The sequence below is a fragment of the Aegilops tauschii genome, chromosome 2 (assembly GCF_002575655.3).
Source record: "Aegilops tauschii subsp. strangulata cultivar AL8/78 chromosome 2, Aet v6.0, whole genome shotgun sequence".
Classification (NCBI taxonomy): domain Eukaryota; kingdom Viridiplantae; phylum Streptophyta; class Magnoliopsida; order Poales; family Poaceae; genus Aegilops; species Aegilops tauschii.
This window is the reverse complement of record NC_053036.3, coordinates 593,561,185-593,630,339: the sequence shown is the minus strand read 5'-3', so window position 1 is coordinate 593,630,339 and position 69,155 is coordinate 593,561,185. Positions and strand designations below refer to the sequence as shown.

General features: G+C 44.6%; 7 protein-coding genes across 9 annotated transcripts; 4 read left to right on the top strand and 3 right to left on the bottom strand.

The window, feature by feature from the left end:
* Positions 1-18,682: 18,682 nt before the first annotated feature.
* LOC109750061 (uncharacterized) lies at positions 18,683-23,248 on the top strand. Of its 2 annotated transcripts, none has more exons than XR_012203411.1 (5): positions 18,683-18,766; positions 19,267-19,308; positions 19,404-22,114; positions 22,228-22,576; positions 22,806-23,248. XR_012203411.1 is itself a non-coding variant. In XM_073509105.1 (5 exons), the coding sequence occupies exons 3-4, from the start codon at positions 19,435-19,437 to the stop codon at positions 22,549-22,551; spliced, it is 3,009 nt and encodes a 1,002-aa protein (XP_073365206.1). In that variant the 5' UTR covers positions 18,683-18,766; positions 19,267-19,308; positions 19,404-19,434; the 3' UTR covers positions 22,552-22,576; positions 22,798-23,248. The 2 variants fall into 2 exon arrangements, 1 of the variants encoding a protein (XP_073365206.1); XM_073509105.1 differs by having other exon boundaries at positions 19,404-22,119; positions 22,798-23,248.
* A 387-nt stretch (positions 23,249-23,635) lies between these two features.
* LOC109750069 (mediator of RNA polymerase II transcription subunit 7a) lies at positions 23,636-26,084 on the bottom strand. The gene is made up of 6 exons (XM_020309023.3): positions 25,932-26,084; positions 25,634-25,791; positions 25,484-25,553; positions 24,928-25,094; positions 24,774-24,847; positions 23,636-24,003 (listed from the first exon to the last, which is right to left on the bottom strand). The coding sequence occupies exons 2-6, from the start codon at positions 25,775-25,777 to the stop codon at positions 23,919-23,921; spliced, it is 540 nt and encodes a 179-aa protein (XP_020164612.1). The 5' UTR covers positions 25,778-25,791; positions 25,932-26,084; the 3' UTR covers positions 23,636-23,918.
* Positions 26,085-26,196: 112 nt separating this feature from the next.
* LOC109750038 (26S proteasome non-ATPase regulatory subunit 7 homolog A) lies at positions 26,197-30,583 on the top strand. The gene is made up of 10 exons (XM_020308985.4): positions 26,197-26,520; positions 26,767-26,859; positions 26,942-27,023; positions 27,949-28,045; positions 28,126-28,201; positions 28,576-28,634; positions 28,710-28,832; positions 29,802-29,859; positions 29,965-30,050; positions 30,201-30,583. The coding sequence occupies exons 1-10, from the start codon at positions 26,334-26,336 to the stop codon at positions 30,270-30,272; spliced, it is 933 nt and encodes a 310-aa protein (XP_020164574.1). The 5' UTR covers positions 26,197-26,333; the 3' UTR covers positions 30,273-30,583.
* Positions 30,584-31,132: 549 nt separating this feature from the next.
* On the top strand, positions 31,133-33,223 carry LOC109750059 (uncharacterized). 2 transcript variants are annotated; one of them, XM_020309007.4, is made up of 5 exons: positions 31,133-31,505; positions 31,582-31,658; positions 31,749-31,846; positions 32,730-32,913; positions 33,013-33,223. In XM_020309007.4, exons 1-4 carry the CDS (start codon positions 31,325-31,327, stop codon positions 32,887-32,889), a joined length of 516 nt encoding a protein of 171 aa, XP_020164596.1. In that variant the 5' UTR covers positions 31,133-31,324; the 3' UTR covers positions 32,890-32,913; positions 33,013-33,223. The 2 variants fall into 2 exon arrangements, with proteins under 2 accessions (XP_020164596.1, XP_040255869.1); XM_040399935.3 differs by having other exon boundaries at positions 31,140-31,505; positions 32,991-33,223.
* A 1,980-nt stretch (positions 33,224-35,203) lies between these two features.
* Positions 35,204-40,003, top strand: LOC109750051 (putative disease resistance protein RGA1). Its single transcript, XM_073509103.1, is given in 3 exon segments — positions 35,204-36,487; positions 37,325-39,448; positions 39,544-40,003. Coding segments are annotated over 2 exon segments (3,060 nt in total). The 5' UTR covers positions 35,204-35,445; the 3' UTR covers positions 39,343-39,448; positions 39,544-40,003.
* Positions 40,004-40,816: 813 nt separating this feature from the next.
* Positions 40,817-42,821, bottom strand: LOC109750052 (uncharacterized). Its single transcript, XM_020309000.4, has 4 exons — positions 42,510-42,821; positions 42,229-42,336; positions 41,391-41,465; positions 40,817-41,227 (listed from the first exon to the last, which is right to left on the bottom strand). The coding sequence occupies exons 1-4, from the start codon at positions 42,641-42,643 to the stop codon at positions 40,996-40,998; spliced, it is 549 nt and encodes a 182-aa protein (XP_020164589.1). The 5' UTR covers positions 42,644-42,821; the 3' UTR covers positions 40,817-40,995.
* Positions 42,822-44,813: 1,992 nt separating this feature from the next.
* LOC109750032 (probable glutathione S-transferase GSTU6) lies at positions 44,814-46,104 on the bottom strand. Its single transcript, XM_020308980.4, has 3 exons — positions 45,869-46,104; positions 45,482-45,754; positions 44,814-45,371 (listed from the first exon to the last, which is right to left on the bottom strand). Exons 1-3 carry the CDS (start codon positions 46,058-46,060, stop codon positions 45,003-45,005), a joined length of 834 nt encoding a protein of 277 aa, XP_020164569.1. The 5' UTR covers positions 46,061-46,104; the 3' UTR covers positions 44,814-45,002.
* Between the last annotated feature and the right edge of the window lie 23,051 nt (positions 46,105-69,155).

The window sequence follows — 69,155 nt, the reverse complement described above, 5'->3', positions numbered from 1 at the left end:
TCCGTCTTCTTCTCAAAGATCCATTTATCTCGGATTTCATGGCTTCTAACCATTTGTCGGAATATGGGCCCACCATCGCTTCTCCATAGCTCGTAGGTTCAGTATTGTCCAACAACATGATATCTCAGACAGGATCACGTACCACTCTGAAGTAGCACGCATCCTCGTCGTCCTACGAGGTTTGGTAGTGACTTGATCCGAAGTTTCATGATCACTATCATAAGCTTCCACTTCAATTGGTGTAGGTGCCACAGGAACAACTTCATGTGCCCTGCTACACACTAGTTGAAGTGACGGTTCAATAACCTTATCAAGTCTCCACCATCCTCCCACTCAATTCTTTCGAGAGAAACTTTTCCTCGAGAAAGGACTCGTTTCTAGAAGCAATTACTTTTGCTTCCAGATCTGAAATAGGAGGTATACCCAACTGTTTTGGGTATTCTATGAAGATGCATTTATCCGCTTTGGGTTCGAGCTTATCAGCCTGAAACTTTTTCACATAAGCGTCGCAGCCCCAAACTTTTAAGAAACGACAACTTAGGTTTCTCTAAACGGTGTCGTCTCAACGGAATTGCGTGGTGCCCCTTTTAAAGTGAATGCGGTTGTCTCTAATGCCTAACCCATAAATGATAGTGGTAATTCGATAAGAGACATCATGGTATGCACCATATCCAATAGGGTGCAGTTATGATGTTCGGACACACCACTACACTGTGGTGTTCTAGGCGGTATTAATTGTTGAAACAATTTCCACAATGTCTTAATTGTGTGCCAAACTCGTAACTCAGATACTCATCTCTATGATCATATCACAGACATTTTATCCTCTTGTCACGACGATCTTCAACTTCACTCTGAAATTACTTGAACCTTTCAATAATTCAAACTTGTGTTTCACCAAGTAAATACACTCAGCATCTACTCAAATCATCTGTGAAGTAAGAAAATAACGATATCCACTGCATGCCTCAGCACTCATTGGACTGCATACATCAAAATGTATTACTTCCAACAAGTTGCTCTCTTGTTCCATCTTACTGAAAACGAGGCCTTTCAGTCATCTTGCCCATGTGGTATGATTTGCATGTCTCAAGTGATTCAAAGTCAAGTGAGTCCAAACGATCCATCTGCATGGAGTTTCTTCATGCATATATACCAATAGACATGGTTCGCATGTCTCAATCTTTTCAAAAACGAGTGAGTCCAAAGGTCCATCTACATGGAGCTTCTTCATGCGTTCTATACCAATATGACTCAAATGGCAGTGCCACAAGTATGTGGAACTATCATTACTATTTTATATCTTTTGGCACAAACATGTGTATCACTACGATCGAGATTCATTTTAGGTGCAAGACCATTGAAGGTATTATTCAAATAAATAGAGTAACCATTATTCTCCTTAAATGAATAACCGTATTGCGATAAACATAATCCAATCATGCTCAACGCAAACACCAAATCTCGATGGTAGAGGGAGCATGCGATGCTTGATCACATCAACCTTGGAAACACTTCCAACACATATCGTCATCTCACCTTTAGCTAGTCTCCGTTTATTCCGCAGCTTTTATTTCGAGTTACTAACACTTAGCAACCGAACCGGTATCTAATACCCTGGTGCTACTAGGAGTACTAGTAAAGTATACATGTATATCCAATATACTTCTGTCGACCTTGCCTGCCTTCTCATCTACCAAGTATCTAGGGTAGTACTGCTTCAATGACCATTCCCCTCATTACAGAAGCACTCAGTCTCGGGTTTGGGTTCAACCTTGGGATTCTTCACTAGAGCAGCAAACGATTTGTTGTTTCATGAAGTGTCCCTTTTGCCCTTGCCCTTCTAGAAACTAGTGGTTTTACTAACCATCAATAATTGATGCTCCTTCTTGATTTCTACTTTCGCGGTGTCAAACAACGCAAGTTGCTCAAGGATCATCATCTATCCTTGATATTTATAGTTCATCACGAAGCTCTAATAGCTTGGTGGCAGTGATTATGGAGACCCATCACTATCTCATCTGGAAGATTAACTCCCACTCGATTCAAGTGATTGTAGTACTCAGACAATCTGAGCACATGCTCAACGATTGAGCTTTTCTCCCTTAGTTTACAGGTTTAAGAAACTTGTCAGAGGTCTCATACCTCTTGACGTGGGCACTAGTCTGAAATCCCAATTTCAGTCTTCGGAACATCTCATATGTTCTGCGACATTTCAAAGAACGTCTCTCGTGCCACAATTCTAAACCGTTAGCATTACTCACTGAACTATCACGTAGTCATCAAAACGTGTATGTCAGATGTTTTGCAACATCTACAGATGACGCTGAGGTTCAGCACACCGAGCGGTGCATTAAGGACATAAGCCTTCTATGCAGCAATGAGGACAATCCTCAGTTCACGGACCCAGTCCGCATAATTGCTACTACCAACTTTCAACTAAATTTTCTCTAGGAACATATCTTAAACAGTAGAACTAAAGCGCAAGCTATGACATAATTTGCAAAGACCTTTTTGACTATGTTCATGATAATGAAGTTCATCTGATTATTTAATGAACTCCCACTCAGATAGACATCCCTCTAGTCATCTAAGTGATACATGATCCGAGTCAAACTAGGCCGTGTCCGATCATCACGTGAGACGGACTAGTCATCATCGGTGAACATCTCCATGTTGATCGTATCTTCTATACGACTCATGCTCGACCTTTTGATCTCTTGTGTTCCGAGGCCATGTCTGTACATGCTAGGCTCGTCAAGTCAACCTAAGTGTTTCGCATGTGTTCCGAGGCCATGTCTGTACATGCTAGGCTCGTCAACACCCGTTGTATTCGAACGTTAGAATCTATCACACCCGATCATCATATGGTGCTTCGAAACAACGAACCTTCGCAACGGTGCACAGTTAGGGGGAACACGTCTCTTGAAATTTTTTAGTGAGGGATCATCTTATTTATGCTACCGTCGTTCTAAGCAAATAAGATGCATAACATGATAAACATCACATGCAATCAAATAGTGACATGATATGGCCAATATCATTTTGCTCCTTTGATCTCCATCTTCGGGGCACCATGATCATCTTCGTCACCGGCATGACACCATGATCTCCATCATTGTGTCTTTATGAAGTTGTCACGCCAACGATTACTTCTACTTCTATGGATAACGCGCTTAGCAATAAAGTAAAGTAATTTACATGGCGTTATTCAATGACACGCAGGTCATACAAAAAATAAAGACAACTCCTATGGCTCCTGCCGGTTGTCATACTCATCGACATGCAAGTCGTGATTCCTATTACAAGAATATGATCAATCTCATACATCACATATATCATTCATCACATCTTCTGGCCATATCACATCACATAGCACATGCTGCAAAAACAAGTTAGACGTCCTCTAATTGTTGTTGCAAGTTTTTACGTGGCTTGTATAGGTTTCTAGCAAGAACGTTTCTTACCTACGTAAAACCACAACGTGATATGCCAATTTCTATTTACCCTTCATAAGGACCCTTTTCATCGAATCCGTTCCGACTAAAGTGGGAGAGACAGACACCCGCTAGCCACCTTATGCAACTGGTGCATGTCAGTCGGTGGAACCTGTCTCACGTAAGCGTACGTGTAAGGTCGGTCCGGGACGCTTCATCCCACAATGCCGCCGAAACAAGATAAGACTAGTAGCGGCAAGAAGAATTGGCAACATCTACGCCCACAACTACTTTGTGTTCTATTCGTGCATAGAAACTACGCATAGACCTAGCTCTGATACCACTGTTGGGGAACGTAGCAGAAATTCAAAATTTTCTACGCATCACCAAGATCAATCTATGGAGTAATATAGCAACGAGGGGAAGGGGAGTGCATCTACATACCATTGTAGATCGCGATGCGGAAGCATTGCAAGAACGCGGATGAGGGAGTCGTACTCGTAGCGATTCAGATCGCGGTTGATTCCGATCTGAGCACCGAAGAACGGTGCCTCCGCGTTCAACACACGTGCAGCCCGGTGACGTCTCCCACGCCTTGATCCAGCAAGGAGAGAGGGAGAGGTTGGGGAAGACTCCGTCCAGCAGCAGCACAATGGCATGGTGGTGATGGAGGAGCGTGGCAATCCCGCAGGGCTTCGCCAAGCACCGCGGGAGAGGAGGAAGAGGGAGAGGGGTATGGCTGCGCCGAAAGAGAGACGTTCTCGTGTGTTGGGCTGCCCCTTTGCCTCCACTATATATAGGGGAAGAGGGAGGGCTGCGCCCCCACCTAGGGTTCCCTCCCCAGGGGTGGCGGCAGCCCCAATCCCATCTAGGGTGGCGGCCAAGAGGGGGGAGAGGGGGGCGCCACTAGGGTGGGCCTTAAGGCCCATCTGGACCTAGGGTTTGCCCCCTCCCACTCTCCCATGCGCCTTGGGCCTTCGTGGGGGCGCACCAGCCCACCTGGGGCTGGTCCCCTCCCACACTTGGCCCACGCAGCCTTCTGGGGCTGGTGGCCCCACTTGGTGGACCCCCGGGACCCTCCCGGTGGTCCCGGTACATTACCGATAACATCCGAAACTTTTCCAGTGACCAAAACAGGACTTCCCATATATAAATCTTTACCTCTGGACCATTCCGGAACTCCCTGTGACGTCCGGGATCTCATCCGGGACTCCGAACAACATTCGGTAACCACGTACATACTTTCCCTATAACCCTAGCGTCATCGAACCTTAAGTGTGTAGACCCTACGGGTTCGGGAACCATGCAGACATGACCGAGACGTTCTCCGGTCAATAACCAACAGCGGGATCTGGATACCCATGTTGGCTCCCACATGTTCCACGATGATCTCATCGGATGAACCACGATGTCGGGGATTCAATCAATCCCGTATACAAATCCCTTTGTCTATCGATATGTTACTTGCCCGAGATTCGATCGTCGGTATCCCTATACCTTGTTCAATCTCGTTACCGGCAAGTCTCTTTACTCGTTCCGTAACTCACATCATCCCGTGATCAACTCCTTGGTCACATTGTGCACATTATGATGATGTCCTACCGAGTGGGCCCAGAGATACCTCTCCGTTTACACGGAGTGACAAATCCCAGTCTCGATTCGTGCCAACCCAACAAACACTTTCGGAGATACCTGTAGTGCACCTTTATAGCCACCCAGTTACGTTGTGACGTTTGGTACACCCAAAGCATTCCTACGGTATCCGGGAGTTGCACAATCTCATGGTCTAAGGAAATGATACTTGACATTAGAAAAGCTCTGAGCAAACGAACTACACGATCTCATGCTAGGCTTAGGATTGGGTCTCGTCCATCACATCATTCTCCTAATGATGTGATCCCGTTATCAACGACATCCAATGTCCATGGTCAGGAAACCATAACCATCTATTGATCAACGAGCTAGTCAACTAGAGGCTTACTAGGGACATGGTGTTGTCTATGTATCCACACATGTATCTGAGTTTCCTATCAATACAATTCTAGCATGGATAATAAACGATTATCATGAACAAGGAAATATAATAATAACCTATTTATTATTGCCTCTAGGGCATATTTCCAACAACACAAACAAAGATACATACGGGAAGAAGGCGAAGAAAAGGCAAAGGTGAAGTGGGGGAGAGGAAAACGAGAGGCAAATGGCAAATAATGTAATGCGAGGGATAAGAGTTTGTGATGGGTACTTGGTATGTCTTGACTTGTGCGTAGATCTCCCCGGCAACGGTGCCAGAAATGGCTAGTTGCTGGGAGATCAAATCTTGACTTGACTTGGCGTAAGCCTCCCCGGCAACAGCGCCAGAAATCCTTCTTGCTACCTCTTGAGCATGCGTTGGTTTTCCCTTGAAGAGGAAAGGGTGATGCAGCAAAGTAGCGTAAGTATTTCCCTCGGGTTTTGAGAACCAAGGTATCAATCCAGTAGGAGGTTACATGCAAGTCGCCTTGTACCTGCACAAACAAATAATAACCTTGCAACCAACGCGATAAAGGGGTTGTCAATCCCTTCACGACCACTTGCAAAAGTGAGATCTGATAAAGATAATAAGATAAATATTTTTGGTATTTTTGTTGTATAGATTGGAAAGTAAAGATTGCAAAATAAATGGTGGCAGAAATAGCAAATTGATAGGAAAATAATATGATGGAAGATAGACCCGGGGGCCATAGGTTTCACTAGTGGCTTCTCTCAAGATAGCATAATCTACGGTGGGTGAACAAATTACTGTCGAGCAATTGATAGAAAAGCGCATAGTTATGAGAATATCTAGGCATGATCATGTATATAGGCATCACGTCCGCGACAAGTAGACCAAAACGATTCTGCATCTACTACTATTACTCCACACATCGACCGCTATCCAGCATGCATCTAGAGTATTAAGTTCATAAGAACAGAGTAACGCATTAGGCAAGATGACATGATGTAGAGGGATAAACTCAAGCAATATGATATAAACCCCATCTTTTTATCCTCGATGGCAACAATACAATACGTGCCTTGCTTTCCCTGTTGTCACTGGGAAAGGACACCGCAAGATTGAGCCCAAAGCTAAGCACTTCTCCCATTGCAAGAAAGATCAATCTAGTAGGCCAAACCAAACTGATAATTCGAAGAGACTTGCAAAGATATCACATCATACATATAAGAATTCAGACAAGAACCAAATATTGTTCATAGATAATCTTGATCATAAACCCGCAATTCATCGGATCTCGACAAACACACCACAAAAAGAATTACATCGAATAGATCTCCAAGAAGATCGAGGAGAACTTTGTATTGAGATCCAAAGAGAGAGAAGAAGCCATCTAGCTAATAACTATGGACCCGAAGGTCTGTGGTAAACTACTCACACATCATCGGAGAGGCTATGGTGTTGATGTAGAAGCCCTCCGTGATCGATTCCTCCTCCGGCGGAGCACCGAAAAAGGCCCCAAGACGGGATCTCACGGGTACAGAAGGTTGCGGCGGTGGAAATTGGGTCTTGTGGTGCTCTCGGATGTTTTCAGGGTATATGAGTGTATATAGGAGAAAGAAGTAGGTGGTGGAGCCACGAGGGGCCCACGAGGGTGGGGCGCGCGCCTACCCCCCTGGGCGCGCCTCCCTATCTCGTGGCCGCCTTGTTGCTTCCTTGACGTCCACTCCAAGTCTCCTGGATTGTGTTTGTTCCAAAAATAACTCCCCCGAAGGTTTCATTCCATTTGGATTCCGTTTGATATTCCTTTTCTGCGAAACACTGAAATAGGCAAAAAACAGCAATTTGCACTGGGCCTTGGGTTAGTAGGTTAGTCCCAAAAGTAATATAAAAGTGCATAATAAAGCCCATTAAACATCCAAAACAGATAATATAGTAGCATGGAACAATCAAAAATTATAGATACGTTGGAGACGTATCAAAGCTTCAGGATTATATCACCGCAGCGCAGGAAGGGACGTTCATTCCCGATAGAGAGAAGGACGAGCTAACTGAGGCCCTCGGGAATCCTGAGCACCCTGGACGAACACGACGCACACCAGGCTCCGTTCCGTGGGTGGTTGGGTTTCCCGACTCAGGCGGTTACAGAAGCCGTGAGAGAAAGAGGAAAGCGGAGCTGAGCAAAATGCAGAAGCTCAATGCAAGAATAGCGAAGCTAGAGGAACTTGCAGATGCCGGCCAACCATCTCAGGGGCACGAAGCTACCCCAGAAGCTACCCCACCATCTCAGCGGAGAAGCAGTGTGGCTTCCACGGAGCTCATTCAGCCTGATTTCACAGCTCCTCGCTACCGCGTGGATACTATCACGGAGGCTCAACATTGCAAGCTTATGATGAAATGGCAGAACCTGACTTTGAAGGCGGTTGTCGGCTCTGTTGCACCTCCTCAAGCTGACAGAACTTTTCACTGTCGTTCGATTCCACATGGCTATGTTGTTGTGACGGTGGACGAATTCAGATACCAGTACGGGCAGCCTCTCATCAAACCTATCATCCTCCTCTAACAACGATGATGCGAAGATTGCATAAATGGTACATGAAAACCTGCAGCGAGTCTGGGAAGGATAGTTTGATGCCGAGAATTAAAGAGGAGTACGACCTCATTGGAACTGAGCTGTTGCCTGTTGAATTTGTGGAGTTATTCCAGTTATACAATCAAAAGGCCCTCGACAAACAACTCGTGACTTGCTACTGTTTGTAAGTACTACTTCTATAATTAAGTCTCTATATATAGCTCAGCTCTTTCATTGCATGTATATATAATTATCCACACTATATTATGCAAATTGAAGACCGTCGAATGCAGAAAAGCACAAATCTATGACATTGAGTTCATTAACCCAAATATCATACATGAATGGACGGTTAAAAACAGAGTCACGGATACCGAGGACAACTTGCTACAATCGTTGCTTAAAAATCAAAACAAAGATAAAATACTCTTTCCTTACAACTTCAAGTGAGTGTTACTTGTGCATATTCGGTTTCCCTTACTCGAGGTTATAGTAATGTAATTGATGAGTTATGCATGTGTGCGTAGGTTCCACTTTATTCTGCTACAGATTAAGCTTGACCAAGGAGTAGTAACTGTCTTAGACTCAAGACGAAAAGATCCCCAGGACTATGCGGACATGACTGAAATGCTCCAGAAGTAAGTTCAATCGATCATTATCGCACCATATCGGCAACGTTGTTCATTTCCTGACATCAAGTAATTATTTTCTTTGTCTAGCAGGGTTTGGAAAGAGTTCACCGGAATTGTTCCGGGGCTGCCGAGGGAGCTGCGATTTACACACCCGAAAGTAAGTACTACTAGCTAGTTCCGTGCATCTCCCATTGATTCTAGTTTCATCAATACCATTTATCATGGTTGATTATCAGTTTTATTGAACTCTATTTCTCGTAAAGTGCTTGTGGCAGGATGCCGGAAATGATTTTTATGGATACTACGTTTGCGAATTCATCTACAACGCGACCTCTCATCGGGGCTACTCTGAAAAACAATATGAAGTACATAAACAATAATATTCACAATTTTATTTTAGTACCATCATTTTTGTTGAGTTTCATTCATATATGTATTGACCCCTTTCTTTAAATTAGGTCTGGCAGATACGGGATGAACTCCTACCACATGATCGCATACGAGCAATTCAAGAGGAATTGGCGGGATTCTTTCTTGACCACGTCATACATAAAGCCGGAGAATACCATGTGGAAATTGATATAGACATGAGATGTTAGGGATTGTAAGAGATCTTATATTGTATATATGTAGCTAGTAGCGTCAGATAGATATACGAATTGTTGTTCGACCAATCTCTCGGAGAAAGAGAGGTCACTCCTCTTTGTATATGTTCATGACGATCTTGTGTAATTAATGGTTCCTTCATTTGCTTACTAGCTAGCATGTCGAGTTCTCTCTATATGTATATAGTAGCTAGCATCGACCAAGCACGAAGAAAGACAGGACACTTCTCTCTATTAGCTAGCTAACACAATATATGAAACCCCTAAATTAATCCTCCAAAACCCCCTAACCCCCCCCCCCCCCTTTAAAAAAAATAAAAACCCCAGCTCCTGCCAGCTGCTGACGCTTGGATGCCTACCAACCGGGACTAAAGGTCCTCCTGCCTGCGCGCCCCGCAGCGGCCACGTGGAGCCCCTTTTGTCCCGGTTCGTAAGCGAACCGGGACTAAAGGTTTTGGGTTTTAGTCCCCGTTCCAGAACCAGGGCTAAAGGGCCTCTGAAACCGGATAAATGGGTCGTTTTCTACTAGTGAGCAGTTTTGCTAAAGCATATATAGATGTGCCGTAAGTATTGCACATCTAAATCCTATATCATTGATCTTACACGGAGATTGTGTGGGTATTTTCCTTTTTTATTTTTTATTTTCCTTCTTATACTTGATTGAGTCACTTAGATGTGCCTTAGGCAGACCCTATTACAATGTAATATATTATTGTTAATCAATTTTTTTGTTGAAATTGTGTCAATACTGCTACTAATCACCATGGGAAGCCGCCTTTGACAGGTTCCATGGATAGGGATTGGACTATAGAAAGAAGAATACTTTTTTAGATAATAAAGAAAAAACATGTTGACATTATAGCTTGTCGGTGGTAGATATTTGGTTCGCCTATAAATGAAGCATGTATCTTTCCGTGTAGTATTGCAACCGATATATGGATGCATGTTTGTATGTTTATACATCAATTTATCTACATCATGCAATGTAATGTGACGTCATATGCAAAATATCGACAGGACAGTAAAAGAATATTGTCGCGACAACGTCATAATTTGACATGGGCGGCCTTACCAATGGGTGGGAAGACATGCTCACCACCGCTAGGGTCTTTCACAAGTGGCGGCCTATCATGCCCGCACGCCACTGATAGTTGTATTATCGATGGTAATGGTAGGTTACTAGTAGCGTGCGCCTACCGCAACTGGTACTTGTTTTGCGTCTGCCACCGGTATCATGTTCCGTAGTGGTGTGAAGATATAATTCTCTTACTCATATCCTATTTTTTTTATTAAACTAATAAGTAATGGTTAAAATCAAATCTCAAAATACGTGACCGGCATGGAAACACACGGATATTTTTTCTCTCGTATCGTGGCTCCACTTGATGTGGAGATTATTATATATGGGCCACTAAAGTCAAGTCTATTCAAGTTTGATTTTCACGGAAAAGGCCGTTGTTTTCCAAGTTCCCTTATGGAGAGGGAGTCAATAGCAACCACTACAGGTAGGAAAGTTGTCTTTGACTGATTGTATTGATATATGCATTAAACTGTAGAAAGAAAAATAACCTTTTATAGAATAAAGAAGAAACACTTTGACCATGTCAAAAGAACTTTGACATTAAAGTTTCATGGTTAAACATTGATCATCAATTTGATCAATAATAATATTATCACATGTTATGAAAATTATACTATTATTGAAAACTACTCGCTCCGTCCCAAAATAAGTGCCGCTGATTTAGTATAGTATATTTTAATATGAATTGAATGATATAACTTTTGTGACACATACCTCAAAAGTATCAGTTTTCCTAAAGCATATATAGATGTGCCGTAAGTATTGCACATCTAAGTCCTATTTCATTGATCTTACACGAAGATTTGTGTGGGTATTTTCCTTTTTATTTTTATTTTCCTTCTTATACTTGATTGTGTCACTTCGATATGCCTTAGGCAGACACTATTATAATATAATATATTATTATTAATCACTTTATTTGTTGAAATTGTGTCAATACTGCTACTAATCACCATGGGAAGCCGCCTTTGACTGGTTCCATGGATAGGGATTGGACTATAGAAAGAAGAATTCGTTTTTTTAGGTAATAAAGAAAAAACACGTTGACCTTATAGCTTGTCGGTGGTAGATACTTGGTTTGCCTATAAATGAAGCTTGTATCGTTCCATTTAGTATTGCAATTCCGATATTTGGATGCATGTTTGCATGTTTATACATCAATTTATCTACATCATGCAATGTAATGTGACGTCATATGCAAAATATCGGCATTTTTTTTTGGAAAAGGGGGACTCCCCGGCCTCTGCATCAGGTCGATGCATACGGACACTTAGATAAATAAAATAGGTTCAACAATGTCGAATAGTCGTAAAGGAAAGCAACGTCGAGCTCACATAGACCTCGACACGAAAACAAAAAAGGCCATAAAGCCACAACCGGCTGGCAGAAATAAAGGTAGGAAAACTAATTGCCTATCCTATTACATGACCGCCATCCAAACCGGTTGAAGATATCTCGCGCTACCATCTCCCACCGGACAGATCCAGTAACCAAACGCTCCCTGGCCTCCGTCGGAGTGAGTAGGGACCACATACGAATCAACGCCGTAGCACGGAATACAACCTGCAAAAAATGAATAGTAGTTATTCTGTTAAAAGCCAAATCATTTCTGCAGTTCCAAATTGCCCATAACAACGCACAAACTCCTACACGAATGTGTCTAGCTGTAACGGACTCTATCCCATCCAGCCACGTTCCAAATAACGACCCGGCCGAACTCGGAGGAGTAATGTTAAAAGCAATTTGCACGGAGCGCCACAAAATTCTTGCCAACGGGCACTCAAAGAATAGATGCTTGATGGTTTCATCCCGATCACAGAAACTACACCTAGTAGATCCTGTCCAATTGTGCTTAACCAAGTTGTCCTTTGTTAGAATGACCTGTTTATGGACAAACCACATAAACACTTTGATTTTCAAAGGAACTTTGACTTTCCAAACATGTTTGGAGTTAGGAATGACACTCGAGTTAATAACATCGATTTAACGGTAAATTGTCCAGACCTAGTAAGTTTCCAACACAACTGATCGGGCTGGTGCTGTAGCTGAACCTCCATCAGTCTACGCACCAGATGAAGCCAAGCTTCCCATCTATTACCAACAAGCACCCTCCTAAACTGAATATTAAGGGGGGTGGCCTGCATAATCGTTGCCACAAGCGCATCACGGTGCTGCACAATACGATACAGAGTTGGGTACTGTAATGCCAAAGGTGTCTCACCAAGCCAAGTGTCCTCCCAGAAGCGAGTATCGTTACCATCGCCGACAATAAACTTTGTTCTATTAAAGAAGGTTGCCTTAACTCTCATAAGCCCCTTCCAAAATGGCGAATCAGTTGGTCTCACTGTCACCTGTGACAAAGTTTTGGATTGCAGATACTTGTTACTAAGAATCTGTGCCCAAGTCGCATCAGTCCCAACTGATAACTTATATAGCCACTTACTAAGCAGGCATCTGTTCTTGACCTCAAGATTCTCGATACCCAACCCCCCTGATCCTTAGGACGACAAATAATATCCCACTTGGCGAGTCTATACTTTCTCTTAAGATCATCACTCTGCCAAAAAAATCTTGACCGATAGAAGTCCAGCCTTTTCCTAACCCCAACTGGAACCTCAAAGAAAGATAGGAGGAACATCGGCAAACTTGTGAGCACCGAGTTAATAAGAATTAACCGGCCTCCATAAGACAGAAGTTTGCCCTTCCAGCAACTAAGTTTCTTTTCGAACTGATCTTCGATACATTTCCACTCTCTGTTCGTGAGCTTACGATGATGAATGGGTATACCAAGGTAAGTAAAAGGTAAAGCCCCTAATTCACAACCAAACAATTGCCTATAAGCCTCTTGTTCCTCCTTGGCTCTACCAAAGCAGAACAACTCGCTTTTATGAAAGTTAATCTTTAAACCGGACAATTGTTCAAATAAACACAACACCAGCTTCATGTTTCTCGCTTTTGCCAAGTCATGCTCCATGAAGATGATTGTATCATCAGCGTACTGCAAAATGGACACACCCCCCTCAACTAGGTTCGGCACCAAGCCACCTACCTGACCGGCGTTCTTTGCCCTGCCTATGAGAATGGCCAACATATCTACTACAATGTTGAACAATATAGGGGACATTGGATCTCCTTGCCTCAGGCCTTTGTGTGTCTGGAAATAATGACCTATATCATCATTTACTTTAATTCCAACACTACCTTTTTGCGTAAAGGATTCTACCTGGCGTCGCCAGGCCTCATCAAAACCCTTCATGCGTAAAGCCTGTTGAAGGAAAGGCCATTTGACTTTGTCATACGCTTTTTCGAAATTCACTTTGAAAACAACCCCATCCAGCTTTTTCGTGTGGATTTCATGGAGCGTTTCATGTAGGACCACAACACCCTCAAGGATGTTCCTGTCCGGCATGAAGGCAGTTTGGGTGGGCTGCACAACAGCATGCGCGATCTGTGAGAGCCTATTGGTCCCGACCTTGGTGAAAATTTTGAAACTAACATTAAGAAGACAGATTGGCCTGAATTGCTCAATTCTCACAGCCTCTGTTTTCTTAGGAAGAAGGGTGATCGTTCCAAAATTTAGCTGAAAAAGATGAAGCTGCCCAGCAAACAGATCATTGAACAAAGGCAACAAATCTCCTTTAATGATAAACCAGCATTTCTTATAAAACTCCGCTGGAAATCCATCTAGGCCCGGCGCTTTGTTATTTTCCATTTGTAAAACGGCCTCAAATACCTCTTTCTCGGTAAAAGGAGCCGTCAGAACATCATTCTCCACCACTGTGAGCTGAGGAACATCCTCAACCCTGGACTCATCCAGAGACACACAGTTATTTTCTGAAGGGCCAAACAACTGCTTATAGAACTCAGTAATGTACAATTTTAGGTTCTCCTGTCCTACAATTGTACCCTCATCTTGCTCAAGCTGAAAGATCCTCTTCTTTCGATGCTTACCATTAGCAATCATGTGAAAAAATTCCGTGTTCGCGTCCCCCTGGACTACTCTCCGGACCTTGGCCCGCAACGCCCACTTCAACTCTTCTTCCCTAAGAAGTTCTTTCAGCCTCAATTCCGCGTCCAGCTTGGCATGAAGCTCCGCGACTGGCAGAAGCGTGGTTTCTGCTTTTACATCCAGGGACTGAATAAGGGACAGAAGCCTTTCCTTTTCAACCTTATAAATCCCGCTAAGATGCTTAGCCCATCCACGCAGGAAACTCCTCAAGTGCCTGATCTTATTCTGCCAGCGCTGAAGTGCAGTCTTTCCTCCTGAATCCTTAGCCCACTCTCTAGCCACGAGATCCAGGAAGCCTTCACGTTCAAACAAAGCCATCTCAAAGGAGAACACATTCTTGTTCCCCAAGTGGGAGGGCTGACCAGAGTCCACAAAAAGCGGCGTGTGGTCAGAAAAACCACGGGACAAGGCCTGGACTGTTACTAGAGGAAACTTCTGTTCCCACTCGACACTAGCCAACACACGGTCCAACTTCTCATACGTCGGATTTGGCAGCGCATTAGCCCAGGTGAATTTTCTGCCCGAGAGCTCAATTTCTCTCAGGTTCAAACTTTCAATGATAGTATTGAACATGAACGACCATCTGCCGTCAAAGTTATCATTGTTCTTATCCTCACGCCTTCTAATAATATTGAAATCACCCCCCACCAGGTACGGCAACTGCTCGGAACCACATATCCGAACTAGATCAGCCAGGAAATCGGGCTTGAGCTCGGGCTGCGCAGCCCCATAAACCGCAACCAGAGCCCAGTTAAACCCAGACAGTAAAAGAACATTGTCGTGACAATGTCATAATTTAACATGGGCGGCCTTACCAATGGGTGGGAAGACATGCTCACCACCGCTAGGGTCTTTCACAAGTGGCGGCCTATCATGCCCGCACGCCACTGATAGTTGTATTATCGATGGTAATGGCAGGTTACCAGTGGCGTGCGCCTACCCGCCACTGGTACTTGTTTGTGTCTGCCACTGCTATCATGCTCCGTAGTGGCGTGAAGATATAGTTCCTTTGTTCATACCCTATTTGTTTATCAAACTAATAAGTAATGGTTAAAATCAAGTCTCAAAATACGTGACCGGCATGGAAAGACACGGAGATTTTTTCCCCGTAGGAGAGCATCGTGGCTCCACTTGATGTGGAAATTATTATATATGGGCCACTAAAGTCATGTCTATTCAAGTTTGATTATCACGGAAAAGGCCGTTGTTTTCCAAGTTCCATTATGGAGAGGGAGTCAATAGCAGCAAACTACTGGTAGGAAAGTTGTCTTTGACTGATTGTATTGATATGCATTAAACTGAAGAAAGAAAAATAACCTTTTATAGATAAAGAAGAAACACTTTGACCCTATCAAAAAAACTTTGACATTAAAGTTTCATGGTTAAACATTGATCATCAATTTGATCAATAATAATATTATCACATGTTATGAAAATTATACTATTATTGAAAACTACTCCCTCCGTTCCGAAATAAGTGTAGCTGATTTAGTATAGTATATTTTAATACGAATTGAATGATATAACTTTTGTGACACATACCTCAAAAGTAGGAGTTTTGCTAAAGCATATATAGATGTGTCGGAAGTATTGCACATCTAAGTCCTATGTCATTGATCTTACACGGAGACTGTGTGGGTATTTTCCTTTTTTATTTTTTTCCTTCTTATACTTGATTGAGTCACTTAGATGTGTCTTAGGCGGACCGTATTATAATATAATATATTATTATTAATCACTTTCTTTGTTGAAATTGTGTCAATACTGCTACTAATGACAATGGGAAGCTGCGTTTGACTGGTTCCATGGATAGGGATTGGACTGTAGAAAGAAGAATACATTTTTTAGATAATAAAGAAAAAACACATTCACATTATAGCTTGTCGGTGGTAGATAATTGGTTCGCCTATAAATGAAGCTTGTATCGTTCTTTGTAGTATTGCAATCCCGATATATGGATGCATGGTTGCATATTTATACATCAATTTATCTACGTCATGCAATGCAATGTGTCGTCATATGCAAAATATCGGAGTGAATAGCATAAAACTATCACAATTCGCGTTACGGTTCCAAAAAACTACCAGAAATTTGTTTGTGACTAATACCTACCAAAATTGACGTCGGTTGTCTCAAAAAACCCAAATCACCATGTGATTCAAAATTGATCTGGTTTATGACAAGTCAGGCCCACTCCTAAACAAACCGTTGTTTGATTGTTTAGGTTGACCGTTAACTTACATGTGGGGCCCACATGTAAGCTTCATCTTCCTCTTTGTCTTTCTTCTCCGCTCAACTCCATCGATCTCTCTCTTCTCTCCTCTGCTCCCGACCAGGCGACGACCCTCTCACCTCCCGACCCGCCGACGACCCTCCCCAGCCTACCTCTCTCCTCGGCCGCCGGAAGACGCGCGTGGGATGTCGGCCGACGTGCGGGAAGGCTCACAGTCAGCCACCGCTCACGGCCGGCCACAACGACGGGCTACGGCTGGCCACCGCCACGGGCGCGAAGGCAACCGGCGAGCAGCTCCACCACCCACGCCTCCTCCCTCCTCCCCGTAGCTCACCTCCTATGGCGCGTGCGCCGCCCGGCCCAATCTCCGGTGGAGCTCGCCATGGCTGCTTCTCCTGCAGCCGGCAGCAGGGAGCCCTTGAGCTTTACCGCGTGCAACAGGGCAGCATGGACGACCTCGAGCTCCACTGCGTGCAGCAGAGCATCGGGGACGCGCTGCTGAAGGCTGGCCGACGCCCACATCGGCTCTGGCGACGAGCTCGCCGGCGGGGACCCGATTGCTTTTTATTTTATTTTTCAGGGACCCGATTGCTTTTTATTTTATTTTTTAGGGACCCGATTGCTAATTGAGGGATTGCATTTTTTTTAATATGTGGAAGAGACGCTGACATGTAGGCCCTACATGTAAGTTAACGATCTAACAAACGGTCATCTTACGGGTAGGCCCCAGCTGTCATAAACCTGATCAGGTGTTAACCACTCACCCATTTGGGTTTTTTTGAAACAGCCGACACCGAAAGTGGTAGGTATTAGTCACAAACAAATTTCTGGTAGTTTTTTAGAACCGTAACGCGAATTGTGGTAGTTTTATGCTATTCACTCAAAATATCGGCAGGACAGTAAAAGAACGTTGTCATGACATCGTCATAATTTGACATGGGCGGCCTTACCAATGGGTGGGAAGACGTGCTCACCACCGCTACGGTCTTTCACAAGTGGCGGCCTATCATGCCCGCAGGCCACTGATAGTTGTATTATCGATGGTAATGGCAGGAAACAAGTGGCATGCGCCTACCCGTCACTGGTACTTGTTTTGCGTATGCCACTGGTATCATGTTTTGTAGTGGCGTGAAGATATAATTCTTTTACTCATACCCTATTATTTTTATCAAACTAATAAGTAATGGTTAAGATGAAGTCTCAAAATACGTGACCGGATGGAAACACACGAAGATTTTTCTTTCCGTAGGAGAGCATCGTGGCTCCACTTGATGTGGAAATTATTATATATGGGCCACCAAAGTCAAGTCTATTCAAGTTTGATTTTCACGAAAAAGGCCATCGTTTTCCAAGTTCCATTATAGAGAGGGAGTCAATAGCTACGGGTAGGAAAGTTGTCTTCGACTGATTGTATTGATATGCATTAACCCGAAGAAAGAAAAATAACCTTTTATAGAATGAAGAAGAAACACTTTGACCCTATCAAAAAAACTTTGGCATTAAAGTTTCATGGTTAAACATTGACCATCAATTTGATCAATAATAATATTAAGCACATGTTATGAAAATTGTATTATTATTGAAAACTACTCCCTCCGTCTCAAAATAAGTGTCGGTGATTAAGTATAGTATATTTTAATACAAATTTAATGATGTAACTTTTGTGACACATACCTCAAAAGTATCAGTTTTGTTAAAGCACATCTAGATGTGCCGTAAGTATTGCACATCTAAGTCCCACGTCATTGATTTTACACGGAGATTCGTGTGGGTATTTTCCTTTTGTCTTTTGTTTTTCCTTCTTATACTTGATTGAGTCACTTAGATGTGCCTTAGACGGACCCTTTTATAATATAATATATTATTATTAATCACTTTCTTTGTTGAAATTGTGTCAATAATGCTACTGATCACCATGGGAAGCCGTCTTTGACTGGTTTCATGGATAGGGACTGGACTGTAGAAAGAATCCATGGGAAGCCGTCTTTGACTGGTTCCATGGATAGGGACTGGACTGTAGAAAGAAGAATACATTCTTTTAGATAATATAAAAAAAACACGTTGACATTATAGCTTGTCAGTGGTAGATACTTGGTTCGCCTATAAATGAAGCGTGTATCGCTCTAAGCAGCTAGTAAAGAACTTATATAGGCCTATCGCCGCTATCCAACAAAAGTACGCATGCAGGCTCTCTCTGAAGGAGGTGGTGCAAAAGCATGGTGAGTTACATACTGTTTCAGTGTTTCTACAGTTAAGATGACATGCTTTTGCAGTCTTGCTGCATAGTGTACAACTTCAGATCACTCTCTTCATTTTCCAAATGTCCAATAAGTGGTGGGTAATGGCCAACAACAACTTGAAGGGCACAAATGTCTAGCTTATCTTTGAGTTTGTATATAACCTCTTTTCCAGATCGAGAAAACACGAGTTTCTAATCAGCATGAAACGCAATTTTATACGCGTTGGTCTGTGTTTTGGTGATGATTATATATTACGGTGCTTGCTAGTTGATACAAACATGTTTTCCTGATAGATGTACATAAAAGCTTACCACAAAAGTAGTATAAATAAGAGGTCAACTCTTGCTAGGAAAGTTTCTGTGTCCTACACACACACAGTATCTGAATGGCAATTCGATTAGTAAAGCGCACAGTTATAGTAATATTCAACATTCAGTGACTCTAGTTTTGACTTGTGCTTAATCTTGCTGATGGAACAGAGAGGAAGAGTTGGTTCCTGATAGGGCAGGGTAGTCTTTCAGGTACTTCACTCACCAACAATTTCCATATAGTATTTGCCAACACTTGTTGCCTATCTAATTTTTTGCCGCTTGTATTATTTATGCATATAATGAAGCTCTAAATTGGACAAAGAAAGAAATCCAGCCATGATGGTTATTGCAGTTGGACAGTTTCTCTTGGCACTTGTGGCTTGCAGTACCCATGTCGTCGTCTGCTCCTCACATGGAAATGCGACAGATCGGTTATCACTGCTTGAATTCAAGGAGGCAATCAGTCTTGATCCCCAGCAAGCTCTCATGTCCTGGAATGACAGCTCGGATTTCTGTAACTGGGAAGGTGTCTCGTGTAGGCCTAAGAATCGACATCGCGTCACTTCCCTCGACCTCAGCGGTCGAGGCTTACAAGGGCGCATCTCTCTTTCACTCGGAAATCTTACATTTCTAAGAAATCTATCGCTACCACGCAATCTGTTCATTGGACAAATCCCTGCGTCCCTTGGTCACCTGCAGCACCTCCAGAATCTCTACTTGAGTAATAACACACTCGAGGGTGAGATACCAGACTTCGCAAATTGTTCTAGTCTGCAGATGCTATGGCTGGATCGCAATCACCTAGTTGGAAAAATCCCTACACATGCCAATTTTCCTCCTCACCTTCAAAGCCTGCTGATTTCATATAACAATCTTACCGGCAAAATTCCCGTTTCACTTTTTAACGTCACAACACTAACTCGACTTGATATCTCGTCAAATCGGATCAGTGGCGAGATCCCAAGTGAAATCGGAAATATGCCCATGCTGCAGTTCTTTTTCGCCTGGGGAAATAAGCTATCAGGAAGGTTCCAACCAGCCATCCTCAATGTGTCTTCTCTTGCTGTACTAAGCCTTGCCTCCAACTATCTAAGTGGCCAACTGCCATCCAACCTTGGTAGTTCATCACCCAATCTTCAAAAGTTTGGTTTATTTAACAACTTGTTTGACGGGCCTATCCCAAATTCGCTGGTGAATGCTTCTAAGCTGTCCTTGGTTGATTTGTTGAGTAATAATTTCACTGGGGTGGTGCCTAGTTCTATTGGCAAACTTAAAGAGCTCTCCTGGTTGAATCTTGAATACAATCAGTTACAAGCACATGACAAGCAAGACTGGGAGTTTATGAATAGTCTAAGCAATTGCACTGAGCTACAGAAATTGTCGCTGCGTGGGAATCGTCTTGAAGGACGGTTATCAGATACATTTGCCAACCTTTCTGCCAAACTTGAAATGTTCTTCTTCGGAAGGAACAGACTATCAGGGGGTTTCCCTGCCGGTATAGCTAACCTTCACAGCCTGGAGTTTTTGGCATTGGATGAAAACCAGTTTACCGGTGTCATTCCAGAATGGCTAGGAACTCTAGAGAGCTTGCGGGTTATCGTATTAAGGAACAACGCTTTTACAGGATATACTCCATCTTCCCTCTCTAATTTATCTCTAATGGGGGAACTCTTTTTGGATTCTAACCAGTTGTATGGGCATATACCCCCGAGTTTGGGAAACCTCAAAACCCTTGAGTCATTGGAACTTTCCAATAACATTCTTGATGGTAGCATTCCAAAGGAGATATTCAGCATTCCTACAATTAGAGAAATTGCGCTATCTTCAAATAGCCTAGGTGGACCACTTCCTACTGAAGTAGGCCGTGCCAAGCAACTACAGTACTTGTATCTTTCATCTAATAACCTGTCCAGTGGCATCCCTGACACACTGGGCAACTGTGACAGTATGGAATACATTGAGTTGGATCAGAATTTTCTTAGTGGAAGCATTCCAGCGTCACTAGGCAGCATCAGAAACTTGCAAGTACTCAATGTGTCTCACAACCGCTTATCAGGATCCATACCGAAATCTATTGGCAGCCTGATGTATCTTGAACAACTAGATTTGTCATTCAACCGTCTCGAAGGCGAAGTCCCAGAAATAGGCATATTCAAGAATGTGACTGCTTCATGGGTAGATGGGAACAAGGGGCTTTGCGGTGGTGCAGCGAAGTTACACCTACCGGCCTGCCCTGTCATACCTTCGAATTCAACTAAGCACGTGACATCAACAGTGCTCAAAGTAGTGATCCCATTAGTCAGCATGGTGTCACTTGCTGTGGTCATATCTGTCTTGCTATTCTGGAGGAGAAAACGGAAGAAGATTTACATGTCTCTCCCTTCTTTTGGTCGAAAGTTTCCCAGAGTTTCTTGCCACGATCTTGATAGAGCAACTGATGGCTTCTCCACATCCAACTTGATTGGCAGAGGAGGATACAGTTCTGTGTACAAAGGTAGACTGTTGCAAGATGGAACTATTGTTGCTGTTAAAGTTTTCACCCTAGAGACAAGAGGAGCACAAAAGAGCTTCATTGCGGAATGCAATGCTTTGAGAAATGTGCGGCACCGGAATCTGGATCCTATCCTAACTGCTTGCTCGAGTATCGATTCTAAAGGGAATGATTTCAAAGCCCTAGTATATGAATTCATGCCAAAGGGTGACTTGCACGCACTACTGTACTCAGCTTTGGGAGATGAAAACACTTCAAATTCAGAGCGCATTACACTAGCTCAAAGGTTGAGCATTGTGGTGGATGTAGCAGATGCACTGGAGTACCTCCACCATGACAACCAAGGTGCTATTGTTCATTGTGATTTGAAGCCTAGCAACATTCTTTTGGATGATAATATGACAGCTCACGTTGGAGATTTTGGCCTTGCGAGGTTCAAAGCTGGTCCGACACAGTCATATTTCGGTGACTCAAACTCTGCTTCTTCGACTGTAATAAAAGGAACGATCGGATATGTCGCTCCAGGTGATGTCTGTTGTTCGTTTTTCATGTTGTGCCATATATGGTACAGCATAACTTGAAAATGACTCCTTATTTGTGATGCTTATGTTAATATTTTGACTAAACTATTGTCGGAGTGGGCAACTGGTGGTGAAGTTTCAGTTGCCGGGGACATTTATAGCTATGGGATTATTCTGTTGGAAACATTTTTGAGGAAGAGACCGACAGAAGATATGTTCAAGGATGGACTGAGCATCACAAACTTTGTGGAGATGAATTTTCCTGCTGGGATATCACAGATTGTTGACTCTGACTTGCTACAAGATCGTCCAGTAGCCACCAAGGAAAAAGATTTGGACTGTTTAGTCTCGGTGCTAAACGTTGGATTTTGCTGCACCAAGTTGTCCCCGAGTGAGCGCCCCAACATGCATGAAGTGGCTGCAAGCCTTCACGGAGTTTAGGAGGCATATCTTGGAGGGAGATAAGGTAAACACGTACTTAGTCTTTGGTGCCTTAGGTGTTGCGCATAATTTACAGAAGGTTTATCACTAAATGGATGTGCCTTTTCTTTGTAAATAAGACCACTACTCTTGTCACTGTCGTAACCGTTCAGTAGGCGAACTAACCTGATACATTGTTTTAAAATATAACTAACTTGATGCTTCCCCGCAAAAAAAAAAAAAAACTAACTAACTTGATGCTCGTAGTCCTGCAGATTACCTCCAAAACCCGACCACAGGAGGTGCCTGCTGCGAACAACGAGTTGTGGCGTGGTCAGGGTGTTCTCCTCCTCCTACAAGTTGTTTTTGCTGGAGTACTGTTGTGCAATGGCACTCTGTTTCTGATGTTGCTCAAAGCAGAGCACCCCCACCCCTCCCACCCATGGATCGTCATTCATGTTGTTTGGGTTTGGGATAATTTCTTGTTGCATGTATTTTAAGGAATTAAGTAGCTGCTTTTGTTGGCGTCAGTGCAATATGATGTGGTGGTCTGGACTCTTTTGGTGTACAAGTGGCAACTATTTCTTACAGCTAGAGCCTACATCCTATATATATTTTCTGAATCTATGTATAGATTAAATTGATCGTGCGTCTGTACATGTAAGTTGAAGTTTTTAGAAAGATCTCCTCGCTATATACACGGAATTTGGTTGGAAAACAGTGAACTATCCAAGTTTCCTGTCTGGAACCCTATGTTGATGCAAGGGGGGTTAAAGGGATGGGGAAGAGGGGCAGGTTGATGCAAGGGTTTAGGGTTAAACGGATGGGGAAGAGGGGCAGCGCGGATGGCAAACGGAAAGCACACACCCTTGGGTGAGGGGGAAGGGGAGCGGCAAAAGTTGCCTTTTTCGACAGGGCTGGGGATGGCATAGCAAACTCTATCCTCTCTATCCTTTTTTTTTTGAGGGAAAAAAAAAAAGGATAGATAGCAAACTCTATCCTAAGTCCTCGACACCTATCATTGTGATCCAGCGACTCGTAAACATGCTGCCAGTTTGGATGCCTGGAGCATGCTACAGCTGCGTTCCGGTTGAAAACATGCAAGTGAAGAAAAAAAGATTCTAAACATTACAATGGAAGTATCCAACATCGAGCTGACCAGGTTCAGTGCTTAAAAGCTTCACAGCACACGCAGATGCATAATCCATCTTTGAAAGCTAGAAATTTCTCATAATTGTCACTAGGCTATTTCTACGAGCAAACAGCAGAATGCATTCACCTCACGCCAATACTTCATCTTAATCCAGCCAACTTGGCACCAGGAAACCCAGGATATCAGAGGCCTTCACACTGGAGTCATAACCTGAAACCCAGGATATCAGAGGCCTTCACATTGGAGTCATAACCTGCTGCTGGCTTCCCTCAATAATAACCAGTGATTCCCCAAGCAGCCTTTGTGCCTCCTCTCTCCTCCTGAAATTAATAGAAAGAAGAAAATACTTAATAAGGCTGTTAAAATAGCCTAGTTACAATAGTATCAGGTGAATTAATGCTATAATTATCATCACTCATTAAAAGAACATTACATGTTGGAAGATCCAAACAAACACACATGTACCATACCATACAGTGCCTGCTCACAAATACTCTACAGTACAACAGTGGCAAACCACTTGTGCATACAGCATGTGCACTTTACAAATCAATAAAAAAATACTTGATTCGACATCAACAACATCACCGTTACCAACTTTTGAGCTATATTCAATCGTTTGAACTGCAGCAGCAAGTTCTGGCTGGGAGCAACTTTTGGTCTCCCAAGTTGCAGCAGATAACTAACCCGAGCTTTCTCTACATCTGACATGCAGTTAGTGGTATGAACAAAACAGAAAAAACTAATATTATAGAAGTCCTTCCTGATTAATAATTCATACTTGTATAAGGATGATAGGATAACATAATGATGATTATAGAACAGCATGATTATTGACACAATACAGTTCCCCTTGACATTATTACAAACGTACAGATATATGATGGTTGCTTCAGTGTACAGTACATGATTTCCAGGGACCAGGCAATCTAATAAAGCTAATGATAATACACCTGTATCCTGTAAGAGGTACTGACGCATAGCTAGTTGTCTATCCTTGTCTATAAATCATGTCGAATGGAAGATCAACAGTATGCTGAATTGCTGATTTAAACAGCCAAGTCAAGCTGAAGAAAGTTTAGTTACTCACTGTTTTATATCCTCAATCGCTTGCTTACGACGCTGTATTTGGCTCTCAAGGAGGTGAATCAGTGTCGCTCTTGCCTAAAGGAAAAAAAAAGAGAGTTATGGTAGCGAATTGCAGAAATATATTCACCACATGAAATAAAAACTGTGGCTCATACCTGGTGTGGTCGTAGGGAATTAAGAAGATGGTGCAAGTTCTTGAAAATGAGTGAAATGTCTTCAACCCTGCGGGCATACTGAGACGGTCTCTCCACTAAAATATCCGCTAGCTCCAAGATATGGAGTTGAAGCTCTCTGTTGAGTGTCCTTAGCTCCTTCTTGAAGTCTGAAGGACAATCAGTTTAGCAAATATCCAGCCCACTACATCAAATCAAATAAGATAAACAGTACTTTGCTGCGCTTGAAGTATATAAGAAGTCCAATGTTCAGTAAATCATTAACTGGTATCTGCTCGATCGGCTAGCAATAGGGGATTCATAGGCGAATCAGGCAGTTAATTGGCCGATAAATCAGTTAATCGGCTACTAAGTGACCAACTGACCAGGAATTAATCAGCCAGTTAACTGAATTATTGGCTGGTATTTTGAACCAAGAACAGCCACTTTGGTTCGTCATAATTTACGACAGTAGCCTTAATCATTTGACATATCACAGAGTAACCATTTGAAGTACATTACACATCACTGCACAAGTGCTGACAGGAATGAGACGCACCGATATCTGGGCCCTTGGGATAAAGCTGGCGAACACCTTGATCCTCCAGACTTGGCAGCACCACATCCGTCTAGAGATCAGAGTGGCAAACACAGTCAGTTCGACACAAGCAATGGCACACAACAGAGACGAATGTGATGAGCAACATACTGTGTAGGTAGCGCCAAAGAGCTGGTACGACCCCTCGATCGGCGGTGGAGGCTCCGGCGCAGACGACGGGTCCTGCTCGAAGTCCTTGTACAGCCGGTAGAACGGAGGAGGCGGAGGGTACGCCGACGACGTCGCCATTGCCATCTCGCCTTATTCCTCTGCGCCCAAGAAATCGAGAGGGGAACCGAGAGGAACTAGGGTTACATTTGGATCGCAGAAATCGGGTGAGATGGCAGGGCTAGGAACGACAACAAGACGAGTAGTACGCAGGAGAAGTGCGAGTAATACAGATTCGTACCTCGAGGAACGACCACGGGGACGGAAGGCCGCCGGCGAGGCCGGTCGGCGAACGGCGGCGAGCGGGCGGGGACGGGAGACGAGACGAGGCCGATGCGGTCGACACGGGACGGTGGTGAACTGGTGATGGGCCAGGATCCACAGGGTTCGATCTGAACCGTCCACGAGCGATCGGGCGGCGCACGAGACGCGGATGGGGTCTTTTCACCATCACCCCCTCGACAGAACCTACTAATTTAAAAAGAGCCCCTCGCCTTCCGCCTCCGCAAGAAAGGAGGAAAAAGAGGGGAAGCAAAGCACAAACGAACGCGGCCGTCGCAGCAGAGGAGCAGCAGACACCCGACCGCAGCCGTACGCCGCAGATCCGCCGCCGCGCTAGGGTTTCGCGCCGAGGAGAGGGGAGATGGACGTGGTGAAGGCGGCGCAGCTGTCGGGGCGGACGCTGGAGAAGGTGGTGGTCCACCCGCTGGTGCTGCTCAGCATCGTCGACCACTACAACCGCGTCGCCCGCGACACCAGGAAGCGCGTCGTCGGCGTGCTCCTCGGCACCTCCTCCCGCGGCGTCGTCGACGTCACCAACTCCTACGCCGGTAAGCGAACGACCGAACCCCCGCCCGTCCGTCTCTGCCCTGCTAGGGTTTGCGCCGTCCGGGTCCGCCCCGCCTGTTTCCGGGGGATCTGCGCCTCTGGCGGGGCCTAGGGTTCGCGGAACCCGCCCTGGCCGTAGCTCTGTTTAGATCCGCTGGCGCGAAACCCTTGCGTGATTAGATCTGTAGAGCTGTTTTACGGTGGCGGCTTACTGAATTTGTGAATTGCGGCGGCGTGTGATCTTGCAGTGCCGTTTGAGGAGGATGACAAGGACCCGAGGATCTGGTTCCTCGACCATAATTACCACGAGTCTATGTTCTCCATGTTCAAGAGGATCAACGGTATGCTGTTTTAGAATTTTTAGATATGCTTGGACTTGCATGTGTAGTTGTCTTGAATACTGATGAGCTGTTTCGGATGCAGCCAAGGAGCATGTCGTTGGCTGGTACAGCACTGGTCCAAAACTAAAGGAGAACGACTTGGATGTTCATGCATTGTTTACCAAGTATGATTCTGCTCTACAACCATTTATCCTGCAGTAATTTAGAAGCTCTTCTCAGTTTGTACGCAATTATTTGGTACAATTACTTACATACAACTTATACATACGTACCAATGTTGGAATGCAAGCGTGAACTCTTCAAGGAGGCTGGCTGTCTCTATGAAGTATTTACCATTCAGTCCTAATCTAGTTTGGGTTCAGTTGCTGTTTGATTTTGTGCTTCTAGTTCCACATGTGCCTGGAGAAATATCGCCTGTGCACAAAACTTTGTTGTACTCCTCTGTAAAGAAATATAAGAGCGTTTAGATCACTACTTTAGTGATCTAAACACTTTTATATTTCTTTACAGAGGGAGTACAAATTAGTCGCGAAGCTCCCAAAATGCATAGCTAATTTTTATTTTGCCTTCAGTTGTACTACTGTCCAGAGCAATGGGAAAGTTCTGATGGCCTTATGTAGAGTGTGCTCTCTAGATGTCCTGATATATGGTGTTAGTTATGAAAGAATTGGCAATCTTAGGTATTGCAGAGAACAGTCAGCCTGATGATATTTACGTTGGATTGGTCTGCTACTGTAATTCCTCTCCCTCCATCAGTAAACAACCTAATGTTTAATCAACTTGTTTGCTTGAAAAACCGACTCATGACTTCAGTGAGCTGGTTGCACCTTTATATGATTTCGGAATATAAAAGAACAGTGTTAAAATTACCGTACATACATGCTTTGCGTTCACTACCCTTTATGTATCGTTTTTTGGGGTGTGTTGATGGTGGGGACTGGGTTTGGTGATGGAAGTATCATTTTTTTGCCACCCTTCTAAACTAATGTTCTTCCTATGGGTTGGGTCCCAGGATGCCTGTCTTGTATTCCCTTGTTAGGCGCTTACTCTTATGCAGTTAATTTAATTTTTTTTTCTTACATTGTGCAGCTATGTTCCTAATCCTGTCCTGGTGATTATTGATGTTCAACCCAAGGAGTTGGGAATACCCACCAAAGCATATTATGCTGTAGAAGAGGTTAAAGAGGTGGGTGTATGGTCTAAGATGTTAGAGATTTGATGTTTGCTTATTCGGCTTCACTAATGTGATATGGTTTTCCTTTACAGAATGCTACTCAGAAAAGTCAGAAGGTGTTTGTCCACGTGCCATCAGAAATTGCAGCCCATGAAGTCGAGGAAATTGGTAAGAACTAGTCTGTTTGAAATTGCATGAGGAAAGGGCATCATGTTTGGCACTTTCAAGTTATAGATTCAATAGTTCAGTCACGCTTTCTGATAGCTAGGTCACTTTTTCTGCAAGAAATCAATGTTCAGGATATCTGTAGCTGGTACCATATCGGTCAGGTGCTGAGTAGGGAATAAATAGGCGAATGTTCCAGTTAATCGGCTGATAAATCGGTTAATCGGCTATTCGGTGACCCACTGAGTAGCGATCAACTGACCGAGATGCCGATTAACTGGCTGATTTTTGGAACAATGCAAGAAATATAATTTTGTTTGAGAGGTTTTGGGTTCACTTCATAATTTTAGCTGATGTATGCTTTATGCTCTCTTCAGGAGTTGAGCACCTTCTGAGGGATGTGAAAGACACAACAATAAGCACACTTGCAACAGAGGTAATGTTTCATAAGAATTAAGGTGGGTGGATACAGTTTGCAGCTTGTGCCCCTAATTTTCATTTGCGAATGTAGGTCAGCAGCAAGCTTGCAGCCCTGAAAGGACTCGATGCGAGGCTTACGGAGATCCGGGGTTATCTAGATCTTGTAATTGAAGGGAAGCTCCCACTGAACCATGAGATTCTGTACCACTTGCAGGTTTGGCTCTCACTATTTGTTATATGTTATGTTAGCCACTTCTTTTGGCCAGTTACATTCGATCTTTTCTTCTGCTTGTGTCTCAGTAATCCCTATTATACTTGATCCTCACCAGGAAGGTTCTGTTGCCCCCATGAACCTTATATATTTTAAATGTACACCTATATTCTTAAAGGTTGTCTGGGATGAACTAGTTAATTGCTGTAGTCTCCGGAAGAAAATTGTGATGCTTTAGTAGTCTCTGGAAGAAAATTGTGATGCTCGAGTACTCTCCGGAAGAAAATTGTGATCCTTTTTAGTGATGGATGTTTTTCCTTAGGAATTACATGAAAGTTGTGCAACCAGTGAGTGATTGAAAGATACCTACTCTTAGGCCCTACTCAGTGCTTAACCTTGTACAGGTGCTACTGCTATGGCTGCCAAGTAGGGAAATTTTTTGATGTGGCAAGATAATTAAGAAGAGAGAGGATTTTGGTTACCCCAGGAAGAAACGATGCTAGACGCGCATGCCTAGATGAAAACCCAATTTTCCATAAAAAAGAAGAAAACTCGTCCACATCTAATTAAATGAAGGAAGCTTAGCAACAAACGAAGCACCCATGCAATGGGAAAGGCCTTGGTGCGTGTACAAAGGGTGCTTTAGAGCCTTCAGTACATCACTTTGGTTGGGGGATATACTATATTTTGGTGGTTAAATCATGCTTTATGTACGTCTGTTTTTCTGTCCTCAGAACAGTAATTTGTCTGATCATATTGTAGCTTCACCACTTATTAGGTCCACAGTAGGATAAGAAAAACATGATAATTGATGATATATGCATGCCTTAACACATGAGATAATGCTTGATATTTTTAGCGAGTACTCAGAGTTGAGAATAGTTCAAAATTCATCCCAAATTCTGTTACTGAAGCAGTTCGACATTTTCATTCATGGAGTGTTGTAATATATTTGTTCTGGTTTTTTTGTAGGACGTGTTTAATCTGCTCCCCAATCTCAACGTAAATGAGCTCATTAAAGCCTTTGCAGGTAATCATGCATGTCGCCATCAGTTTACCAGAACCGGCTTGTATTCCTCTTCCATTTTCTGGGTTTGCTTATTGCAGCAACTTTATTATCTATCTTTTCATGCAGTGAAAACAAATGATATGATGCTGGTCATATACCTGTCTTCTCTTATCCGGAGTGTCATTGCTCTCCACAATTTGATCAACAACAAGGTAAGTTGTTTTTGTCGGCTAGTTTAAGCTGTTGCCAATCCTTCCGTCTTTGGCGATATTGGTGTCTTCATGTTGATCTTATGAAGTTATACCCTTCTGCTTTCTGCAAATTTTACTTCTAGTGTGTAATCTTTATGTTATTCCTTCCAGATGCTAAACAAGGAACACGAGAAGGCCGAGGATTTGAAGCCAGCCGCCGTACCTACTGCAGCCGGGAGCTGAATGTCCTTGTTTGCCTCAACATGGGGATAGCGATCTATGACCCAGCATGGGGCAAAAGAAACTGTGACATGTTAGCATTGTCTCATTTGTACCAAGTGTCTTGACCTTCAATTTACACTTTGATGTTTACTTCATGTACGACGAGGTCAACGACAAAACCTTACATTCTGTGAGCTCTAGGTCTTTTTGAGGTTTATAATCTAGATCTTATACTGTTTCATCTGCCGTGTCATGGTTTATGATGCGGATTATCTTAGTAAATGTATGCTTCATTAGAAACATTACTGCCAGTTTACAATGTTGTCTTGGTACTTTGGTAGAGCCGTCAGGCTCAGAGTTACACTCTTTGGACTAGAATCGATTTCGTCAGTAAAGTTTTGACATAGCTTGGTACTGGTAAGGCGATCGAACACCGGACGGAAGATAGTACATGTACAGTTATATCGACTGCCCCAAAATTTGGTTGCTTTGGCACAGAAAAGGCAACCAAACTTCAACTTGAAATAAGGGAAACACCTTAGAGATGGCTGCGAGGTACTAGTTCATATTTAACTTTGGACTGGACCTGGATATCCAGTGAAGGTCAAATTTTTAGGCATGGCGAAACGAAAACGAATGTTTTTCATGGTAAGTTGTGTTGGCCGAGGATGAAAGTTGGCGAGCATGGCAATCCGTCTTAGTTCATATTTTAGCCTTTCCATTAAACTTTTTGAAGCCTTGCCATCTCCAGATTTAGTTCCAGGCTTGAATTTGTTATCTGCTGTCGAAACCGAATTTGAATTTGCTGCTGAAGTAAGAATATACGGATAAAAAAGCTTCAACCGGATGAAGTTTAAAGACGGGGAACGCGCATAGTAGTACTGTACTGGACTCAACTACTCAACCTCCGCCGTGCCCCTGTGTTTCTCTCTCGCCGTGCCCAACCCCCCAACCCCCGTGATCGATTCCGATTCCGATTCCGTGCACGCGCGTCGAGCGATCAGCCCCGGGAGCTCGTCCAAGAATCTCGCTCGTGTCCATCAGATCGCCATCGCCGGCCCACCTGCCCGCCGATGGCCTTCTCCTCTTTCACGTGGCCGTTCCGCCGCCGAGCCGGCCCAAGCAAACCCTCCGCCGCCGCGGAGGGGAAGGAGGAGGACGCGGAGGCGCTCGGCGTGACGCCGCAGCTCCTCGACTTCCTCCGGACGCTCTCCCCCGACGCCTTCAAGTCCTCCGCCCTCCAGCTCCACCAAGGCACCCCCTCCCGATTCCGCCCCCCTGCTCGCCCAGTCTCGGTTACTGACGGTGATGCGCCATGTTTGTCTCGCAGGGGCCTCCGCGGAGGCGGCGGGAGAGCTCTCGGACTGGCAGCAGCGGCACGCCGTCCTCGTGCTCGCCAGAGCCAAGGTAGGTCTCCCGCGGATCTCGTCCTCCGCTTCGCCCAAGAGAGAGATGGCTCTCAGGTCTCGAACTGTAATTTGCTTGTGATACCTGCAGGAACTCGCTAAGGTCCGCTATGATCTGTGCCCACGCCACATGAAGGACAAGCAGTTCTGGACAATCTACTTCCTGCTCGCCAGGACCTACATCTTGCCGTAAGCTCTCGCATCATCAGCTTTCGCCTATGCGCAAAGTGCATTGTTCCAGTACAAGTGCTCGATTAGCTTCATGCTGGTGTCGAATTTTTGGATCTTCAGTTAGGAATTCTAGTCCATGCTGTTCCTTAACACCCCATCGAAGTAATTCCATATCTAAGCATGATTGTTTCAGTTAAGTCTAGTACAATTGTGCTGTCCCTGTACATAAAATCCAGCAAAAGGGATCGTCATCTGGAGATAATAAACTATGTCAAATGTGAGCACCTGTATATGTGTTGAAATTCCCGCGGATTCAAATGTAAAGTGCGGTCTCTGTTTGCTGAAGTATCCTTTGAGGTGTAATGCTTCCACCAGATATTAGCTACAGTACTGGTGCTCTTAATTTCATATTTTTTCTGGCATCACACCGGTATCTCAGTAAAGCAACTAGTATTATGGAATGTGGTAGCCATGGAGGTGATTGCTCATTGCTGTACTAAACTAGCTTCGACTTACTGAAAGACTACATTGAAACTGTTAACTGGTTCAAGATTAAACTGAACCACTGCAGCTACCTTGGTTAGATAATCTGGCTGAAATAAGAACCCAAATCCTTGGTTAGTCTGGGAGATGTATCTGTTAAAGGTTGAGCTTACATAATTCAAGCTAACATTATTGGTTATCATGTACAATGATGAGACCAAATTTTATATGGATGTTCTTCTGCAATTTTGTGCAGAATCTACTATCAGCTACTCTTTTAGCAGCTTTTGAGACTTGAGAACCTAGATGTATTGATGTGTGTGGTCATCATAGAGACTTAAGCTCAAACTGCTACTAATTCTGTCCTGCCATTGGTTATCGACAACTTCAACATTTAAAACATGTTGTGTTCTTACAGGTACGAGTTGCGTGCCATACAAAAAGAAAAGGTAAGAAGGATGGAGACAGATAATGGGAAGTCAAAAGATGTGATTGCTGTTGAGGTGGAGATGCAGGAATCGAAATGCAGTAGAGAATCTCAAACGTTACCAGATGATTCAGAACCTGAGGGTTCATAGTTGATGTTGCTGATGGCATATTAGGTAAGGTTTGGAAGCAGCAGTATCAAAATTGATATCTAACTTACTTCAGAGCTCATATTTTCAGTTGGATGACCCAGGTTTCAAAACTGTATTTTGCAGAAGCTTCAGATGCATGGGCAGAGTGTTCATTGTGGCTTCTGGATGGATGTAGCAATCTGCTCAGTGTGCCATTGGGGTGCCTGTATATGTAGTAATCGAATTTTGGAGTCTAGGAATTTTGAGGCAGCACGCTGCATCTGCTGATAGCTCAACATAGCAGCTGTTTGTTGGCTGTGCACTGACATGTAAGCTGATGTGAAGTTGGCCGTGATCTTGAATTGAGTCCATGTACTCCCTCCGCCCCAAAAAGCTTGTCTTGGATTTGCCTAGATACGGATGTATCTATCTAGACACGTAGTGTTAGATACACCCGTATCTAGATAAATCTAAGACAAGCTTTTTGGGACGGAGGTAATATCTTTATGTATTCTTGTGCGGGCTTTTCCCCCATATTGTTTGAGGCATTCACAGCTTTCTGTTTTCGCTGCCCAGCTAGCTATTCTGGAACTTTACTGGAAATTCTGCTGCACCGAAACATTTGTTATGCACGTCGAGTTGATTTTACAGGGATTTCTAGTCTCACTTAAGGCAGATTTTCTGATTAATTTAGTTAGGCATAAGGCACACGAGTCACATCTCAAATTAATTGCACAAGTTGCATGTGTTTCATGACATCTCAAACTGAAATCAAGACCCCAAGACTGGAAAACAAATGGACAAATTGATGCGAAATATTTGTTCGATTATAAAGTCAATACCATAGGACTGTCTGTATGCTTGAGCGCCAGAGGGAGTAGACAGGAAGACGCAGGGAAATTTCTAGGGCCATCTATGAGCGGGGGAGGGGGGAGTGGGGGTGCTGGTAGAGGTGTGCAAGCTGATGATACACTACGGTGTGCTAGCTTTCGAATCGACCAAAATAGGAGCAGCAATGACCCGACGACTTTTTCAGCTAGCTTGCAAGCTGATGTGCCCTCCAGTTCCTGCTGCGTTTTACGGTCCCCCCCGCCCTGATTTGTGCTACTGTGATTAAGTGGGATGGCGGCCTTCATTGTTTTTCCTCGTGATTATTTTGCGCGTCATGCACGATGATGTCTGTTTTTTAGAGCTCAACAGTCAACACCCTTTTGTAACTTGTGCCGACAGCCCACATCCACCCAAAATTGGATGTACCTTCCTATTCGTTATCAAGAGAGGGCCATCCGTACCATGGAGTGTTGCTTTTGATGATCTACTAGAGGGACTTAGATTCAGATACTAGTAGCTAACACCCCTGCACCTATTCCTGTTAGAAAAATCAGAAGGAAAAAAACAAGCATCCCCGTCCTATGAATACCATACGGATTTCCATGACTCGTGTTTAAACATCTTCTATGACTTGTTAGAAATCTGAAACTCTTGTTTCAACAAATTTGTACGATTTGTCCCAGCTAGTTCCTACAGATATTTCTCCGCGCTCCTTTTTTGCAGCTAGTTAATAAATGACAAAACCATGTCCTCGTTTCTGTTAGGCACTTCTGTTTGTAGCTATCTGAAATCCAAATGCCATTTCAGCGAATTCCGTTTGCTTTTCGTTCCATTCATCAGTTATTATTTTTTTTGCTTCGCTACTTTCTTGGAGTTTGGCTGATGTTTGGAATTCTTCAGCTCCCAAACGAGCAAGTGGTGTGTTTATCTCGTTCTTGCATGCTCTGAAATTGCAGTTTTCAGAGATTCGAGACCAGAGGTGGGGTGGGGGTGACCAAACAGGCCAAAATCAATGTACATGAGTCAGCTGACTGAGCCTTAGCCAGGCCCACCTATATTTATTTATTCATGCGCATGTTCTTTCATATCCCTCTCTTTGTGAAATTTTGATCAATATAAAGCTTGGCTGTTTCTCAAAAAAAAAATCTATCTTTCAAACTATCTTGTATCTAAATACCACCGTATATGCAAAGCTGAAAGCCCCATGCCCCCATCCTCTGCCGTTCTACGAGCTCTGCTCTCTCTAATTGATTCACGATAATTAATATCAGCTCAACTAGACAATTCTAGCCTTGTGGAGTATCATTGTACATTATTACTTCTTTATCTAAACTGTTCGGTTTTATTTTGAGTGACCACTGTGATACTCATTCTTGGTCGGATTTTGTGTGCATAGCGTTGTCTTCTTGTTTGCAAGCCCCTTTTTTCCATTAATTTTTTCCTTTGTCTCTAGATTATCCCCCTTGAGGGCAGGCCTGGCGCAGTGGTAAAGTCCTCCCCACTTGTGCCAAGAGGTCCTGGGTTCGAACCAGCCTCTCTGCATTGCACTTTGCAGGGGTAAGACTAGGTTCTTATAATCCCTCCCCAGACCCCACCTTGTGTGGGAGCTTCTATGCACTGGGTCTGTCCTAGATTATCCCCTTATTTTTCTGTGGTGACTATGAACCAATCTTTTAGCATGGGGTTGTTGGTGTACAAGGCTAATTTTGTTCGACTGCATGTTTTCAGCAGCAGCTCAAGCAACTAATGACAGGGGTTCTGAATGCCTTGGCATCTTACGTGACCAAGATGCTCGCCGACATGGCTAGAGAAGAGGTGGCCATGCTGATCGGGATCTCCAGCGCGATCGATGATCTGACCATCAAGCTTGGGGACCTCAAGAATTTCCTTGCTGACGCCGATAGGAGAAACATCACAGACGAGAGTGTCCGGGGGTGGGTGGAGGAACTGAAGCATGCCATGTACCACGCTACTGACATCATCGATCTGTGTCAGCTCAAGGCCATGGAGCAAAGTCCATCCGAGGACATCAGGTGTCTTAACCCCTTGTTCTCATGCATGCAAAATCCTCTCCATGCACACGACATTGGCAGCCGCATCAAGGCACTGAACAAGAAGTTGGATAACATCAGCAAGAGGGGTCGTAGTTTCAATTTCATCAAGCTTGAAGTCTACCAGGACCAGAAGACAAATCGGCCTCATGTTATTGACCGCAAGACTAATCCATTGTTGGAGCGGTCGGGCGTGGTTGGGGAGAAGATTGAAGATGACACGAGATCACTTGTTCAGCTGCTCACGAAGGAAGTCGTTGACACGAGTGAAAGCATCATGGTGTTCGCCATCGTTGGTGTTGGCGGGATTGGTAAGACCACCCTTAGCAAGAAGGTCTTTAACGACGAAGCAATACAAGGCAAGTTCACCAAGAAAATATGGTTAAGTATCACACAAGAATTCAGCGAGGTTGACTTATTGAGGACAGCCATCACTACCGCCGAAGGAAATTTGTCAGGACCTGGGGGTGGGTCTCAAGAAAAAACTTAGCTTGTGCCGGCTCTTGCAAGTGCTATCAAAAATAAGAAGCTATTTCTTGTGTTGGATGACATGTGGGGCACCTATGAATGGACCAACTTGCTTAAGGCTCCCATTAGCCACAGTGCCCCGGGTAGCCGAGTCCTCGTCACCACAAGACATGAAACTGTTGCCCGAGGAATGAAAGCAGTAAATCCATACCACTGCATCAACAAATTAGGGCCCAAAGATGGCTGGTCATTGCTCACAAAGCAGGTGAGTACATAACTACTGGTAGCCTCCGTTCTATCTCAAGTGTTCATTTATTGACACGTAGGGGTGCAAATTTGGTGCCTTTAGGGTACCCTCCGGCCCTCCTTAGTTCAACCAAATGAACTACATTTTCAAAAATGATATGAATTCTGAAAATTTAGTTCATTTAGTTGAACCTAGGAGGGTCGGAGGGTACCCTTTAGGTTCCAATTTGCATCTCTATTAACACGGGAAGTGGCAATTTTGTTGTTGTTGCACTCTGTGCTTGCTGCCTTAAGTACGTGCTTCATCTTTTTGGTGCGTCATTCTATATGACCACTGTTGTTTGATTAACCTTACTACTAGTACACTGGTGCTCGTTATGAATAGGCACATAGACCAAGCGTCCACACCAACTGCTTGTACGTAGTACGATCCACAACTATAAAATTGACCTACTTTTATATTGATTATCACCACATAGTGTAAGTACTGCCTTTAAATGGTATGTGCGCCTTAAAGTTCTTAATAGCTCCACAACTACTAGACTATCTTCTAATTGGTCATTCTAGACTACTGAGACACATGCATATGCTTGTTGGCTTGTTGTTTATGTCTGATTCGTAGATTGTGTTGAGAGTAACTAGCTAGGTAATTAGATAATTTGTGTGTCAAATAGAAAGACATGGACATAGATCAATCCAGATGCCTTCATGAGCAAAGCATCAAACTAATTACTGTATTAATGAATGGATTATTCTATGCTTTTGACTGACAACTTAATTTTCTAGTAGACTGGACTACAGGGACTATAGGTACTCAATTAATGTGTGTTCCGTATTAATTCTCAATTGTTTGAAGGTAGTCATGACTGAGAAAAGCGAACCTGCAGTGGATATGCTGAAGGATATTGGAATGCAAATTGTAGAAAAATGTGATGGGTTACCACTTGCCATAAAAGTGATGGGAGGACTCCTATGCCATAAGGAAAAAACCCGACGTGATTGGGAGAAGGTATTGAATGATGCTGTATGGTCAATATCTCAAATGCCAGAAGAGCTAAATCATGCCATATATCTTAGCTATGAGGACTTGTCCCCTTGTTTAAAGCAATGCTTTCTGCACTTCTCCCTTAAGCCTAAAAAGATGATTTTAGATGATACACAATTCATCGACATGTGGATTGGTGAAGGATTTGTTCATGGAAACTCGGATATTTTGGAAGAAATAGGAACTGAGTACCATACAGAGTTGAGGTTGAGGAACCTTATAGAGCCGGATACATCATATGCTAGTCACTATGTTTGCAAGATGCATGATGTTATTCGTTCATTTGCTCAATTCATGACAAGAAATGAAGCACTAGTAGTTCATAATGGAGATACTGTTAATAGTAAACTTCGTTTGCAAAGCTTTCTCCGGTTGTCTATAGAGACTAATGGAGTGGAATCAGATGAGTTTGAGTGGAGAAGTTTACAAGAGCAAATATCTCTGAGATCATTAATGTTAATTGGAAACTTCAAGGTTCAGTCTGGCGATTCCTTGGTTACCTTTTCAAGTCTGCGTACTCTACACGTAGAGTCTGCAGAGTTCGCCACAATGGTTGAATCTCTGTATCATCTCAAACACTTGAGGTATTTGTCAATGGACAGGTGCGCTGATATAGATTGCTTGCCAGAGAACATTCACAAAATGAAGTTCTTACAACACATTAGTCTTGAAGGTTGTGAGAATCTTGTGAAACTTCCTGATAGCATTGTGAAGTTAATGGAACTAAGATATCTTCAACTTGAAGGCACAAGTATATATAGTATTCCTAGGGGTTTCCATGCTCTAACAAATTTGAGGACGCTATCTGGGTTCCGAGTACACATGGATGGTGATTGGTGTAGCTTGGAAGAGCTTGGACCTCTTTCCCAGCTTAGGGGCATTGGATTAGTGGGCCTGGAGAATGTATCTGATGCTTCATTTGTCACAAAGGTTAGGCTTGATCAAAAAGTGCATCTTTCTAGGATGCGCTTATTATCCAGCATTGCGTGTAAGAAGAATCAAGGAGTAATTGAGGAGGTGTTTAATGAGCTATGTCCTCCTCCGTGCATAGAAATTATTTCCGTTGAAGGATATATCCGGCGCCAGCTGCCAAGATGGATGATGTCGACAGCAACAATGCCCCTCAATAGCTTGAGGATGCTAGTGATGAAAGACTTGGCTTGTTGCACCCAACTTCCTGATGGATTATGTCAGCTCCCATGGCTGGAGTATCTGAAAGTCAACTGTGCTCCAGCGATCAAGTGCATTGGGCCAGAATTTGTGCGTCCCCAGAGCCACCGTTGCTATCCTAAATCCCGCATGGTGACTGCATTTCCGAGGTTGCATGAGATGGATTTATTAGAATTGGTGGAATTGGAGGAGTGGGAATGGGATGAGGAAGTGCAAGCTGTGCCAGTCTTGGTTGAGCTTACTTTCACAAGGTGTAATTTGAAGTGTATCCCTCCCGGTCTTGCCTCACATGCAAAGGCTTTGAAAAAGTTAACCTTGTGGAGCATGTGGGGTCTCCATTCGCTAGAGAACTTTGCTTCTGTTGTTGAGCTCGACCTGTATGACTTACCCAAGCTGATTAGTATCTCCAATTTCCCTGAATTGCAAAAGCTTGAGATCAAGTCTTGCCCCGAGCTCACCTCACTAGAGGAGATGAGTGCATTACGGAGACTTGTGCTGACAGTTCCCGGCTACGGTGAAAGATTCCGTCTCTCGCCCAACAAGATGGGACTCCCCTTGTACCTTCAAACTGTAAATCCAAGCCATTTGCTGGTGGATTGCAGTCTGGAGATACTTGGTTTCATGGCCCCAGGGAAAATCTGGCAGCGAGTGGGACAAGTTTAGCCATATCCAGCACGTTGAGGCTTATGCAGACAGTGATTGCTGGGATGACAAGAAATGGCACGTATTGTACACAAGGGAACCTTTCAGCATTGAAACAAATGTGCAGGTGATAATTAATATATAGACTCTTTGCTCTTTCCTAATATATCTAAATTTTAATCTCTTTTTGCTGTTTCCATCTTAACTTGGTCGACTCTGCAGCCTGCATTTCCTTGCTTGCTGCAATGACCATTTAGAGGAGGAGCAACTGTCCGCAGACGGAGAAGAGGAAGAGCGTGAATTTGATCCAACGGAATTGGGCACCTATTCTCATGGGAAATAAATAAGCACGGTATGTTGCTACCAAGTTGGAACCAAATGCAACCTCCAGTTCTTCCTCCTCGAGTGCCAGCGATTCAGTGTGCATGCGCACATTCACGGGAAACAACTGCAGTGGTTGGGCTCCATAAGCAAGATGATGGAAAGATTAATATTGCTGCCGAGAGAAGAAAGGCTTCGTGTAGAAAAAGGCTTGCGGTTATATGCTATGATTAAATTGTGTTTATGAAGATCTGATGCTATATTGAGGTTGCGAGCACGTCACTCGTTGTTGTTGAAGTATGAGACTGCACTCATCACCTGTTTACTTTCAGTTTGAATGAATAAATATTTGGCCTTTCAATTTGGTAACGACCCAACGAACTACATAGATGAGCACCTGTCAAGAACCTGCTGTTGTTCAGTATTCACATCATGCATGGCAGCAGCAGATTGTAAAATTTATACACATAAAAACTCAGAGAAAAAGGAAACAATATGGCTGTTCATGTTCAATGAAAGCAAGTTGAGTTTAGGCTCCATCAACAACAAAACAAGGCTGCTTCTTTTTACCGCTGGAAGGGAACATTTTTTTTTTGAGGGTTGGAAGGAAGCATGCTAGGACACTGCTCTTGCTGTAATTCAGACATCAGAATTTCCCAGTGATTTGTTTCGTCAGCTCCGTGTTAACTTTTCTTTACATCAAGCAACGTCTTTTATTAACTTGTGATAAGAGCTGCATCATCAAGAAAAAATGGAGCTAATTCTGGGGGTACACCTTCAAACCATGAGAGCTGAGCAATCCCCTGCCATCCTAGCCAATACAAATGTACGTCTGTTGTAAAACCAAGCAGTAAATAGGAGAAACTAGCTAGTCTTTTGCGTTAATTTATTCCTGGGTTCCCAGCTTATTGTCCAAATTTGCTTCTTCATTCGTCAAAGAGCAGCATTCATATCAGCAATTCATCAGAAGTCCAGCTACATATACCGTAGTAAATCATAAGACAGGAAGATGCAGGGAATTACACAACGTGCATTTACCACAGAGCTCAATTTGTTAGCAACAAGCAATTCAATCAACTTGCAGAGTAGAACGCACATTGTACATATTCAGCTGAACATCAAAATTTATGTATGATACTGTATCAGCATGTGCAAGGGAAAGCGGAAGGGGGCAAGTACGAACTGATTAGGCATTTGCATTCTATAGCAGTTCAGCTTTCATCACACAAGTAGCTTTGCAACAGATAACTACCTCAACGTATTGTAGCCTCAGATTCAGGTTTAAAAAATATTACAGGAGTAGCTACACTGAACCACTGATGTTCCCAAAATTTCTACTATCACGACATATCTTTAAATCATGGCATCATAATCATCCAATGCACCATTATACTCCATGATCTTCTTCTTGATCTTTGAGGAATCCACCCAGGTGATGAAGTCCTCCATGTTCCTGGTCACAAGGAAGGCTGGATCGGTGACCGTCTCTGGGCCTACTCGCACATGCCCCTGTTCAATGTAGGTGACGGCCTCTTTAAGGTGTTCAGCAAACTTAAGCTTCACCATAATTGTTGCAAGTCTCCGCCTACAATAGTTTAGCAAACAATATGGTAAGTGAAATATGACACGCACAGAGGTCATTGAGTGATTCGTAGCAATAAACACTTTCTAAAAATTAACTGACAAATAAAATGCACTATTCAGCGATCAAAGGAAATCATTGTTATAACCCAGGAAGAGATAGAGACCTGGCGAAGGCGCTCACTGAAAGTTTCTCACATTTAACCAAGCTCTTCTTTGTTGGAATTACACCCATATTATACCTGAAATTCAAGAAAACTTCTTTAGACTAGACAAATGAGCAGGCCAGTAAAAGTAGCAAGGAACAAGTGGAAGTGGCAAGCAATAACTGTATGATGATTTAGCCAAAAGGAAATAGCTTTAGATGATTCTGGTAAGATGGCTCACTCAACCAACACGATATGTACAGGGTGTCCCTCTAGCTTTCATAATGGCATGCTTATTGGAGTGCATGCTCAGACATAAGCAGAAGATTACAATGAGAAGCCAATAATCTCAGAGAGGTTTATGCATTCTGGGCAAATAATCAAGTAGTACTAACATATGTCGGAAGTACATTTAATTTACCCAAATGATAAGTGCCGCACATCAGATGCGTGTCACTCTGGCCCTGACGTTTTTCGATGGAAATTCCAGTCACGCAAGGATGACAATTTCCAGTGACACACGGCAAGTTTCTGTCAAAAATAAACTGAAGCACGAAAGTTGCCATTTAGTTGCCATCCTCGCGTCACTAAACTTGCCATCGAAAATGTTCGGAGTTGCCATGTGCTCGTACCTGACGGTATCAGGGTCCTTAATTTATAGACAAGAGCACACATCAAAAGCCTCACACATTTCTAACTCTATAATAACAATCAAAGTGGCAATTGCAGATAAGCCTGGAGCATTCTCACAAGATTGCGGCGCATGATGGATATATAGTCCTCACAGTATGCAGTCAAAATTTCAAACAAACAAACGCATACAGCATCACACATGCAACAGGGGTCTGCGGCGTCTTACAGCTTATCGATCAGCATGTCCGTCATCTCGATTCTGAAAGGGTCCCTCGGATCCATCTGCTTTATGATGTTCACGAGCTTCTGCGCCATCAGGCAAATCCCGTTGTACCTGCGGCGACACAGCAATCACAGGATCGATTAGTTGCAGGGCACCGCCCAGCAAACGCTACAATTTCTTGAATCAACACGCTCAGCAAATCCCAGCCGCGAGAAAGAACTGTGTCTGACGGGCAGGAGGAGAGGGAGGAAGGGAGGGGATTGGCTGGGTGAGAGAGAGTGTACTTCTTGTAGTCGTCCCTGTCGACGAGGCTGTATCGCTGCGTAACGGCGGCCTCGCGGTGGCCGCCCTCCCGCTTCCACAGCAGGAAGTTGGACTTCTTCAGCAGCTTCTTCTCGTGGAACTTGAGCTTCCTCATCCCGCCTCACGCTGTGGCTGCGAGCAAGGGGTTGGTGTCGAGGGCGGAGATGGCGGCGGCGGTGCGCGATTCTGGGAGGAGCGCGTGAGGCGGCGGGCGGGCGTGCTGGCGCGAGACCGGCGGGGGGGCTGGGAGATGAGTGGAGGTGGGCGGCTAGGGTTCCTGGGCACATGAGAGGGTGGGGGTGGGGGGGGGGGGGGGGGGGGGGGGGTTGATCTCAGAGGTTGCGGCATGGGCTGAGTGGGCTTGTAGGTATCGTTTGGGCTCAAACGGCGAAAGGCTAACGGGCCAAGCCAGATGGTGTGCACTCTTCTCTCTTCAAAAAAAAAGGACGGTGTGCACTCTTCTCTCTTCAAAAAAAGAGAGAAAAGGATGGTGTGCGAGTGCGGCGTTTCGGTGCCAAGGCTCATCTGCACCCGTCCAGGAAAAAAATCACAAAAAAATAAAAAAATTCAAAAAATTCCAATCTTTTTTGGCATGGTAGACAATTTATCACGAGAGGTCCGCCCAAAATTTTAGCTCATTTAGACTTCTGAGAAGCTCTCAGCAAAAAAGACAAATCGGGTCAGAACAGTGTATGAACAGTAAACATTTTTACAGACTCCGAATTTGTCTTTTTTGCTGAGAGTTGCTCAGATGTCCAAATGATTTGAAAATTGAAGAGTACCTCACGCATCAAATTATCTACCACACACAAAAAATTTAGATTTTTTTGAATTTGTCTAGTATTTATTTTGATTTTTTTCGTAAGGGCAGGTGCAGCTGAGCCTGGGCTCAGAAGTGGATTACCGATGGTGTGCACTCTTCTCTCTTCAAAAAAAAAGGTTGGTGTGCACTCTAGATTTTCTTTCATTTTTTTTAAATTCTCTAAAAACAAATTTAAAAATCTTCGGCCGGGTGAGAAAGATCAAGAGAACGTATCTGATGTCGCGAACCGTTCCTAGCGCTAGGTGATTAGGGTTTTGCTCCTCCCGTTGACTTCTGCGGCATCGAGTTCTTTCCTGCCTCCCTTCCTCTATGCTAAGGTCGACCTTGATTGTCTTGCTTGGGTGTCGCTCGTCTAGCCAATGGCTCAGATAGTGGTTGTATGCCGAGGCAACATCCCCGCGATGCCCCCATGGGGGTGGGGTTGTGGCTTGCATGGCAAGGGTGGCAACCTTGTACCATGCGAGTGGTGAGTTCGTCGACCTGGCCGTCGTGTCCCTCCGGCACGGTCTCACTTGTACGTCGGGGCAGCGGCTTCGAATTTTGGCGTGGCGGTCGTGGTTTGCGAGCGGTCATCCGATCTGGTGCAGTGTGTGCTGCGAGGCAGCCGTGTTGTGCGGTGTTGCGGCTCATGTTGAGTTGAGGATGTCGAGATGGCGGCCTCGCAGGGTGGTGCTAGTGGTGCGCGCAGGGCGCATCTATGCGTTGGATGCCGGGGCGACGGCCCCTGGATGTTGTCATCCTCATTTTGTTGGACTCTGGATGACATTGAGCTCTTGTGGTGCACTTCACTACCTCCTATGTTTGGGTGGCCCATCCCCGCTCTGCCCATAGCGGCTTGGTTTCTCTCCCTCTATCGGCGCGGTGCTTGTGGTGTGGTAGTGCAGTGCCTTTCGGGATATTGTTGAGTTATCGTCGCGTGTGGTGGTGTGTTGTTCTCGGGTTCCGTCGCTTTGGCGAACGTTGAGGGACTTTGTTCCCTTTGGATCTGGTTTTCGCCCGGCTTCCCCTAATAAACCGGGCAGCTCTATTGTTCTATATGAAAAGACAGGAACTCTCTGCCCCTCTTGAGGACTACTTGAAAAATAATAATTGAATGTGGTATATAACAACAAGTCAATTACAAATTTGTGAGTCTATCCTACCCTATCTATTGGTCCATCGAGCCAAATACGAGCGGGCCTGCCATTATTCACCAAATCAGTCTCTTCTTCAACAACTCTGCTAGATTGCTGCCAAGTCGATGAGGAGTTCTCAGAGAACACACGTCTTCAAGCCTGCCTTTCTGGGAAGTATGGCGGCGCCCACACAAGCTTTCCTGAACCGTGAGAATACATCATACTTCCGCTTGTGTAGTGACCGTCTGGAATGAGACTTGTTACCCGTTTGTTTTGCTAAGTCCCCAGTAACGAGCTATCTCTGCTCACAGTTAAGAATAAAAAGGAAGGAAAATATTTGATCGGAATAAAAAGGATGGACGAGTTGCCTGAATCACACATGTAGAAATAGAAGCATATATGTTCCATCCATTTATTTGTCTCTCTATTTTACGGTTTTAATGTCTTGCTCTCTGCATAAATACATGAAACTGCAGCTAAGATTGAGACTTGAGAGACAACAACCAATAGCCATAAACAATGGATGCATAGCTTAATTAGTTTGCAGCCGCCATCATTTTGGCCCGTTTGATCTTGGCAAACTCCACCAACTTGCCGACGTCCGGCATAAGCGCCTCGGCGCCGTCCAACCGGGCAAAGCGCTCCGTCCACTCCACCAGGAGCGGGGTTTTGGCAGTGTCAAGGAGCTCGACGTCGCAAAGTGCCTTGGTTCCCTGCATCCACGCTATCATGCCGGCCAGCACGACGTCGACGTACCCGACATCGTCTCCGCCGAAGAAGGGCTTCGATTGTCCCTTGGAGAGCACGCCTTCCAGCGTGTTCACTGCCTCCAGCGTCTCCCTCGCCCCTTCAGCCCTCTCCTTGTCCGTGATGCCTCTGAACATCTTCAACCACGGGGCGATCAGCTGCAATTGATCATCAAGCACGAGCACACGTAGTCACTGGCTAGTCGTTGACATATACTACATTTGCTGCTTCGTATATTGCACCAACAGATTGCGTGCTATGTATATACCTTGTCTTCAATGTAGGTGGCCCAGAAGCGCGCCATGGCACGTTCGTAGGGGTCCAGGATCACAAGAGACTCGCAGATCGGGACGCCGTTGTGGATGAGGACCGGCAGCTTCTTGATGAACGGGTTAGACTCAAGGAGGAGGTCGCTCTTGTTCTCGAGGTCCTCCTCAAAGTACTCGTACTGTAGGCCCTTGAAGTTGAGCGCCGCCCTCACTCGTAGAGCGAATGGGCTCCTCCATGTCCCCAGCACCTTAAGCTCGTCTCCTAGTTGCTCCTGTAATACATAGCGTAGCCGTGTCAGGTGAGGCTGGTCTATGCATGCACCTCAACTCTATATGCGATATTATTTTTCGATTTTAAACGTGTATGCTGAATGACTGTATCATACCGTGCTTGTCCCGGCTGCAGTGACGAGCCTAAGGGCCGGAGGCAGAGGGGGCGAGCCGACGACGAGCTGGAGTGGAGCTGGAGGTGGCAACGAGCGTAAGCGTGCGGAAGGCGTTACAGGAGCCGGTGGAGCGGATTTCCCGAAGCCGATGACCGGGTTCAGCGGAGCCGAAGCGAGCACAGGAAGCGCCATGGCGTTCTTCCGCTGTTTGCACTGGTTGGTAGTTACGAAGTACTCTATCTACCAATCCAACACTACCACTGGCCGGTATATATAGAGCAGAGCTTGGGCGCGCCCCAACCCCCCGTAATACAGATTGCAAAAATGCCCGTGCGTGCATACACCCGACGCCATCACCAAATTTCTTTAAATCTTTCACGATACTACATGGCAAACAACATGATAAATGGTCTTGGGCATCAAATTAAGTATGAAATGCTTTTTTTAAAGTGTACTCAAATTGTTTTCAATTTATTAGACAAAAGAAACATCTATCTAGTTGCCGCTACCTATTTACGCCTTTTTGGTCGTACTCCTCGGTGATGTCCAACAAATACTACATTAGGATAAAAATAGCAAAGTACATTTTTCAAATTCATGATCATTTTCTATAAATTCGTGAACAATTTTTGAATTGGCGTTACAAATTCATGAATTTTTTTTTTGAATTGGCGTTACAAATTCATGAACAATTTGTGAATCAACAAACTTTTTTCAATCGACGAACATATTTTGAGTCGGTAAACATTTTTTGAATTGATAAAAGAAAATTATGAACCAGCCATTTTTTTAATCGTAAACACTTTTGGAATTGGTGAACATTTTTTGGAAATGCATGAACATTTTTTGAATCAATGAACTTTTTTCTAATTCACGATCATTTTTTTCTGTTTCTTGAACATTAAAAAAACATGAACATTTTTTGAATTCACGAACATTTGGTTCAAATGCACAAACATTTTCTGAATATGCATATTGTTTTTCAAAATCATGAACACTGTTTTTAATCCACAAATATTTTATGATTTCTTGAATATATTTTTTCATAAATTCACAAAAAAATTGGAACTTGGATTTTTTGGAAATCCTGAATTATTTTAAATAAAAAATATAAAAACAGAAAAGAAAAAACAAATAGCAAATAACCAAACTAAACCGGAATAAAGAACAAAGGACGTCTAGACTCGCTCATGGGCCAGCCCAATAGGGCGTGGTTCACGATTTATAAAAGAGAAAAAGGGAGGGAAAAGGGAGCTAGGTGGGATCAAACCTGGGTCTCTCTGATGGAAGAGAGAAGCTCTAGCCAGTAGGCTACCTACCAAGTTGTGATATCTAACAGGACTATGCTAAATAAACAATTGAAAGCGCCTACACAGGAAAAAAAAGGTTCATTTTTTTCTCACTAATGGATGGCATGGTGGGTAATTTATGCCAACTTTAGGGGTAATTTTGATGACGTACCGCTAGAAGCAATAGCCGTTTATTATTATTATTAGGTAGAGATTCACGGGCAACGAACCACAGACTTTCATGGAGACCTGTGCGTTCCTTTCTCTAATTGCCCCCCCTGATTCTCACCGCTGGACCTGCCTCACTTAATTAAATCTTAGCCAATCAAATACCAACCACCTCGTAAACCCCCTATAAAACCCAGTGTGTCCCAACCCCCTAAATAAAAACTGTTGTTGACTCTGACCAACTTCTTCCCTTGTACTACCTCTGTACCGAAATACTTGTCGTTGGGAAAAACCAGTATAAGTTCCCCAGCGACAAGTATTGTGGTATAGAGGAAGTAATGATCGATTGATCAATGCATGTGCTTCCCCTTCAAAATAAAAGATTAAAGCATGTGCTTCTTTTTTTGAACAGTACTGTGTGCGCTTCTGAGAGTTTGTTGAGATGGTTGTTGCGGCTGGTGGTGCCATGCACGCTGCGATAAAGGAGGCTGACTAGAGCGTCCTTCCTCTGGTGGCGAGAAAGGTGTTGCAGTGGTGGCTCAGCAGGCGGCCTTGCTGGTTTGGCGGGAATGCTTCCCGGCTGGACTTTGAGGAAATTGGAGTTGAATCAAAATGAGGCCGCTGGAAAAGAATGTACAGAGAGGAGCAAGTATAGAGAGCTGCTGTTCATGGTGTGTGTGCCAAGCATGTCAAGTTTGGGGTTCCCACTCCTCCAAATAGTGGCAACGAGTTATCCAGCCACAAGGTCGCCTATGTTGCCATCTTAGAGAGCACGGCGGGAAGCAAGAGGCATCGTTCTGAAGATCAAGGTTTAGTTTTTACTATGAATAGCAATAGCTCTGAGACTTTAGAGTATAAGAGTGAGAATGACATCTCTGTAACTTGTAAAAGAGTGTGATGAGAGGGTTGAGGCTGTAGTAGGTGTTGATGGGGCTATGGTTCATATAACTAGAGAGATAGATGGGGGATAGGAAGAACTTCATGAGAGGAGGAGAGAATCTGTGGAAGAGGAAAAGGAGGAAGGTGGCACACCAAAGGAAGCAACCGGCCCTAGGGTTACCGGTCAACTGACGGGCACATTTGATGACGCCAGTTAGGAGGCATGAAACTTCTCAGCTGGAACTGTAGAGGGCTGGGACAACCTCGTACGGCTCAAGAGCTTGTGTGTCTGACTAAGACGCACCATCCTGTTATCTTTCTTTCAGAGACAAGGAAACTAAAGAGTATGTTGAGCTTTTGCGTTACCGGTTGGGTATGAATAATGTGTTTACTGTTTCTGGCCATGGTAAAGGTGGAGGTCTAGCTGTGTTTTGGGATGAAGCGTATTGTTGTGAGCTGAACAAATTTGGTGAACATTTTGTGGATATGTACGTCGACAAGGGTGATGGCACAAAGTGGAGGTGCACCTTTATCTATGGAGAGCCTAAGGCAAGCTAGGGGTATGTTATGTGGGATCTTTTTAAGGTGGATTAAACCTCTTGGTGTTGGGCCTTGGTTTATGGCGGGGGATTTTAATGAAGTTATGTGGCAAAATGAACACTTCTCTCGACATAAGAGATCTCCTAGTCTCATGGCTAACTTTCGTGAAGTTCTGTCGGAATGCAATTTATTTGATTTGTGAGATCTCTTATGGCTAACATTTTTTTAATACAACTGATCATTCTGCTCTGTTGGAAAGAAAGAAAATTCTAGGAGAGATGGATGAACTTCTTATCAAGGAAGAAATGTTATAGAAGCAGAGACCTCGTCTAGACAAGATGAAAGGGGAGATCGTAATACAAAATATTTTGAGCGAAAGGCTTCTTGAAGAGCAAAAAAACTATATCTCTGCTCTTAGGAAGGATGATGGTTGTCTTATAGAAAATCTGGAGGAAATGAAAGGTATCGCAAAGTCGTTCTTTAAATAGCTTTATTCTTGTGATGCTTTGGTTGATCCCTCCCACATTATTTCACTTGTCAAGCCCCTTGTGATTGATGATATGAAGGATGATCTTTGCAAACCTTTTACGGGAAAAGAAATAAGTGATGCTCTTTTTCAAATGGGGCCATTAAAAGCTCCAGGGCTAGATGGCTTTCCTGCGAGTCTTTTCCGTCGAAATTGGGGTCTAATCAAAGATGATATTGTCAAGGCTGTTCAACAATTTTTTATTTCTGGAATTATGCCTGGCGGTATTAATAATACAACTATTGTTCTCACCCCGAAGATTAAGAATACGCAATCAATCAAAGATTTCAGGCCAACCAGATTGTGCAATGTTATCTACAAGAATATTTCCAAGTGTCTTGTTAACAGGATGAGACCACTTCATGATGGTATGATTTCCCCTACTTAGAGTGCGTTTATTCCCGGAAGGTTAATCTCTGATAACACACTCATAGCTTTTGAATGTATGCACTTGTTAAGTACATTAAGGATTCAAGAGGGGAATATTGTGCTTATAAGTTGGACCTTGCCAAAGCCTATGACCGTGTGAATTGGGATTTTTTGCAATTTATGATGGGGGCGTTGGATTTTGCGCCACAATGGATTAACTGGATTATGACATGTGTTACTTCAGTGAAATTTGCAGTGCCCTTTAATGGTCAATTGTCGGAGCCGTTTTCACCTACTCAGGGGCCCGGGCAAGGTGATCCATTATCTCTATATTTGTTCCTTTTTGTTGCCAAGGCACTTTCTCTGCTACTTAATGACGCATGTGCCAGGGGAGTTCTTTAAGAATGCAGGCTGAATAGACAAGCTCATGGTATTTCTCACTTGTTATTTGCAGAGATAGTCTGGTATTTTTCAAGGGATCGATCGATCAAGCTTTAGCAATTAAAAATATTCCCGCGGTATATGAGAAAGGAACTGGATAGTTATTAAGCCCTGATAAGTGCTCCATGATGTTTAGGAAAAAGTGTAGTTTGGAGAACCAGGTGTCTATTATGGTTATCTTAAAAATTATTGTGGAGGGGTGATGTCTGCTAGAACTACGCCGGTATTTCCCCAAAAAGGAAGGGATGATGCAACACATAAACGGTAGGTAATTCCCTCAGTGATGAGACCAAGGTTATTGAACCAGTAGGAGAACCACGCAACACCACGTAAACAGCTCCTGCACACAAAGAACAAATACTTGCAACCCGACGTAAGAGAGGGGTTGTCAATCCCTCACGGGTAAAAAGATAGGTAAAACTGTAGTAGATTGGATAAATAGATCTCGCGGGAACGCGAGATAAAATAAATAACAATAAATTGCAACAAGGTATTTTTGGGTTTTTAAAAACATAGATCTGAAAATAAAAGCAAAGGAAAATAGATTTTGAAGGCAAATATGATAAAGAAGAGACCCGGGGGCCGTAGATTTCACTAGTGGCTTCTCTCGAGAAAAATAGCATATGGTGGGTAAACGAATTACCGTTGGCAATTGATAGAACTTCAAATAATCATGACGATATCCAGGTAATGATCATCATATAGGCATCACGTCCAAGATTAGTAGACTGACTCCTGCCTGCATCTACTACTATTACTCTACACATCGACGGCTATCCAGCATGCATCTAATGTATTAAGTTCATGGAGAAACAGAGTAATGCAATAAGAATGATGACATGATGTAGACAAGATCTATTTATGTAGAAATAGACCCCATTTTGTTATCCTTAATAGCAATGATACATGCGTGCCTTGCTGCCCCTTCTGTCACTGGGAAATGACACCGCAAGATCGAACCCATCACAAAGCACCTCTTCCCATGGCAAGAAAAATTGATCTAGTTGGCCAAACTAAACCAAAGATTCAAAGAAGAAATACGAGGTTATAAGTAATCATGCATATAAGAGATCAAAAGACTCAAATAATTTTCATGGATAAAAACATAGATCTGATTATAAACTCAAAGTTCATCGGATCCCAACAAACACACTGCAAAAAGAGTTACATCAAATAAATCTCCAAGAGACCACTGTATTGAGAATCAAAGAGAGAGAGAGGAAGCCATCTAGCTACTAACTATGGACCCGTAGGTCTACAATGAACTACTCACGCATCATCGAGAGGCACCAATGAGGATGATGAACCCCTCCGTGATGATGTTTAGATTGGATCTGGTGGTTCTGGAACTTGCGACGGCTGGAATTGATTTTCGTTGACTCCCCTAGGGTTTCTGGAATATTGGGGTATTTGTAGAGCAAAGATTCGGTGCGGGGGACCCCCGAGGTGGGCACAACTCACCAGGACGCGCCTGGGCCCCCAGGCGCGCCCAGGTGGGTTGTGCTCCCCTCAGAGCCCCCCTCTGGTACTTCTTTGGCCCAACTTGTGTCTTCTGGTCCAGAAAAAATTCACAAAAAGTTTCGCTGCGTTTGGACTCCATTTGGTACTGATATTCTGCGAAGTAAAAAACAAGCAAAAAAACAGCAACTGGCACTGGGCACTATGTCAATAGGTTAGTACCAAAAAATGATATAAAATGGTTGTAAAATGATTGTAAAACATTCAAGAATGATAATATAACAGCATGGAACAATCAAAAATTATAGATACGTTGGAGACGTATCAAGGGGTTCGAGGATAGATATCTTGGATTACCAGTCCTAGATGGAAGAATGAAGGCTGGTAAGTTTCAATATACTAAAGATAAGTTTTTGAAAATGCTTTCTGGCTGGATTGAAAATTTTGCTTCCTGTGGAGTCAAGGAAGACTTAATCAAAATAGTAATTCTGGCCCTTCCTATGTATGCTATGGGGATTTTCAAATTTCTGGTTTCTCTCTGTGAGGAGCTCTCCCAGATTATAAGGAAATTTTGGTAGGGAGATGAAGAAGATAGAAGGAAAACACATTGATTGGCATGGGACAAACTAACAAGGCCGAAAGGTAAGGGTCATGGGCTTTTGGGATCTTAGACTTTTTAATCAAGCTCTTTTGGCTAAACAGGCATGGTGTTTGTTGGTTTATCTAGACTCGCTGTGTGCGAAGTTAATGAAGGCAAGATATTATCCTCAGGGACATATTCTGGATACGGTGTTTCCGCATACTACTTCAGTGACTTGGCAAGGTATTTCACATGGTTTGGAACTGCTTAAGAAGGGGATCATTTGGCGGGTCTGCGATGGATCTAGTATTAATATTTGGAGGGATAATTAGATACCTAGGGAGCTCGACTTAAAAGTTTCAGCCAAGAGGCATAATACCAGGTTGAAGTGGGTATCCGATTTATTCATGAGTGGGCCTAAGTGCTGGGATGAAAAATTGATTAAGTATTTTGTTCCATCCACATGATGCAGAGGAAATTCTTAAGATTCATATTTAGGCCTCTAGGGATGGGGATTTTGTTGTGTGGCACCATGAGAAGAATGGTATCTTTTTTGTTAAAAGTGCGTACAATTTTGCACTTAATTTGAAGGATAATAAGGATACCGTTGGACAATCTAGTGGTGAACTAGAGGGGGAAAGGGGGATTTGGGAGGTAATTTGGAAGGCTAATATCCCTTAGAAGATCAGGATTTTTGCGTGGTGAGCTGCAACCAATAGTTTGACAGTCGAGATGAATAGAGTTAAGCAACATCAGATTGACTCCGGCATGTGTTCTATTTGTGGTGTAGAAGACGAAAGCACTTTTCATGCTCTAGTAAATTGTTCTAAAGCTCATGCTCTGCAACTGGCTTTGAGAGAGTTATGGAATATTCCGGATGAAGAGTTCTTCAAGTGCTCGGGACCTGATTGGTTATTGATTTTGCTGGCTCAGTAGAACATGCAGCAGAGGGAGCAAATTATGTTTCTTTTCTGGCGAGCATGGCATTTGAGAAATGATTTAATTTTTGAGAAAGGAAAAGAACCGATTAATGCCTCTGCACATTTTGTGGACAATTATTGGGCCACCTTCACGTCCTGTCACGACACTATTCAGTTGGATGCTAGCAACAAAGGTAAGGAGAAGGTGAGCAGTGTTGTTGTTGATTATGCACCGTTAAAAGATCATGTTGTGTGGACACCCCCCTAATGACCATATCAAGATCAATGTCGACGTAAGTTTTGTGGAGAGTACTAATGTAGCCAGTGTGGGGGTTGTAGCTCGTAATTCTTTTGGAGAAATTATTGTTTCTTGCTGGGATTTTATTGATCGGTGTACTAGTGTGAATGAAGCTGAGCTCCGCACCTGCCTAGTAGGACTTTATATAGGTATCACCATTCACTAGTCTATTATTCTAGAGACTGACTGTGCTTTCGAATGAGAAGCTTAACAGGTCCTCTCTGGTTGATCTGATGAATGAGGCTCTGAGTATCTCCAGGATGATTCAAAATTTTAATATTTGAAAGATAAATCGGAGTGCCAATGGCATGACACATGACATTGCTAAGTTTAGCTTTAGTACTAGGTCTGATGGGATTCTTATTAATTCTGTTCCGCCCCACGTGGTATATGCTGTAACGAATGATTGTAAAAACATTTCTTTGGCTTAATTAATATATGTTTTTTTAATGTTTCTCTCGATGAGTACATCGAAACCGAGATTTTGTTTCGATGGTCACTGGAGAGAACCCAAGAACTGAGGTAAGCCAGGTGATTATTACGACGGAGCTCGATCGATGGGCCTGCACTTGGAGAGTAGTCTCCTTTCGCTTCTCGTGGTTTCCATGCATGTTCTGCAAAAGAACACACCCGTCTAGCTCTGAGGGATTTCTTTGGATTCAAAATCCTCAGTAAAAAGCCTATCTAGGTTTCCAAATATTTTCTCATACTAACTAGGTTTTGAGGAGCAAGTCTCTGGAACAGCGCCTTCTACGAACTTGCACCGGGTGAGTGGCGATAAGGTTCTTGAGGAGCACCTCGATGGCTCGGTGTGACCGCTCACATGAAGTACTTCCCCAATGACAAGAGACGACAAGTGTGACTACATCACATGAACATCAACACCTCGATCCTCGCCATTGTCGAAAACACTGTCGACAACGTCAACGCTTCGATCGCCCCGATTAGCCCACATGTTCTAAGGGAAACTCTAACGTCATTCACCAAATGTCCTTCTCTACTTGTCCGCGGACACCCCCATTTGTCCGGGGTCAACTGGGTACTCAATGGTGTCCACAATTTTCCCCGTACTTGTCAGCCCTTCCCCCCTCTTCTTTTTTTCTCAAACTCAATTTTGCAATTGTCATTGAAATAATTCCAAGACAAATATTACAATGCAACAATAAGTCAAATTTAAGTGTTACAATTCAGATATAAACTTTCCAAATTACTAGTTCAAATTTAAATTTAATTTATTCAGCAACACATGCTCTATTGGTCTTTGTGATGCACCCGCACATGCTCCACTAAATCATTGAGGTGTTCTGCATGCATTTCTCCACTACCAATCCTTTGATGCATCTCGAGAAAAAATTCAAACTCAATGTCTTGTTGTAGGTGCGGGGTGAGAAAGCGAGGAGGGGTGGAGTGGGTGACGGGAGGGGCCCGAATAGGATATTTGAGTGGGGCCGATGTGGTGGACAATGATAGTCCGGACTATTCGGGTTGAAATTGGGAAGCTCATTGGATGGCTTTTTGGGTGAGAATAGTCTGGTCCGGACATATGGGCAGAAGTGGGGGAGCCCGTTGGAGATGTTGATGAGAGTCGCACCTCTACCAATTTATCTTTCATTAGAAAAAAAAACAATCTCATCTCTGTCGGTCGAAGCTAGTATGGTTAATGTATTATCACTGTCATGCCAAATTGCCAAGGCAGGTTGCTAGCTTTGCTTGGCTAAGGCCCTCCCCAATGCTTCACCTTGTACAGGTGCTAAGGCTGCCATGTAGGCAAAAAAATCTGATGTGGCAAGGTAATAAAGAGGAGAGTTGGCGAAATTGCTGCCATATTATTACTCAGCTTGCGGCGAAACAGTAAACCAAGTCTTACATAAATTAAAATAACAGCCTTCTTTGTTAGCTAGGGAAGGCTGTTATTTTCCTACAAGCTTCATCGAGTACATCAGAGGCTGTCCCCTTAGCTGCATGAGCAGTCAACCATCTTTTTTAACCAAGGGATGTTAGATCTGTTTTGCTAGGTGTCAAGATTTTTTTTCCCAAGACTAATTCCAAAAGTGCTAATTATGTATCGGTATTCATCGACCTAATTAATTCCCTGGAACCGTGAATATGATGTTTAATTAGGCCACTTCCAATGCATTGGTACTTAGATAAGGTGCTAAGCATATTAAAAAGTTTAGCAACTCATGTCCATAATGCATAGGTGCTTCACTTGTTGGTGCTAAGCTCCCCTCATTTAATGCTTTAGTAGCTAAACTATTTCACACATTGGTGGTTTTTTTCATTTAATTGCTTTTGCCTAGGTTCACGTGCTTGACATTGGTTCTTTCTGGGGTCACCAAACTCACTTCTCTCCTCTTTATTACCTTGCCACATCAGATTTTTTTGCCTACATGGCAGCCTTAGCACCTGTACAAGGTGAAGCATTGGGGAGGGCCTTAGCCGAGCAAAGCTAGCAACATGCCTTGGCAATTTGGCATGACAGTGATAATACATTAACCATACTAGCTTCGACCGACGGAGATGAGATTGTTTTTTTTTTCTAATGAAAGATAAATTGGTAGAGGTGCGACTCTCATCAACACTTATCGGATATTTTCCTACAAGAGTCGTGCGTGACAGGATAGTGAGGCGTTCCGCTCACGGAGCTGAGAAAGCATGAATAGTACGGCACGGCAGCTCGCCTCATGTCTTGATCCAGTAGTTGAGCAGGCCGCTGTTTCTCCACGGGCTCTTCTGGCCCATTCCAACTGCAAGTCTTGTCACTATGGTACAAGCGTATCGTATTAATTTTTCCGGATGTGACTAATAATTCTACAACTATTGTCAATCCTAACTATTCTAGTAACATTGACACTATACATGTCCGGATTCGCGACCTGATTAATTCCCTCGACCGTGATTATAGGATGTTTAATTAGCCACGCAAAGCAAGCTAAGTAGCTAACTGCCCTGCCCCCATGGCAACTGGCATGACAATCCTAATGATGATACACTTATCATGCACATCAGTGTTGCCAGATTAAGACAAGATTATTCCTTTTTTAAGAAAATTTGATAAGATGCAACTCTCACCATTCATCAGCACGAGAACAACAATGGAAAGGTTTTTCTCCTGGACTACAGCCGTACGTGACAGGACAATGATGCGTTCCCTCCACGGAGCTAGGAGTATAATAGGGCATGGCAGCTGGCACCAAAGATAGATCCGCCGGAGACGCACCTTCACACGCCCACCAACGGTGCTAGACGCACCGCCGGAACGGGGTCTAGACGGGGAGACCTTTATTTCATCTTCAAGGAGCCGTCGCCGTCTCGTCTTCCTGAGCAGGACACTACTAGAAAAAGGCTTACTAGTGACGCACCAGTTTTGCCTACTAATGGCGCACTACTGGTGCGCCACTAGCACCACGCCACTAGTATTTTTTACTAATGGCGCACCGCTGGTGCGCCATTAGTATCTGGTATTCTAATGGCGCACCGGGCAGTGCGCCATTAGTATAGGCCACGATGCGCCATTAGTATGCCTCCCGGGGGCCATATATACCCATGTGCTTTGCCATACTAATGGCGCACTGCGGTGTGATGCGCCATTAGTATCCTTCGGCATACTAATGGCGCACTGCTGGGTGATGCGCCATTAGTACCCTCTGGCATACTAATGGCGCACTGCGCTGCGATGCGCCATTAGTATCCTTTGGCATACTAATGGCGCATATTGGCGTGATGCGCCATTAGTATGTATATTAGGGATTTTTTTTCTTCTGATTTTTGCACAGATTACAAAATATATTATTGGACAAAATATAAGCAGTAGGACACAGCAACAGCAGATTCATCAAATACAATAAAAGATTAGTCTCCGAATACAATTCATCATATTAGTCTCCGAATTTAAAAGACCGAACAAAGATAGAACATTACAAGTCTCGAGACCGCGAGTAGCGAGTTTGTCTTCACATTACAAGTCGATATCGATCATCTAAACTACCATCACATAGAAGAGAGCTGCGGTCATCACGATTAGCATCATCGCGAAGAAACTGGTCTTCATCCGGTTCCTCCAACGCTCCCTCCTCTCTCCCGCTAGATAGCGCGCGTATCTAGATTCCGCCTCCGCCCTAGTGGTGTACCCTTTGTAACTGTTACCGCTGAAACGGTGAACCTGTCTCCGACACTCCTCCCAGTCGTCGTAGACTCCGGGAACCTTACCCTTGTACACGACATACGACGGCATCTCTATGCACTAGCCAAACAACAGACAATACATAAGCAATATATAAGTATGCAACAAAAGGATCGGAAGAGAAAAGCAAGACATTAATAGCACGATTCATGGTCCTACTAACAAATAGCATCGATTACATCTAAGTTGAACGACTGTCCAAACCAAAGAGACATACAAGTTCACTAAAGTTTAATTACAACATGAGCTAATCAATATTTCAGAACTACACATAGCATCACTACTTTCGACTCGACTCATGGGACCGGAGCGTGGATGAAGCCGCCGTCTGTCGTGATGGTCATGAAGTCGCGGGCGTTGTCAGCCTGCATTTGTAGCGTTGTGTCTATCTCGCTGTTGGACGGTTGAAATTTGAGGTAGAACTGCCCCGAGGTACGAAGGACATCTTGATGGATGATTTCTGCAAACTCCGACTGGATGCGAAAGAATTCTTGTCGGATGCCCGCGTCCTGGATTGCCGCCAAGCTTGCGGCCCAATCTTTGAGATTATTTGGTAGCAGAAGGTGATTATGGTCCCGCACGATCGTCCGCATGTGATGGAGGGCGTAGTAGGCATCCTTCTGACCGCCAGGCGGCTGCTTGACGCAGGGGAACGTCGTATTGTGGGTGAACACGTGCCTGCCGTACCTACGAACTGGCCTCTTAAAGGTGCCTCCAGATGCGGCGTAGCCGGGGAGAGCATCATCAAGAACTTTCTTGATATTTGTGTGGTCTATCTTGGAGTCACGGTCCGGGTCGAAATACGTGGCCATGGAATATTTCGGGCTTAAGAGGATGAGTGTGCAATGTGTGTCACTGCACAGAACACGGAATGTTAGAAAAAAAAGAACGATCGAAATCTAAGAAATCATATGTTACGGGGCGGTTAGGAGATGACTTACTCGGGAAAGTAAGGCACGAGGAAGTTATCCTTATCTGGGTTTGCCAGAATGACGCCTTCGAGGTGTGAACTCGCGACTTGCCGGTCCCCAGCGCTGCCCAAGATCTTGGCACGCATGTAGAAGGGGTCGACTATCACAATGTCCGGGGTCTTGTCTCTAATGATCCGCATCTCCATACTCAGCGAAAACAGCCGAACGAAGGTGTAGTGCAACGGATGAAGGTTAAGCATAGCAAAGATGTCATCAAACCGCAGGACGATCGTACCCCCGACGGCGCTATCCACAAAGCCCTTGCCCTCTGGCACCCTGGCCACGAAAACCGGGTATGCCACATCATTCTCTCTGAGACGCCGCTTCTCCAAAGAAAGAACACTGTCATGCAGACTCCGCATAGCACCGGTTGCAGCATTGAGCATATTTGTCGGTAGCATCGGCCTACCCGCCACATGCACCCTCCTCGAGATATCCTTAGGTGAAGGTGGCCCGTCCTGAGCACGGATCGTACTCGGTGCCGGCTGGCTCGCACTGGCGCCCTTGTTAGTCTTTCGTTTCCGTCCCTTCTTCCTGATCTGCTGTAATGGGATCGAGTTCTGCTCACAGACCGCCTTCTTGAGCGTGTTGGGGCTGATAATATTTGGCACCTCAGCTATCTGAGGCTCGGTGAAGGCGGCAGCTGGAGGCGTCTCCTGAGAACTGAACCCCAGACGACGCCTGTTGCAATTGGGTTTCTCTGCCGTACTAGCTAGATCGCGGTCGTCTTTTTGAGGGTTGGGTTCTTGAGAAGGAGGCCCGCAGAACTCGTCACCGTACCCATGTTCGGCAAAGTACTTATCGACGTTGGTAAATGTACCGTCGTCGTCGTCGTCCGGATCCTGTGCCATATGCATGTCCGGATCCTGTGCCATAGGGATGTCCGGCATGTCCGGTAGCGTTGCGGCGTTCTTGCCATGGCTTGGCGCTGGCACGACTGGCGGTCTTGTCTGTGGGGTGGTGTCCCCCGCCCCCAAACGAATCTGGCTCTTCGGCTAAAGCAGGGGCCAGCTTACACAGGCGCTGAGGGTCATCACATCATCTTCGTCGGCCCCAGCGGGTCGAATCGGAGGTAACAACTCGTCGCAGCCTGGCAGCACCCGAACCAGTTCAACCCTATACAAGGTGGGTGGCATTGGATTACCGTGGAACACGCGGTTGCCCGGTTGAACGATTCTGCCCATGGCTCATTTTTCGCGGTGACGTTCGCGCCTGCGGTCTTGGATTTGGCTTCGGGTATAACCATGGTTGTGAAATACCGGTCTTCTTTTATGACGCTCTTGGCCCATCTGACACGGAACATCAGGACCTTCTCTCCAGCGTAGCTCAGCTCCCAGATCTCCTCGATCCTTCCGTAGTATCTGTCCTTGTCGTTACCGGTGTAGGATTCCATCGTTACCCCGGAGTTCTGATAACCATCGCTCGTCATGTCCTTGTCCTCGGTGTAGAATGTGTAGCCGTTGATATCGTACGCCTCATACATCATCAGGTTGTGCTCGGCGCCCTGTGACAAGGCGAATATGAGTTGTTCTTCCGCGGAAGAATCCTCATGTAAAGGGTACGACAGAAGCTTCTGCTTGAACCAACGCGTGAAACATGAGTTGTGCTCTTTGATTATATCTCCGTCCGTCCTCTGTTGGCCTCGGTCATTGTACGTCTTCTCAATAAACGTTTTGTGCTCTACCACCCAAGGATCGACCACGTCTATGTGTTGTAGCGCGACTAGGTTTGCTCTTTCAAAGTCGGCGAGTCGACCATCGAAGTCGACATGCATTTCGCGGCGACCCTCACGGTGACCCCATCCAGCGAGCCTGCCGAGGTGCCTATTGACGGGCAGACCAACGGGGTTCTCGATGCCTAGATAATTCGTGCAGTAGGAGATGCACTCTTCGGCCAGAAATCCCCTGGCTATGCTTCCCTCTGGACGTGACATGTTGCGAACGTATCCTTTGATGACACCATTCATCCTTTCGAACGACATCATGCTGTGCAGGAACATCGGCCCGAGTTGGATGATATCCTCCACGATATGGACCAGCAGATGCACCATAACGTCGAAGAATGCGGGAGGGAAGTACATCTCAAGCTCGCATAGTATCACCACGATCTCTTCCTGTAGCCTTCTGAGTTGCCTCACGCCAACCGACTTCCGAGAGATGACGTCGAAAAAGTTGCATAGGCCAAATAGCGTTTCATGGACGTGCGCGTCCATGATCCCACGGATTGCAACTGGAAGTATCTGCGTCATCAGCACGTGACAGTCGTGAGACTTCATCCCGCTGAACTTCTGCTTCACTGAGTCTAGGTATCTGCTTATCTTCCCCGCGTAACCGTAAGGAAGTTTTACTCCTACGAGGCAGGTGAAAAACTGATCGATCTCCTCCTGACTTAGAGTGAAGCACGCGGGAGGGAAGTCATTTCCGGTCTTCTTGGCCTTTTTGCCTTTGCGACGACTTTCCGTGTCCTGCTTCGCCTCATCATCATCATCATCATCATTAGCGTGAAGCTCCTCCCTGATGCCCATTGATTTCAAGTCTGCCCTTGCTTTCGGCCCATCTTTGGTCCTCTCTGGCATGTTGAGCAGGGTACCAAGCAGACTCTCACACACGTTCTTCGTGATATGCATGACATCAAGGCTGTGAGGCACACGGTGGATCTTCCAGTACGGCAAGTCCCAGAAAACAGACCTCGTTTTCCATACCTTTAGCAGTGGCTCTGGCGCCTTTCGCTTCTTTCCCGGCTCTGGCGCCTTTTGCTTCTTTCCCGGTAGTGGGCAATCTTTCCAATTTTTCAACAGCTCGTCTATTTCCTCGCCGCTCCTCGTACGCGGGCGTCTTCGGGGTTCGGTTTCACCATCGAACAGATCCTTGCGTTTCCTCCACGGGTCATCGTCGCGAAGCCACCTTCGATGTCCCATGAACACGGTTTTCGAAGACCCGGGATCTCTATCTAGCTTGCGATATGTTGTGTCATCCATGCACCTGACGCATCCAGAAAATCCGTGGACCACCTGCCCCGCGAGATATCCGAAACCGAGATAGTCGTGCACCGTCGTGAGCAGTGCGGCTCTCATAGGGAAATATTCTTTCTTTGCGGCGTCCCACGTATTGGCTGGCGTTTTCCACAGCGTGTCTAGCTCCTCTTCCAGCAGCCCCAGATATAGATTGATGTCGTTCCCTGGTTGTTTCGGCCCTTCAATTAGCATACTCATGTGAATGTACTTCCTCTTCATGCACAACCAGGGGGGAAGGTTGTACATCCACACAAACACAGGCCAGGTGCTATGTGTGCTTCTCTGGCTGCCAAACGGATTGACTCCATCGGTGCTCGCGCCCAGCACGATGTTCCTTGGATCGTTCCCAAATTCTGGGTGTTCGAAGTTCAACGCTTGCCACTGGCTCCCATCCTTAGGGTGACTCAGCATCTTGTCTTTTTTATTTATCTCCGGATCATTTGCGTCATCTTCTCGCTTCTTCTCCTCCCTATCCGCGTGCCAACGCAGGAGCTTTGCTACCTTAGGGTCCATGAAATACCGCTGCAGACGAGGAGTGATCGGAAAGTACCACACCACTTTTCGAGGAGCTTTCTTCCTCTTCTTGTATCGAGTGACGCCGCACACCGGACATATGGTAGACTCCGCGTGCTCGTCCCGATAAATGATGCAATTGTTCATGCACACATGGTATTTCACGTGCGGTAAATCCAGAGGACACACGATTTTCTTCGCCTCCTCGAAACTGGTCGGGCACTTGTTCCCCTTGGGAAGACGTTCGTGCCAGAATGACATGTTCTCGTCGAAGCATGCGTCGGTCATTTTGTGCTTTACCTTCATCTCCAGAGCCATGAGCGTTACTTTCAGGCGGGTATCCTCGGGCCTGCATCCTTCATACAATGGAGTAACCGCGTCTATCTCCAATTGATCCAGCTTGGCTTTCTCTCGGGCGGCAGCTCTTGCGTTATCCGTCTGCTTGAGAAGCAGCTCTTGAATATGAGGGTCCTGCACCCAGCCCATCGATGGTCCATCGTCGTCTGCTCCGCCGGCATCTTCATCTTCATGATCATGCCCTTCGTCTGCTCCCGCATCTTCCACATCATCATGTCCGGCATCTTCTACATGATGACTGTGTACAGCATCACCGTCGTGATCATGTCCTGGAGATTCTTCGTCTTCTCGCCCGCCCGAGCCGCGGTGGTTGTCTTGCTGCCCATCCTCATTTCTTGCCCGACCCCCATGGACGACTTCATAGTCATCTTCATCACCTTGCCACCGATAGCCATCCATATAACCACGCAAGAGCAGGTGGTCCCGCACCTGCCCGGAATCCAGGTCCGCAATAAGGCTCTTCAGCTTGCATCTTCGACACGGACATCTTATCTCCGTCTCGTTCTTTTCAAGCATCTCGGCCTTCACGGAGCTCAAAAACCTATTCACGATGCCTTCGGTCATCGTGCGGACCATGGTCGCCTGCGGGGTAGAGCAAAACGATATTTTAGAACCAAGAAAAATTTTGGCATGACTTTCCCTAAAAATAGGACCAAAAACAATGCATAGTGCCAAAATTCTCGCCGAAACGGAAATGAATCAACATTCCGGCAAAATATTGGCAACTATCGCATTTCAAATACCGGTACCTGCAAACACAAACATATATGCAACACCACAAACATATGCAACACCACAAACATACATAGATCTAGCTAGGACATAAAAAGTGCATGTGCACGTTGTTGGAGGGAGAACAACATAAAGATAGCTTCCCCTTACTTACCTATCAAAAAAGGGGGTTTAACCACGTAATTTGGATGAATTTATGGTGCAAATGAGGTGAGGAGGAGGAGGTAGCCGAGACAAGCTTGGAGGAGGGAGGAGAGAATGAAGTGGGGAAAGTGAGTGGGTAGGTGTGGCTGTCCAAAATATCTAGCTCGTCCCAGGTTACTAATGGCGCACCACAACCTAATGCGCCATTAGTAACCCTGGTTACTAATGGCGCACCTGCTGGTGGTGCGCCATTAGTAGTTTTGCAAAAAAAAAGACACTAATGGCGCACCAGGTGCGCCATTAGTAGTTTTGCAAAAAAGTAAAAAATAAAAAATATTGTAGTGGCGCACTATGTGTCTGGTGCGCCATTACTAGTTAGACCTAGTAATGGCGCACTGTGCCCTAGTGCGCCATTAGTATGTCTGGCAAAATAAAAAAAATAAAATTTGTTACTAATGGCGCACCAGCACATGGTGCGCCACTGCTACATAGCAATGGCGCACCACATGTCTGGTGCGCCATTAGTGGCCATTCCATCTATAGCCCTTTTCCTAGTAGTGGGACAGAAACCCTAGCAAAACTGGAAGAAACGACTAAAAACGGAGCCCTCCCGCCGACCCTTGCCGAGATCCACCACGTCCCCATGGCCCTAGGGCCACCGGAGAGGAGCGGATCTGCGGCGGCACCGGCGGGAGGCAAAAACCCTAGCCCTTTTTGTGGAGGAGGAGGAGGAGGTGGCGGCTAGCAGGGAAGGCCCGGCGTGTTCATTTTAAACCCTCATTTATCCGTCTACGTAAGTGTGTTTCTTAAATTGTCTACACATGCATATGATTGGTGGGATGAAAAAACATAGAGAAAGAAATATGAAAGAAAAAGAAAAGATGGTCTGAGATGGGTTGCCCTGACATGGCAGGCTAGTTGGACACTCCGGGACACCCTTATCTGGCATCTTCTAACTAAACCCAACAGTCTTTGTGCGTGGTTTTTCAAAGCTCATTACTATCCAGAGAGACGACGTATGAAACCTTTCTAGCCGCCACCTCCTCCTACACAAAAAAGCTAGGGTTTCTGCCTCCCGTCGGCGCCGCCGCAGGTCCGCCTCCTGTCCTGTGGCCCTAGGACCATGGGGGCACGGTGGATCTTGGCAAGGGCCGGCGGGAGGGCTTCGTTTTTCGTCGTTTCTTTTAGTTTTGCTAGGGTTTGTGTCCTGCTCAGGAAGACGAGACGGCGGCGGCTCCCTGAAGATGGAATAAAGGTCTCCCCACCTAGCCCCCGTTCCGGCGGTGCGTCTAGCGACATTGGTGGGCGTGTGGAGGTGTGTCTCCGGCGGATCTATCTTTGGTGGATTTGCTCGGATCTCGTCATTGTTCATCTACGTTTGTGTGTCTTCGGATTGGATCTTTCCGATCTATGTTATTCTTCATCTGCGGCGGTTGCTGTTCTGGTGCGCTGGTCCTACGGGGCCTTAGTGAAGGAAATATGCCCTAGAGGCAATAATAAAGTTATTATTTATTTCCTTATATCATGATAAATGTTTATTATTCATGCTAGAATTGTATTAACCGGAAACATAATACATGTGTGAATACATAGACAAACAGAGTGTCACTAGTATGCCTCTACTTGACTAGCTCGTTAATCAAAGATGGTTATGTTTCCTAGCCATAGACATAAGTTGTCATTTGATTAACGAGATCACCTCATTAGGAGAATGACGTGATTGAGTTGACCCATTCCGTTAGCTTAGCACCCGATCGTTTAGTATGTTGCTATTGCTTTCTTCATGACTTATACATGTTCCTCTTACTATGAGATTATGCAACTCCCGTTTACCGGAGGAACACTTTGTGTGCTACCAAACGTCACAACGTAAGTGGGTGATTATAAAGGTGCTCTACAGGTGTCTCCAAAGGTACTTGTTGGGTTGGCGTATTTCGAGATTAGGATTTGTCACTCCGATTGTCGGAGAGGTATCTCTGGGCCCACTCGGTAATGCACATCACTATAAGCCTTGCAAGCATTGTGACTAATAAGTTAGTTGCGGGATGATGTGTTACGGAACGAGTAAAGAGACTTGCCGGTAACGAGATTGAACTAGGTATTGAGATACCGACGATCGAATCTCGCGCAAGTAACATACTGATGACAAAGGGAACAACGTATGTTGTTATGCGGTCTGACCGATAAAGATCTTCGTAGAATATGTGGGAGCCAATATGGGCATCCAGGTCCCGCTATTGGTTATTGACCGGAGACGTGTCTCGGTCATGTCTACATAGTTCTCGAACCCGTAGGGTCCGCACGCTTAAAGTTACGATGACAGTTTTATTATGAGTTTATGTATGTTGATGTACTGAAGGAGTTCGGAGTCCCGGATGAGATCGGGGACATGACGAGGAGTCTCGAAATGGCCGAGACGTAAAGATCGATATATTGGACGACTATATTCGGACTTCGGAAAGGTTCCGAGTGATTCGGGTATTTTTCGGAGTACCGGAGAGTTACGGGAATACGTATTGGGCCTTATTGGGCCATACGGGAAAGAAGAAAAAGGGCCTCAAGGGTGCCCGCACCCGTCCCCTTGGTCTGGTCCGAATTGGACTAGGGAAGGGGGGCGCCCCCTTCCTTCCTTCTCTTTTTCCCTTCCTCTTTTCCTATTCCATATGGGAGGTGGAATCCTACTAGGACTAGGGAGTCCTAGTAGGACTCCACACTTGGTGCGCCCCCTCCTAGGGCCGGCCTCCTCCTCCCTTGCTCCTTTATATACGGGGGCAGGGGGGCACCCCAGAGACACAACAATTGATCCTTGAGATCTCTTAGCCGTGTGCGGTGCCCCCCTCCACCATATTTCACCTCGATAATACCGTTGCGGAGCTTAGGCGAAGCCCTGCGTCGGTGGAACATCATCATCGTCACCACGCCATCGTGCTGACGAAACTCTCCCTCAACACTCGGCTGGATCGGAGTTCGAGGGACGTCATCGAGCTGACGTGTCTAGAACTCGGAGGTGCCGTACGTTCGGTACTTGATCGGTCGGATCGTGAAGACGTACGACTACATCAACCGCGTTGTGATAACGCTTCCGCTGTCGGTCTACGAGGGTACGTGGACAACACTCTCCCCTCTCGTTGCTATGCATCACCATGATCTTGCGTGTGCGTAGGAATGTTTTTGAAATTACTATGTTCCCCAACAGTGGCATCCGAGCCTGGTTTTATGCGTTGATGCTATGCACGAGTAGAACACAAGTGAGTTGTGGGCGATATAAGTCATACTGCTTACCAGCATGTCATACTTTGGTTCAGAGGTATTGTGAGATGAAGCGGCCCGGACCGACATTACGCGTACGCTTACGCGAGACTGGTTTCACCGTTCGGAGCACTCGTTGCTTAAAGGTGACTGGCGGGTGTCTGTCTCTCTTACTTTAGTTGAACCGAGTGTGGCTACGCCCGGTCCTTGCGAAGGTTAAAACAGCACCAACTTGACAAACTATCGTTGTGGTTTTGATGCGTAGGTAAGAACGGTTCTTTCTAAGCCCGTAGCAGCCACGTAAAACTTGCAACAACAAAGTAGAGAACGTCTAACTTGTTTTTGCAGGGCATGTTGTGATGTGATATGGTCAAGACATGATGTGATATAATGTGTTGTATGAGATGATCATGTTTTGTAACCGAGTTATCGGCAACTGGCAGGAGCCATATGGTTGTCGCTTTATTGTATGAGATGCAATCGCCATGTAATAGTTTTACTTTATCACTAAGCGGTAGCGATAGTCGTAAAAGCAATAAGTTGGTGAGACGACAACGATGCTACGATGGAGATCAAGGTGTCGCGCCGGTGACGATGGTGATCATGACGGTGCTTCGGAGATGGAGATCACAAGCACGGTGCTTCGGAGATGGAGATCACAAGCACAAGATGATGATGGCCATATCATATCACTTATATTGATTGCATGTGATGTTAATCCTTTATGCATCTTATCTTGCTTTGTTTGACGGTAGCATTATAAGATGATCCTTCACTAAATTATCAAAGTATAAGTGTTCTCCCTGAGTATGCACCGTTGCGAAAGTTCTTCGTGCTGAGACACCACGTGATGATCGGGTGTGATAGGCTCTACGCTCAAATACAACATGTGCAAAACAGTTGCACACACGGAATACTCAGGTTAAACTTGACGAGCCTAGCATATAACAGATATGGCCTCGGAACACGGAGACCGAAAGGTCGAGCGTGAAGCATATAGTAGATATGATCAACATAGTGATGTTCACCATTGAAACTACTCCATCTCACGTGATGATCGGACATGGTTTAGTTGATATGGATCACGTGATCACTTAGAGGATTAGAGGGATGTCTATCTAAGTGGGAGTTCTTAAGTATTATGATTAATTGAACTTGAATTTATCATGAACTTAGTCCTGATAGTATTTTTGCAAATTATGTTGTAGATCAATAGCTCGCGTTGTTGCTTCCCTGTATTTATTTTTGATATGTTCCTAGAGAAAATTATGTTGAAAGATGTTAGTAGCAAAGATGCGGATTGGATCCGTGATCTGAGGATTATCCTCATTGCTGCACAGAAGAATTATGTCCTTAATGCACCGCTAGGTGACAGACCTATTGCAGGAGCAGATGCAGACGTTATGAACGTTTGGCTAGCTCAATATGATGACTACTTGATAGTGGCACCATGCTTAACGGCTTAGAATCGGGACTTCAAAGACGTTTTGAACGTCATGGACCATATGAGATGTTCCAGGAGTTGAAGTTAATATTTCAAGAAAATACCCGAGTTGAGAGATATGAAGTCTCCAACAAGTTCTATAGCTAAAAGATGGAGGAGAATCGCTCAACTAGTGAGCATGTGCTCAGATTGTCTGGACACTACAATCGCTTGAAATCAAGTGGGAGTTTATCTTCCAGATAAAATAGTGATTGACAGAATTCTCTAGTCACCATCACCAAGTTAGTAGAACTTCGTGATGAACTATAGTATGCAAGGGATGACGAAAGTAATTCCCGAGCTCTTCGTGATGCTGAAATTGACGAAGGTAGAAATCAAGAAAAACATCAAGTGTTGATGGTTGACGAGACCACTTCAAGTGTTGATGGTTGACGAGACCATTAGTTTCAGGAAAAGGGTAAAGGGAAGAAGGGGAACTTCAAAAAGAACGGCAAGCAAGTTGCTACTCAAGTGAAGAAGCCCAAGTCTGTACCTAAGCCTGAGACTAAGTGCTTCTACTGCAAAGGGACTGGTCAACTGGAAGCGGAACTACCCCAACTATTTGGTGGATAAGAAGGATGGCAAAGTGAACAAAGGTATATTGGATATACATGTTATTGATGTGTACTTTACTAGTGTTTATAGCAACCCCTCGGTATTTGATACTGGTTCAGTTGCTAAGAGTAGTAACTCGAAACGGGAGTTGCAGAATAAACAGAGACTAGTAAAAAGGCGAGGTGACGATGTGTGTTGGAAGTAGTTCCAAGATTGATATGATCATCATCGCACACTCCCTGTACTTTCAGGATTAGTGTTGAAACTAAATAAGTGTTATTTGGTGTTTGCGTTGAGCATGAATATGATTTGATCATGTTTATTGCAATACGTTTATTCATTTAAGTTAAGAGAACAATTGTTGTTCTGTTTACATGAATAAAAAACCTTCTATGGTCATACACACCAACGAAATTGGTTTGTTGGATCTCGATCGTAGTGATGCACATATTCATAATATTGAAGCCAAAAGATGCAAAGTTAATAATGATAGTGCAACTTATTTGTGGCACTGCCGTTTAGGTCATATTGGTGTAAAGCGCGTGAAGAAACTCCATACCGATGGGATTTTGGAATCAATTGATTATGAATCACTTGATGCTTGCGAACCATGCCTCAT

What these genes read in the sequence shown, in the direction of transcription:
- LOC109750032 (XM_020308980.4), bottom strand. Translation starts at nt 46,060, where the DNA reads ATGGCGCTTCCTGTGCTCGCTTCGGCTCCGCTGAACCCGGTCATCGGC. An exon ending in CTGCAGCCGGGACAAGCACG is followed by an intron (nt 45,755 to 45,868) that starts GTATGATACAGT and finishes TATGTATTACAG; the next exon opens with GAGCAACTAGGAGACGAGCT. An exon ending in CCACCTACATTGAAGACAAG is followed by an intron (nt 45,372 to 45,481) that starts GTATATACATAG and finishes GATCAATTGCAG; the next exon opens with CTGATCGCCCCGTGGTTGAA.
- LOC109750052 (XM_020309000.4), bottom strand. Translation starts at nt 42,643, where the DNA reads ATGAGGAAGCTCAAGTTCCACGAGAAGAAGCTGCTGAAGAAGTCCAAC. An exon ending in GACAGGGACGACTACAAGAA is followed by an intron (nt 42,337 to 42,509) that starts GTACACTCTCTC and finishes GTGTCGCCGCAG; the next exon opens with GTACAACGGGATTTGCCTGA. An exon ending in TCAGTGAGCGCCTTCGCCAG is followed by an intron (nt 41,228 to 41,390) that starts GTCTCTATCTCT and finishes AAACTATTGTAG; the next exon opens with GCGGAGACTTGCAACAATTA.
- LOC109750059 (XM_020309007.4), top strand. Translation starts at nt 31,325, where the DNA reads ATGGCCTTCTCCTCTTTCACGTGGCCGTTCCGCCGCCGAGCCGGCCCA. An exon ending in CGCCCTCCAGCTCCACCAAG is followed by an intron (nt 31,506 to 31,581) that starts GCACCCCCTCCC and finishes TTTGTCTCGCAG; the next exon opens with GGGCCTCCGCGGAGGCGGCG. An exon ending in TCGTGCTCGCCAGAGCCAAG is followed by an intron (nt 31,659 to 31,748) that starts GTAGGTCTCCCG and finishes TGATACCTGCAG; the next exon opens with GAACTCGCTAAGGTCCGCTA.
- LOC109750061 (XM_073509105.1), top strand. Translation starts at nt 19,435, where the DNA reads ATGATGGTTATTGCAGTTGGACAGTTTCTCTTGGCACTTGTGGCTTGC. An exon ending in GATATGTCGCTCCAGGTGAT is followed by an intron (nt 22,120 to 22,227) that starts GTCTGTTGTTCG and finishes CTATTGTCGGAG; the next exon opens with TGGGCAACTGGTGGTGAAGT.
- LOC109750069 (XM_020309023.3), bottom strand. Translation starts at nt 25,777, where the DNA reads ATGGCAATGGCGACGTCGTCGGCGTACCCTCCGCCTCCTCCGTTCTAC. An exon ending in TCCCAAGGGCCCAGATATCG is followed by an intron (nt 25,095 to 25,483) that starts GTGCGTCTCATT and finishes ATTGTCCTTCAG; the next exon opens with ACTTCAAGAAGGAGCTAAGG. An exon ending in ATTCCCTACGACCACACCAG is followed by an intron (nt 24,848 to 24,927) that starts GTATGAGCCACA and finishes TTTTTCCTTTAG; the next exon opens with GCAAGAGCGACACTGATTCA.
- LOC109750038 (XM_020308985.4), top strand. Translation starts at nt 26,334, where the DNA reads ATGGACGTGGTGAAGGCGGCGCAGCTGTCGGGGCGGACGCTGGAGAAG. An exon ending in GCTCATTAAAGCCTTTGCAG is followed by an intron (nt 29,860 to 29,964) that starts GTAATCATGCAT and finishes CTTTTCATGCAG; the next exon opens with TGAAAACAAATGATATGATG. An exon ending in ACAATTTGATCAACAACAAG is followed by an intron (nt 30,051 to 30,200) that starts GTAAGTTGTTTT and finishes TATTCCTTCCAG; the next exon opens with ATGCTAAACAAGGAACACGA.